We start from the raw sequence: 72089 nt of genomic DNA on the forward strand, positions 1-72089 counted from the left end.
TCATCTGAATGTCATAAATAGCTTCAGGTGACTGGAGAAAGGTGTACCCTCCAAATATCATTTCTCCAAATGTGGAAAACAAGCATCTTCCTTTGATAAGGGAAAAGATGTCAGAATGTGTGGTAGGCAGAATAATATCATTCAAAGATGTTCACATCCGAATCTCTAAGACCTGTGAAAAAATATTGCTTTACTTGGCAAAACATTCCTTATATATCTGGCTAAATTTCTTGAAAGGAAAAGGTTATTCTTGGTAAAAAGGTCCTTATAACAGGAAGACAGAAGGTTCAGAGTCAAAGGAGATATGCAAGAATGGGAGAAGAGATGTAAGTGGTGTAACAGGGCCCAAGAAGTTAAAGAAAGCAAAAGGCCTCTCAGAAGGTAGAAAAGACAGGAAAACCACTTCTCTGGGACCCATCAGAAGACATGGGGTCTTGCTGACACCTTGATTTGAGAATTTCCAAGGTATAAGTAATAGATAATAATTGTATGTTGTTAAACCTCATTGAGCAAGTCTATGGTAAATAGATTTTTTCCCCAAAAGATTTTATTTACTTATTTATTGAGAGAGAGGGGGAAAATGTTTCTGAAATATGCAGTGAGGGGTTTTGAACCTGCAATCTCACACATCCAAGCCCTGTGCTCTAATATTGATCCATCTCCCTGACTATTAGGCTCTGATAATTTGTCATAGCAGAAAGAAGTAGTCAATTCAGAGATTTTTTTTTTTTTTTCTTAATTGCCAGGCTAGCTTCACCGGGGAGAGAGAGAGAGATGAGGAACTCCTGGTAGCGTAGTAATACAATTCTTTATTGATGCAGACGCACCAGATTTGGGTGTGAGTACAGCGGGTGTAGGCCACATGGAGCTAGCAAAATGGCCACCTCCTGCTATGCATGCCAGCACTTCTCCAGGTCTTCTCCAGGTCGGGACGCGGATGAGGAAAAAAAGAACAAAGCTGGAACAGCAGCGGGCTTTATAGGGTAAAAAACCAGAAGTGCCAAGTCAGAAACAGAAATGGCTAGGAAAGGGGGTGGAGTGAAGCAAAAGGCATGCTGGGAAGGTGGAAGTATCCTTAGCAACTGTTGCAATGGTTTTAACTGAATTAGCAATACCCTGAGGGGATAATGTGGTGGGGATCTTTCAGGCAAAACAATGATTCTGTAAATGGACCATAGTGTCAGCAATGGAGCATGGAGCAGAGAAGGGGGTGTTGGCTTTAAGGCCCAACACTTAATTTTTTTTTCCCAAAAGCCTTGACAAGATTCCATCACATACTCTAGCCCCTTTGGAGATTTACTTCAGATATTTTCACAACAAAAGGTTCCTACACATTTCCCAAAGGTTCATCAGCCTGCGGATATAAGGCAGGTTTGATGTTTAAGACATTGCTCACAGAAGTCCTGGGCAAGTAAAATTTCTTTTTCTCAACCATCTGGGACTAGTTCAGAATACTGTAGGAAATGTATTACAACTGGATAAAACAAACAAACAAACAAAAAAACCGTAATCTTGAAGCCATCATGGAATACTCTAATTCTTTTTTTTACATTTTTTAAATATTTATTTATTTATTTACTTTTTGTTGCCCTTGTTGTTTTTATTGTTGTAGCTATTGTTGTTGAGGTCATCATTGTTGGAAAGGACAGAGAGAAATGGAGAGAGGAGGGGAAGACACAGAGGAGGAGAGAAAGATAGACACCTGCAGACCTGCTTCACCACCTGTGAAAGGAACCACCTGCAGGTGGGGAGTCAGGGGCTTGAACCGGGATCCTTACACCAGTCCTTGCGCTTTGTGCCACGTGTGCTTAACCCGCTGTGCTACCGCCCAACTCCCCCAGAATACTCTAATTCTATCCTACTTCCAATTATCAACCACCTCAATCCCAAGTATTCCTGCCTCTGTTTCCATGGCTTTGACATAAAAAAAAAGTATCTTAAAGCAAATGTAGTTTTTCTGATCTGATATGGGTTTTACTATTCCTTGTATAGGTTTCTGTCATGTTATGGGTTCTTGGAGTGTATACATTGGCTGTGAAAAGCTGATTAACTTTGCTCCTAATGTTATCCGTCTCAGTCTGAGACCAGGATAGCATTCAGATAAAAATTGATTACTAAGAGTTTCTTCCCACAATTCCATCAGTTGTTTCTTGGTGTCAAGCATTTGTGCTAAATAAATCAGAGGAGATAAGTTCTCTAGTGACTTGTGCTTCACTATGCTTTGTGTGCCTGAGGGTCTTATGTTGCCCTTGTTGTTTTATTGTTGCAGTTATTATTATTGTTCTTATTGATGTCATCACTGTTGGATAGGACAGAGAGAAATGGAGAGAGGAGGGGAAGACAGAGAGGGGGAGAAACAGACACCTGCAGACCTGCTTCACCACCTGTGAAGTGACTCCCCTGCAGGTGGGCATCTGGGGACTCGATCCAGGAGCCTTATGCCAGTCCTTGCATGTGTGTCTGAAGGTCTTATAGAGGTTTCAGAAATTTTACTTTGGGACCAGTGAAATAGCTCACTTGGATAGTATGCTGTTTTACCTTGTGCAAGACCCTGGTTCAAGCCCTGCACTTGCTACATTGAAGGAAGCTTTAGTGTTATGTTCTCTCTCTCTCTCTCTCTCTCTCTCTCTCTCTCTGTGTGTGTGTGTGCATGCACATATGTGTATGTACTCTCTCCCTCTCTCTTTATATATCTTTTTTATTTTTGCCTGCAGGTTAATCACTGGAGCTCAGTGCCAACATTAGAAATCCACTCCTCCTGGTGCCCATTTTTTCCATTTTATTGGATAGGACAGAGAGACATTAAAGGGGGGTGAAGAAAGAGGGAAAGAGAAAGAAACACCTGTAAATCTGCTTCACCTCTTGTGAAACATGCCCCCCCCCGACATGTGTGGAGCCGGGGCTAGAACCCAGATCCTTGTACAGGTCCTTGCACTTCATACTACCTGTGTTTAACCAGGTGTGCCACCACCTAGGCCCTCCATCTATGTCTTTCTGCTGTCCATTTCCCAGACATTTAACATTAGAGGGATTTAACAGAGGTATAAGTTAAGATTAGCAATCAATTACAAAGTGTATTCTGTTACATTAAAAATAAAATCTTTCATCATGGAATACATGGGATTAGATTTGTCTTCCTGCCTTAAATAGTTCTAAAATTGAACAAAATATAGGAAGGAAAAAAATTATTTTCAGACACTGAGAAACAGCCAGCACAGTGATGTGATTTCTGGATGAGAGGAAACAACTGTAGCAAGTCTCATGACTTCTCCCAGATCTGCCTGGTGGCAATTTATGAACCACAGGGCAGCAAGAAATTTCCCAAGCATAACATGCTGGCATTAGTGAATTCAATAAATATGGAAGTTCCACAAGATTCAGGTTTCTGGAATTTTGAAGCAGAAGACCATGTAGGTGGAGGGAGGCACGTGGGTCAATATTGCCAGAAATCACCATCGAAACCACTCTGTATCTGCTTCTAATAAAATACAGATCTATACTATGAGACTGACTGCAGTCAAATATAGAACCACCAGGGGCAGGGGCTCTGGCCCCCTGAGCAAGGACCTAAATTCACCCCTCCGCCCCCCGCCCACTCCTCATCTGCAGGGGAGGATGCTTCATGAGTGGTGAAGCAGGTCTGTAAGTATCTATCTTTCTCTGTCCTCTAGCTCCTCCTCTCTTCAATGTCTCTCTTTGTTCAATAAAATAGGAGAAAAGAGAAAAGGAAAGGAAAGAAAGGGAAAAGGCAGGAAAGGAAAGGAAAGGAAAGGAAAGGAAAGGAAAGGAAAGGAAAGGAAAGGAAAGGAAAGGAAAGGAAAGGAAAGGAAAGGAGGGGGGGGAAAGAATAGGCAACGAGCTAGGGAGATATTTCAGCCTGTTGGAACACAAACTTTGTATATCTGAAGCCTCGAGGCCACAGTGGAAAGAAGGCAACTGGGAGCAGTTTTGTACCTTGCAAAGGAAGCCTTGGTGGGGGGGGGTGGGCTTCACAAATAGTAAAGTAGTACTCTAGATCTCTCTCTCTCTCTCTCTCTCTCTCTCTCTCTCTCTCCTTTCCTATCTTTCCTTTCAGTGTCTGTCTCTATCCAAAATAAAATAAGACAAAATTAAAGCATTATAGCAATGCTCTTTCAGAAAAATTATATCAGTAACAAAATACACAAGAGGCATGAGAAAAACTCTGAGGACAGTATGTACCACAACAAAGAACTAGAATGAGAAGTAGAATGATAGTAAGGGGGCTGGGTGGAGGCACACCTGGTTGAGCGCTCATGTTATAATGAGCAAGGACCCAGGTTCGAGACCCGGTTCCCACCTGCAGGGGAAAAGCTTTGAAAGTGGTGAAGCAGGGTTGCAGATGTCTCTCTGTCTCTCTCCCTCTTGATCTCTCCCTTCCTTCTTGATTTCTGGTGGTCTCCATCAAATAAGTAAAGATTAAAAAAAATAACAGGGGTAGATAGCATAATGGTTATGCAGAGAGACTCTCATGGCTGAGGCTCTGAAGTCCCACGTTCGATCCCCTGCACCACCATAAGTCAGAGCTGAACCAGTGCTCTGGTTAAAAAAAAATGATGGTAAGAATAAGAATTAGTGGTGTATCTCAGAATTGGAGCACAAGACTATACGCCTTAAGGGACAGAGGCTCCATCACCATCATATGCCAGAGCTAAGCAGTGCTCAGACATAGTTCTCTCATAAAAATCAATCAATACATCTTTTAAAAACAAAGAAATGTGACTCTTTAAAGCATATTAATAATAAAGTAGGAATCACTGAATAAACAAACTATATGACAGAGGACAGAAACACATAATGGACAAAATGAGAAAAAGGATGTAAATTCTGCTAAGGTCAGACACTATGTGTGAGGAGTTAAAACATGGAGCAGCCTCAGGAGGAAGGAGGTCAGGCAACCAAAGACCTTTAGCTAGTGAAAAAAGTATGGAGGGGAAACAGAACACCAAGAACTTATCCACTATTAGTCATCTCTGGCCCTCTGCTACTCCGCTGCAGAATACTGTGTCCCAGGATGGTTCCGTAGCCCCCATGTCCACTTGGTCGATTCCAAACTATATTCCTCCATGAGGATCATTTCTAGAACCATCCGTTCCACCCTGGTTCCATGGCTGCCAGTTCTCAGCAACATCGCCCCGCCAGATATTCGTCGGGATGCGGCATCATCTAAGTTCATTTCCCACGTCTACGCTCGACCGGACCTGCCAATATACGCGGATATCTTCACCCACCCCCTGTCCAACGCTTGACGTCTCGTCACCCAATCTGGTCCCCTACGCCTACACTGAACTTCTCTGTTCCAGACTCTTGGAAACAGAGTTGGCAGTCAGCTGAGGTCAAGAACAAACACCTCATCACAGACCCCTGCGAGCGTCAACCCGGCTTTGACCTGGCACGTTATGATCGGGCCCTCCTCCATCGCTATCGAACAGGCCATGGCCGGTGCGCCGCTATGTTCCATCGCTGGGGAGCCAGAGACGACCCGAACTGCCCCTGCGGCTCCAGACAGACTATGACCCACATAGTCAACGACTGCCACCTCTCCAGATTCAAAGGAGGTCTCGAAACTTGACATCAGGCTCAACCTGACGCTGTTGAGTGGCTACGGAAGAAGGGCAAACGCTAGAAGAAGAAGATTAGTAAGAAAGGAAGGAAGGAAGGAAGGAAGGAAGGAAGGAAGGAAGGAAGGAAGGAAGGAGGGAGGGAGGGAGGGAGGGAGGGAGAGAGGGAGGGAGGGAAGGAAGGAAGGAAGGAAGGAAGGAAGGAAATGCTTATAAATGGAGAAAATGAAATTGGAAAAGAAAAACTAAATAGCAATACAAGTTTAGCTTCTGTTATGTGACAGATGCATGGATAAATTAGATATTTTCTTCTATTCCCTATACCTATAAACTGCACATGTTCATATTCTACCTGTGCTTTGCATGTCAGATCTGTGCTTTTTTTTTTTTAAATATTTCACTTATTTCTTGATTGATTGAATAGAGACAGAGAGACATCAAAAAGAGGTGGGTGAGACAGCAAGGAAGAAACTGAGACACCCACAGCACTGCTTTACTTCTTGCGAAGATTTCCTCCGGGGACTTGGGGTTTGAGCCTCAGTCTTTGAGCTTTAGAATATGTGTGCTCAACCAGGTGCTCTACCACCACCCGGCCCCTTCAAATCAGTATCTAAATAACTTGTTGTTGTTGTTGTTGTCTCCAGGGTTATCGCTGAGGCTTGGTGCGTGTGGTGCTTGCACTACAAATCCCCGGCTCCGGGCGGCCATCTTGTCCCCACTGTTGTTGTTGCTGTTATTGTTGTTATTGTTGCTGCTGCTGCTGTTGTTGGATAAGACAGAGAAATTGAGAGAGGAGGGGAAGATAGGGAGAGAGGAAGAGAGACACCTGCAGACCTGCTTCACTGCTTGTAAAGTGACCTCCCCCCCCCCCTTGTAGGTGGGGAGTCAGGGGACTCAGACCAGGATACTTGACAGGTCTTTGCTCTTTATACTAAGTGCTCTTAACCCTGTGTGTCACTGCCTATCTGCCCCCCCTTTTTTTCCAGAGCACTAATTAGCTTTGGCTTATAGCAGTGTGGGTGATTGAACCTGGGACTTCAGAGCTTCAAGCATGAGAGTCTCTTTGCATAACCATTATACTATCTACCCCTATCCTGGTAACTAAACAATTTAAGCTTAGTGAATACAGGGAAACTTCATGAGCCCTATTTATGGGTCCAATTACTGAAAAATATCTCAACAGATATTGCATGATTTATCTTTCACAGAGCAAATATTATATTCTGAAGAACTGAAGTAGAGCAGGTGACAAAAGGTAGGTATTTAAAGAATGACAGGAACAGGAAAAAACACGTATCTGGGGAAAGTCATTAACCACCGTTGTAGTGAGGAGTGACTTCCAGAGACCAAGATATTGCTACATCAAAGTGCCCCGCATGCTTTTGAAGGAGGGTTTTTTCTATCTGCTCTGCCTGAAGATGTTATGAAATGGTGCACTTGGTGATAACAGTTACAGCTTTTCCACCTCCTCATTAGTATAGGATTACAACACAAGGGGATAACAATTAAATGTTATTAGAGCCTGTGGCTTCTCTTTGTAGAATGCATATCTTCAGGACTTTAAGAAGATTAAAAGTAGGTGGCATGAGAAGAAAGAAAGAAAGAAAGAAAGAAAGAAAGAAAGAAAGGGAGAAAGAAAGAAAGAAAGAAAGAAAGAAAGAAAGAAAGAAAGAAAGAAAGAAAGAAAGAAAACTCATTATAAAATGACAGCCAAAGTCCTGGGGAAAAAAAAAGAAGTAGTCTTTCTATCAGGATGCTTAAAAACAAGTCCAGTTAGTACCCTACTCTATCTTAAAATATCTTAGACTTTCCAGAACTTCACTGACATCTGTTGGAAACATTTCTCTGAATTACCTATAGTTAGATCAAATAGATTTGGCCTTGAAGCAGCAAAGAGTAGGTTGATAAAATTGATCTCTTTTTCTAGTTGATACCCCTTGATTGAATCAAGTGATGAAAATCATTTTCTCTATATTGCAAAAAATAGCAAAATACTAAAAAAAAAAAATCACTTATGCCTTAGCTTGAAATGTTTTCTTTTTTCATGAGTGCATTTATTTTCTGTCTTCATTGTGCTGTTATTTTATAAAATGATGCTTTTTGAGTAGCAGAAAGAAACGCCGGGCACATAGAAGGGTAAAACAAAAAGTCTAAAGTAAAAGTCTTCCAAGAAAATGTCAAAGGGACAATAGGAGCATAAATAATGACAAGATGACTATCAGGGGGTCTTGAGGGACAGAAACTTCTAAGTAGCAGCAGAAGTCTTATCATGATTCCTGGAAGTAACTGGAGCCAACTTCAAAGCTCTCCTTGGTGTATTATGCCAAGGGGACCCATTATCAAAGAGGAGTACTTAATTAGAGTGAGTTGTTAGAATGTCCAGTCTGCCTTCAACAGGGTTCAGCTGCTGAGTCACACTATAAAAATGAAATCGGACCTCTCCTCCACTCATGTAGTTGATATTTTGTTTGAATTGGTTATCTGATTTTTTAAAACCAGAATAGAATAACAACTGGTGTGGGGGTGGGAGGAGTCAGAGTTTCATAGACATCACCCATTTCAATGGCCCCTCTTTATATATTTTATCCATGTGTTTCTGGGCATTCCTAATTTGGAGACTCATCCACTTTCTAGGGGGTGTCATTTCTTCAGACACATAGCCATTCTCTCCAGATGCAAATTGCAAGTGAAATCTCACTTGAACTCTCACTCTCTAATGCCACGACTTGATAAAGGAAGACGCAGACCGAAGGTCACAATATAATAAGACCATTTCCTTAGTCACACCTGAGTGAAACTTGAAAGGAGCAGGTGCAAGTTCGGTGAAGAAGACCAAGTTGATAGGGTACAAAACTGCTGCTTTCCCCCCCTGCTTCTTCAGTTTTGTTTTGTTTTCTTCTTTAGCAGTTTCAAGAATCTTAAGACACCAGACTGATACAAGCAGATGCATCTTACCTTATGGAAAAAAAAATTTAAACAACAGATATAAAGAAACAATGTCACTAACAACTGGTAACTTCTCCTGGTCCACGCTATGTACACATCTGGGGACTTGGTAAGCTGTCAGAAGGTTAAGGAAGTAAACAGATGTCTGTGGTTGATAGCAATGGCTGGTGAACTTTTAGAGCCCCATAATGATTTGCCCCATGACCCTCTGCTTATCGGTATGCCGTTATAAACTCTCACCTGCCATCTGCCCATGCAACTTTCATCTGGCATGAACTGTAGCCATAAAACAAGCCTCTAAGTAATATTGTAGCCAGGTGTCTACAATTTGCAACTTCCATACCACCAGATAGCACGCAAACACTTTCAAGATTTTCCTATCTTTATTCTAGGACAGGGAAGAGAACTTTTAACAGTTAGAGCCCAGTTCCAGACATGCTCAGGGATGAATAAAACATTCTTACTAATTTCCTAGAAAGTCAGCAAACACTGTGAGTGATTGAAGTGGAATGACATACTCAAGCACTGTAACAACATCTGGACTAATATCAGCAACCCAGCTTGCATAACCAGCAAATGCCTGATCTTGAAAAAAAGAGTGTCCTGACTGGTGACTGTGTTCTTCATTTAACAGCTGGGAGAAGATGCTGGTAGGTGGGACCTGACTTTGTAAATTTCAGATGTCTAAAGAGCTGCAGCACTGTGGAAGATAAGGTAGAAGATATGACTAAATTCATATAGGCTTGTTGAAAAAGTCAGGATGCATTTTTGCATAGAAAAACAGAAAGACATGTCATGATTTGTCCGACAACCCAATAAACAAACATTGACAGTCAGATGTGTCTTTTTGTCTTGGATGTCAGGACAGAAAAATAACACAGAGAGATATAAACGTTAGTGCTTAAAGTCTCTCCTAATTCTGCATGGTACTAATGTTTGATGTGCAGTTTCAGACCTGGGTCATGCATATGCCAAGCCCTCTACTCAGCCCAGTGAAATACCTCTCTGGCCCCTAATATTTTTAAAGGTAGATAAGGAGGCCTAGCTGGAGGTGAAGTCAGCATAACACTGGGAGTACACTAAATTGCCACTGAAGTATTATCTGCTTAAAAATATTAACTTTATGTTATATGAATAATATTTCAATTCAAAATGAATTTTAAGAGTTGGAGAAAAAAGATTAGCTAAATCAGAGAAGTGGTTCCATGAGTGAAGCACAGGGCATACATCACTGAGGTCGTGGGTTCGATTACCAGCACTGCACGTGCCAGAGTTGCATGGTGTTCTGGTCTCTCATAAAATAAGTGGCTTATTAAAAGCAAGAATATTAACTTTTGTTAAAAAAAAAAGCTGAAAAATTAAAACTGAAGCATTCTAGGAAATATGTTGAATTAATTTATTTTCCACACAAACATTTATCCACACCTTAATAAAGGTCAAACATTTTAGGTTGAAACTTAAAAAATTAAAGTACTTCTATCTGACATGGTTAAGCCTTAACTAATTTACAACCAGAATTATTTCACTGCCCTGTATCTTCTAATCAAGATCTTCGTGGGGGTGGGGTATATGTTTTCCTCCATCTTAAACTAAAGATTTCATGATTTAGAGCCTAGGTTTAAGCTCAGTTTGGCTTCTTGATGCACTTTGAAGCAGTCCAGTTAACCTTAAAAAAAAAAATCACTTTTTTTTTTCATATGAAAATAAAGATGATACAGGCAGTAATTTCATAAAGATATTTTGGAACCTCTCTGTACAGTGTGTGTAGAGTACTTAGCAGGGCAATAGTGTGAGAATTAAATTGATACCAGACTGGATTACTGATATCGTTCTGACTCTCGCTTATCCTTTGTGCATTTTAAATTTTTCGAGGTTCCTCACCTTATCGCACTATCACAGATTAGATGTACATATTTTATGAGAGAGAATAAAAGAAGAAGAGAAATCAGAGGATAGCTTAGCTCCTGTATATGCAGCGTGAGGATTAAACCCAGATTTCATCTGTGCATTTTATCTACCGAGAGAGTCATCTCTCTAACTATAAATTTTATTGCCAGATAATGGTGAAACCAGTAGCTTTGAATAATATGGATATTTGAAAGAACCTACATTTGATCAAGCTTATAGAACCAACTGATTAAAAGTGAAATCTTTCTTTTGCCTTTAAATTTTCTAACAAAAATATTGTCGTGCAAAAGCATTGGGCTTGGGAGACAGCATAATGGTTATGTAAAAAGACTCTCATGCCTGAGGCTCCAAGGTTCCAGGTTCAATCCCCCACGCCACCATAACCCAGATCTGAGCAGTGCTCTAGTCTATCTTTCTCTTTATACCTCTCTCATTAGAGTAAATAAGTAAAATGTATATATATATTTTAAAAGTTCTTATTAAAAATTTAAAGGGGGGTGAGGCTGTAGCATAGCGGGTTAAGCACACGTGACATGAAACTCGAGGACCAGCATAAGGATTCTGGTTCGAGCCCCCAGCTCTCCACCTGCAGGGAGGTCGCTTCACAAGCGGTGAAGCAGGTCTGCAGGTATCTATCTTTCTCTCCCCCTCTGTCTTCCCCTCCTCTCTCCATTTTTCTATGTCCTATCTGGCAACAACAACATCAATAACAACAATAATAATAACCACAATAATGATAAAAACAACAAGGGCAACATAAAAGGAAAATAAATAAAATAACATTTAAAAAGAAACTGGATAAAAGACAAAATTGTTACTTCTTAAGTTAGGTTCCAAATCATGTGAAATAGACTTCAAGCTGGTAAAAGATCTATCTTTACTGAGGTATAATTACATGTAATACAATCTTTTATTTTAAGTTAGTAGTTGATGAGTTTTAACTGACACATTTTTTTTGGGCCTCCGGTTATTGCTAGGGCTCAGTGTAGCACTATGAATCCACTGCTCCTGGTGGTCATTTTTCATTTTATTGGATAAGACAGAGAGAAATTGAGAGGGGAGGGAGAGGTAGAGAGGGAGAGAGTTTATTTATTATTAATAGTTCATTACAAGATCATTTGCACTCACTTTTCATTGTTTTAATATTTAATCTGGCCAGCCAGGTATATCACCTGGGAGAGTACCTGCTTTAAAAAAATATTTATTTAATTATTTATTATTGGATAGAGACAGAGAGATATGGAGAAAGGAGGGGGAATCAGAGAGGAAGAGAGACAGAAACACACCTGCGCACTGCTTTACCCATGTAGGTGAGGTCCAGGGACTCGGACCCAAGACTTTGCACACTGTAATATGTACACTTAACCAGATGCACCACTGCCTACACCCAGAGTACCTGCTTTGCTATGAATCTTACCCAAGTTCAAGCTGACCCCCAAAGTCAAAACCTCTGGGGTTAGGGTGCAGGGATGTTAGTGTTCAAGTCCTAGAATATGATGGCAGAGAAGGACCTAGGTGGGGGTTAGAGTGTTAGTGTTATCCAGAAAACTGAGGGGCCACGATGTGTTGTACCTGGTTAAGTGCTCATGCTACAATGCAGAAGGAGCCAGGTTCAAGCCCCTGGTCCTTACCTGCAAGGGGGAAAGCTTCACAAATGGTGATGGAGAACTGCAGGTGTTTCTCTGTCTCTCTCCATCCCTATCTCCCCCCTCTCGAACTTTCTGTCTCTATCCTTCTCTGTCTCTATCCAATAATAAATAAAAACATTTTAAAAAACCAACTCTGATTACCAAAAAAAGAGAAAATGTTCTACATGTACTGACTACTGTGTTTTACTGTCAAAACTGTAAACCACGAATCCCTCAAGTTTAAAAAAGCATTTAAAATAAATTAATAAAGACTAAATAAATTAATGACCTTTAGCAGGAACAAACACATCTGTCCAAAGAGATCTCTGTATACCTGTGACCTGTATTCAGGAAAGCACAATTTGTATCACGCAAACTTGAAAGAAACCATTATGCCCAACCCAGATGAATGACTATATAAGCTGTGGTGTACATATACACAAGGGAATACTATACAGCCGTTAAAAATGACAAAGTCACCTCATTTGGGCTGGGACTTGAAGGAATCATGTTAAGGGAGATAAACAAAAAGTGGATAAATAAATAAGAGAACAACAATACTAGATGATCTCACTTAGAGGTGGAACTTAAGAAGAAAGAACTGACATGATGACTGTGGAAGATTTAGTGAGAGTTGTACTGTTATGTGGAAAACTGGGAAATGTTATGCAAGTACAAATGATTGTATTTTACTGTTGACTGTAAAACATTAAGCCCCCTATAAAGAAATTTGTAGGGGACCAAGCGGTAGCACAGAGGGTTAAGAGCAGGTGGCGCAAAGCACAAGGACCGGCATAAGGATCCCAGTTCACGCCCCCAGCTCCCCACCAGCAGGGGAGTCGCTTCACAGGTGGTGAAGCAGGTCTGCAGGTGTCTGTCTTTCTCTCCCCCTCTCTGTCTTCCCCTCCTCTCTCCATTTCTCTCTGTCCTATCCAACAATGACGACATCAACAATAACACTAATAACTACAACAATTAAAAAAAATGAAGAAGGAGAAGGAGAAGAAGGAGAAAAGGAACAGAAAGTGAAAACAAAAAATGAGTTTGTTGTATTGCACCAAATCCAAAGGCTCTGGGGATAAGGGGGAAGGAAGGAAGGAGGTGGAGAGGGCACTGTGGTCCTGTGGTAGGCTAGTTGAAAAGACCTAAGTTAGAGATGAGAGTGTTCTGGAGATACCTATCACAGGAGGGAGATGAAAAATAGTACTCATATTCTAGACCTTCCAGAAACCAAAGTGCAAGCAACTTTTCCAGTTGTGACAGGATACAAAATTGCAATTTCATTATTAAAGACAAACTCTTGTGTTCTATTCCAAACAAGTTATTGTGAATCTGCTCTGCCCCAAGGATGACTCCTTTGAAAACAGTCTAGAGTCACCTCTAGCTAGAATTTGAAAAAATAAATAAATAAATGTACAACCATGCTTTAGATGATCTATTTTATGCAGGCCATTCTCCAAACATCTTTGCCTTCTCATATTTAACAATTTGCCTCCTAATTTGTAACACAAAGGAGATACTTGACTAACTCAATGACAGAGAAACAGAGCATTGCTTTGATCTTGCTACTGTTCTGTCAGCCATTCCAAGGAAGCCAACAACACCCTGCTAATCACAGGTAACTGTAGATAAGTATCTAAGTTTAACTGGTAGCAGCCTACTGAACCAATTACAAAAGTCACAGGACACGGTTCTGCTTCAGGTGACAAGAACCTAAATAGAGCATTTTCAACTTTCATGGTATTTAACATATGAAGATGGATAAGAAGTCAACTTGAGACATAATTAAAACTTCTCCAGCCTGTAGGATTACTCTCTCATGGAGTAAGATAAAATTAAATAGTAATTATGTCATGCTGTGTAGCAAGGCAACAGTTTGTTCCAGGCAGAATTGAAATTTATGTTCTAAAAACAGAGCAAAGAAGAAAGATCCTATATTGAGACAAGATTCTTAGATTAAAAAGGCTGGGTGCTCATGCACCTGGTTGAGCACACATGTTACAGTACACAAGGGCCTGGTTTGGAACCCTCTGTCCCCACCTGCAGGGTGGTGAAGCAGTGTTTGCAAGTCTCTCTGTCTCTGTCTTTTTCTCTCTCTCTATCACCCTCTTCCCTCTTGACTTCTGGTTGTCTCCATTCAATAAATAAATAAATAAATAAATAAATAAATAAATAAATACTGTTTAAAACTAAGTTCTGGGGAAACTTGGAGACAATACCTGGTGTGAGCACCAAAAAGAAGCAGCTTTAAACCTGGGATCCTCCAGAGAGGAAACCAGGTCCCAGATGCTACCATGATGCCAACCGGACCTCCCTGGGCAGACAACCCCACCAATGTGTCCTGGAGTCCCATTTCCCCAGAGTCCTGCCTCACTAGGGAAAGAAAGAGACAGGCTGGGGGTATGGATTGACCTGTCAACAACACCCATGTTCAGCGGGGAAGCAATTACAGAAGCCAGACCTTTCACCTTCTGCACCCCACAATGTCCCTTGGTCCAAATTCCCAGATGGATAAAGAATAGGAAAGCTATCAGGGGAGGGGATGGGATACGGAGTACTGGTGGTGGGAATGGTGTGGAGTTGTACCGCTCTTATCTTATTTTTGTCAGTGTTTCCTTTTTATAAATAAAAATTTAAGAAAAAAAAAAGTTCTCAAACTAGACTGATCATGTGATCCAAAAATACCATACCTCAAAATCTATTGTAAGTTCATAAAATCACTAATCTGGGAGGAGGGGGGTATGCATATCTCTATTTATTATTGCATTGAAGGAAGCTTCAGTGCTGTGGTCGCCTTCATTTTCTTTCTCTGCCTCTCTATGTCAAGTCTCTATATAAAAGGAAAAATAAATAAAGAACATTGGAACAAGGAACTGTCTTCAGCAATAAGACCACCCACCAAAAAGAAAAAATAAATAAGTGGTAAGTGAAAATCACTCCCCCCAACAAGTAATGTTATTCTGATATTCATATCATCATCCCTATAATTAAAATGGCTTATCAGATTCACCAAAGAAACTCAATTTTAGAAACATCTTGCTACTATCTTTGGGCTAGAAAGCCCTGTAATCATATTTGTATGTGGTTGATCTTGAATGTCATTATATTTACTATTTTTCAGCACAGATGAAATAAATATAAAAAGTTTTAAAAATCTATAAAGATCCAGTTCTTAAACAGTAATGAGTAGAAGTTAACTTGATCAAAGTGGTTTTAGGCAGAGGTAGATCGTTACTCTCCTTTCCCTTCTTTCTTTCTTTCTTTCTTTCTCTCTTTCTTTCTTTCTCTCTTTCTTTCTTTCTTTCTTTCTTTCTTTCTTTCTTTCTCTTTCTTCCCTTCTAGAATGTTATCTATGCTTTATAAACACATACACACAGAAATATATTAATTTCTGTTGGGATATTGTACAGATGGGGTTGAGTTAGGCAGGACCCACAAACAACCATATTTCCATGTGAGTATTATTATTTACATATCAATCTTCTGCCTTGTTTTAAAAATGACTCCTCCATCACCACATTACCCCCTCAGGGTATCGCCCATTCCTGTGAGCTAAAAAACTATAGCAACCATTGCTACAGAACTTTCTACCTTCCCAGGGTGCCTTGTTTTCTGCATCCCCTTTCCTAGCCAATGCCATCCCAACTTGCCACTTCCGGAATTCTCCTATAAAAGTCACTCCTGTTTCCACTCTCTCTCTTTTTCTCTTCTGCGTCCTGACCTGGAGAAGGGCTGGTGTGCATAGTGGGAGGCGGCCATTTTGCTAACTCCATGTGGGTTAAACCCACTGTGCTCACACCTAACTCTGGGACATCCACATGAATAAAGATTTGTGTTCCCGCTCTGCCACGAGCTCCTGGTCTCCTCTCTCTCTCTTGAGAAGCTAGCCCAGCAAATTTCCTTTTTAACTACTAGAAGAATACATCTGAGTTTCTCAAATGGATCAGTAACTTCTATTTTTTTATTGTTTTAGACAGATTCATTCATTTATTTTATGAGAGGGTGAGAAATACAAGAACACTGCTCATGTCTGGCATATACACCAGGAGTACCAGAAATCAAAGCTGGAGCCTCAAGGCCAGATATAGCTCACTGGGTAGGATAGGTGCTAGCCATGCATAGTGGCCCATTTTATAGTCCTGACATCATATGGAAATATCAGACCACTAAGGAAGTTCCAGTGCTATGGTGTCTCTCTATGTTTCTCCTGCTCTCTGTCTCTCTATATGAAATAGAAAGGGGAAAAAAGTACAGAAGAGGCAAAAGCACTCAATGTGTGAGGATTCAGTTGCACAAAAAAGTGGACAAAAACAAAAACAGAAATGTAACTGCATACATGTAAATTCTATGCTGACCCAGTAATTTTAAGACATAGCTACAAATATAAATAGAAGATGTAATAAATTTAGTATAAATGGAGAAGTGATTCCCAAGGCAAAGCCCTGAAATGAATTTTCTCTAGATGCCTTGCTAACCATATGTTGCAGTACGTTTTCATATTCTTTTGAGCTCGATTGTCTACACAGAAAATGTCCGCCATTTTGAAAATTAGATTTCTTGTTTATATCTCAGTAGGCTGATTCCAGTAATGGACATCAGTTTGGTCATATGCATATATATATATATATATATATATTTTTTTTTTTTTTTTCTTTTCAGAGGAGACTCCTTTAGGTTTTGGCTTGAGCTTATCCTGCTCTGTGAAGTTTCCAAGTAAGACAGGGTGTGGTGAACAATCCTGGCACTTCACGTAGCTGAAGATGTAGGCCCTGTGGTCTCTTGCCATACATTACACCCACACACTCCATTGTCATTACTATACATTAGACAACAGCACCACACCCTGCTAATATTTTCAAGTAAAAAAAATTACTTAGGTCTCCCTGTAAATACTCAACAAAATATAAAATGAAGGCATGGCTTATAAGAAGTCCTGGTGAGACTATGTGCCATAAATCTATCATATGATCAAGATATAAGATAAAAATTTAATTAAGCAATTAATTAAGGTGTCTCTAAAACAGTTGTAGAAGACCAGAAAAGGAATTCATTTAAATATAGTTATAAACTTCACATCTTCATTTTCATGATCTTTTTCCTGGATTCTGCTGCATTGATCTAGATTTTTTTTAACTACTAAAGCTTATTCTTATTCCTAAGAAATATGAATACCCTCATCCAGGGGGTCAGTGGGTGGCAGCCCTGGTTGAGCACATGTATTACCAGGCCCATGAAACTGGGTTCAAGTTCTTATTCCCCACCTGCAGGGAGGAACCTTCACAAATGGTGAAGCAATGCTGTAGGTGTTTCTCTGTCTCACCCTCCATTCTCAATTTATCTTTGTCTGATCAAATAAAAAGGAAAAATGGCCACAAAGAGTGGTGGACTCTTTCTATGTACAAGAAAACCAAGTAACAATGCTGGTGGAAATTAAGAAAGAGGAGGGGAGAGGGAGAGGGAGAGGGTGAGGGAGAGGGAGAGGGAGAGGGAGAGGGAGAGGGAGAGGGAGACAGAGAGAGAAAGAGAAAGGAAACAAAACAAAATATATGCTCTCATCCATAACAAATCAAAGACTAGAACACAAGGCTAGAGAGATAGCATAATGGTTATGCAAAAAGACTTTTACACCTGAGACACCAAAGTTCCCAGGTTCAATTCCCAGCACTACCATAAACCAGAGCTGTATAACATAACACTCTGGGGGAAGAAAAAAAGAAAAAAAGAAAACATTAGGACACAATGTTGTCCCATTGTCCATGTCACCAGGAACATACCTAGAATTACAACAAGAAATGCCAAACAATATTTGTGAACTAGCATTATGTTCATACTCATTAAAAATCTTGGGAAAAACTTGGAACTTCACAAATTAAAAATTACAAAGAAACTATTTGAAAAATATTAATGCAGGGGAGTCAGACGGTAGCACAGCGGATTAAGCACAGGTGGTGCAAAGCACAAGGACCAGTGTAAGGATCCCGGTTCAAGCCTCCAGCTCCTCACCAGAAGGGGATTTGCTTCAGAGGCGGTGAAGCAGGTCTACAGGTGTCTATCTTTCTCTCCTCCTCTCTGTCTTCCCTTCCTCTCTCCATTTCTCTCTGTCCTATCCAACAACAATGACATGAATAACAACAACAATAATAACTACTGCAATAAAACAACAAGGGCAACAAAGGAAACATAAATATAAAAAATTTTTAAAAAATTAATGGATACCTAAAAGTTAGATATGCTAGATTTCTAAGGACATACATAACCTATCTTTTCCTTCCCAGGAATGAACACTTTTATGAGTCTAGAAAATTTTCTTTCCTACAATGAAGAAATTCCTCTAAAGTGTAAAATTACCCTCTTAAGAAGGTGAATGGAATATGAAATGCAGTAATTCTTTTTACTGTAAATTTCCATAAATATTCTACTATAGTAATTCTACTGGTTGGTATAACTAGTTGATATAACATCACTGAAAATAATTATCAGAAAAGAGTGGTTATTTTATTTATTTACTTATTTATTTGTTTATTTATTTACTTTACCAGAGCAATGCTCAGCTCTGGCTTATGGTGGTGTAGAGATTGAACCTGGGACTTTGGAGTCTCAAGTATGAAAGTCTCTTTGCAGAACCACTATGCTACCTAACCCCACCAAAGGTGGTTTATGTTTTCTTCAACTAATTATTCAGTGAAACAAATTATCTCCTAGATACGCATTTTCCCTACCACTTCCTATGTTTATGTACAGGAAAATCAAGCTAATTATGACTCCCCCCTCAACAACAACAAGAAGATTTGGAAATAAGTGATTCAAATCAGCAACCATTCCCTACACAACCGCTTCCCTAATTAACGACCATCTGACACGAAGACTGGAATTCTTGCCAGTTATTAGCTCCATCTCTACGTTTGGTTTCTCAACCTAGATTCAATAAACAATTCAAGACATGCTGGAGTTTGAAAGCAAAAAATTGAAAGCCAAAATCCCAGTGTATATTAAAACCATTCCTGCAACAATAACCTCCTTCGACTGGGAAATGAACTAATCACTCTCCTTGTTTGACTAATCTCCTAACTGAAGAGACTGAAATCACAACCCCTCAGAAAGGAAGCTCTGGCTTAGCTAACAAGAAAAAAAAGAATTTACTGACCTCTAGGTACCCTTTGTTTCTGAGCTTCTCTGACATACTCTCATCTTCTCCAATCACATACTTCTCATTCCTCCATGCCAACATTTGATAGCTGAGCTTAGGATGGTGAGTGGTGATGGGTGACTCATAACCCATCATCATTTATATCCCATTAGGGGAAAACAGGCTCTTAGATAGAATATCTGGTCTCAAGCTCTTAGCTAGATTTTTTTTTTTCAATATTTTCCCATACCTGTGTTTCTTAAAGGTCCCAAGTGGAAGAAAGTAAAAGCATTGTTTAGTAAGAAGTGAATCTATCTGTTTAAAATCTCTCTATAATTGGAAGTCTTTAGAATATGAGAAAGACTCCCCGCCCCTCATAAAAACCTATCTTGCAATTTACTGTTCTTCTAAACTAAGTGATTTGGAGTTGACTGTATCTACTAGTTGATCCTTTAACCATTTTTTTTTTTTTTTTGAGTGGACTATGAACCTAGTTAGATGCAATGGAAAAACTATGGAAAGGATCATCTATTCTTCCAGCAACTCTATGTCAACCAATTCAATATGTGATGAGTGACAGATGGAAGTATAAAATAATGTTATAGATGGATCTTCTAAAGTCAAAACAGAGTTGGTACACGATGAACTGAGATGAAAATACTCTACCCTTATCACACTAGTTTGATGGATGGAAGAATTATCTGCAAGAGGGCAGTAACTAAGTCAAACTTCCCTGAGACCCCCTACTTCATAGATAAGCATTAACTCTCATTTACATATAACTCAATCACAGACAATAAAAATGTCTGGACCAGAAAACTTTCTGCAGATGAAATGCACGGCTTGATCAATCAGTAATGTCTGAATGCACTGATTTCCTTATGCTTGTCACAAATCCTTTTTTTTTTTCTAGTAAAAGAAGAATTTTCTCATGTGCAGTTGCCTACTTGGCTCAAGCTCATGGATGCCTCGTAGTTAGGTTTATGTAATGCTGTATACTTTTATTTGAGGAGAAATCAATAGAATTTTAACAAATTGAATAATATGAGACTTATAGAGGTTTTTTTTTTTAGATATATATGCACAAGTGTCACATTTTTTGCCCTTATTCACACTAAAATACTATTCAGAGCAAGAGAGAGAGAGACAGACAGACAGAAATAGAATGTGCATAAGAGACAGACCCCAGCTGGATTTGTAGACAAGAGTAGCCATGTGGTCAATTAAATATAAATGAAATCTTCTTTGGGAAATTCATTTTAAATTATTGCCTTATTTATTTTTTGTATGTGAATCACTGTTTTGGCATATATGGTGCAGGGATCAAAACCTGAACATCACACATGCAAGTCCTAGACCTTACTGCTCAGAGCACCACCCTGGCCACTCAGGGACTTTCCAGAAGGAATTCTTGGCTTAATATGAGGGAATAAATTACATCAAGTGCTTTTCCCATGCAAATTTTTCTCACATTTGGATATTAAATAAGTGTTTATTGCTTAGAGTTATAGGAGAAATGGGTAGAATCTTAACCTTTAGGGAGACACAGAAAATGGCATAATTTCTGTTTCCTGATGGCATCATTAGCCTACTGACTATATCTCAGAAATACTACAACTTCCATCTTCTTCTTTGTATAGAAGAGAAATTTGGACTTCTTTCTAATAAGATACTAATGGCCTCTGTTGTGTAGTCACTTTTAGTCTATAAACCTCTTGCAGGATAAAATTAAAGCAAACATCCAGATCACATCAAATCGATGGGGCTTACAATCAACAATATTTATACACCTTTCTCATTTTGGGAGCTACTCTCTTCCCTGATCCAGCTTTCTGGCCCTTCTGCCAGCCATGACATCTCCTCCCCAGACAATAACTAGGATCATATCAGATTTCAGGCTCAGGAAAAAAAAAAAAAAACTAGTATAGACACAGGCCCTTTGGAATATAACTAAAATATGCCTACTAGCTATCTACAAAATGGAGGACCCCCCCCCCCAACTCTTCATCTGCACTATTCCAGCCTTTAGGTCCATGACTGTTCAACAATTTGTTTGGCTTTGTATGTTAACTCTCTTTTCAACCACCAGGTTCCAGTTGCTAGCATGATGCCAACCAGACTTCCTTGGACAGACAACCCCACCAATATGTCCTGGAGCTCTGCTTCCCCAGAATCCAAAGAGAGTGACAGGCTGGGAGTATGGATCAACCTGCCAACACCCATGTTCAGTGGGGAAGCAAATACAGAAGCCAGACCTTCCACCTTTTGCATCCCACAATGACCTTGGGTCCATACTCCCAGAGGGATAAAGAATAGGAAAGCTATCAGGGGAGGGGATGGGATACGGAGCTCTGGTGGTGAGAACTGTGTGAAGTTGTACCCTTCTTATCCTATGGTTTAGAAAATGTTTCCTTTTTATAAATAAAAAATTTTTAAAAAGAAATGAAGAGGTATGAACCTGTTTGAATCAATGTAACACAAGGAAGAATTTCTCTAGACTTCTGAGTAAAAGAAGCTCTCAAAGATTAACATATTTCTCCAATTATTGCTGACAGTTATTTGATACCTTGAAATGAGTCTGTCTGATGAACAAAGAGACTTATCCTCATTACTGATACAATTTTTCTCTGGTGAAAATATTCAGATCTGTTGATTTCAAATTTCTCCCAAATTCTAGGAACCTGCAGACATTTTGAAGATGTAAAACTATGAGGGAAAGGCAACAACTGAAATAAGTGTTTGATACTACAAAAGTGTCAATCTTTTATTGAGAGTGATGTTAGGGATATTTTTCAGACACCAGAGAGCAGATCTGTGTATGTGTGTGTGTGTTTGTGTGTATGTGTGTGTGTGTGCACACATATGTGTATAAGGGTGTAAAGAAATTTTGAAAGGACAATCAACTCTTTGGAGAGGGAAGGTAATAAGATGGACAGTCATTAGAGACTGAGAGACTTAGAGCATGGGTAAAATCTTCAGAGGCCACATTGAATTGAGCTCCCAGGAATACCAGGTGTTTGGGGGGTTATAAACTATCTGACGGTTGTTTTAGATGTCACGACAGGCTTTTGGGAAGGAACACAATCCTGAGCACACCTTTATTGGGTTTAGGAATGGTCAAGTACAAAAATCCACAAAGACAGATGAGGATCCCAGCTCCAGTGCCAGTCCCTGTTCAAGGCGTCATTTGCCGGTCTAGCTTCGCAGGCGGGAGACAGACAACCAGGGACTCATGGCTGAGCTGGGAAGCAGTATCTCGTTTATTAATCAGATACATCGCCTTTTGTGCATCTCTTCACCTGAAGTGACAAGGGAAAGGAAATGACTAGGAGTGGGGGCAGAGCAAGAAAAGAGTGCAAACAGAACATAGAAAGCTTCCATCTAGCCAGTGGGGATGAAACCAATACCCTGCAGGCAGGGCGGGACCCAGGTAAAACAGTGATTATGTAAATAGACCACATCGTAAGTAATACAAGCGAACCTAATGTGATGATCAAAACAGAAGGTCTTAGAAGCAGAATTTAGAAGCAGACCAATACTCCAGGATGGAAAAGAGCAGACACCGCACAGAGATCTTCAACCACCTAGGCATATCTATTTGGGCAGTCAGCTTCACCATAAAAGTGCATACCGAATGTCAGCATTCAGGGAGAAATGAGCAAGCTCAGTCCTTTACCCATGGAACTGCACAATTTTCCACAATGATCACAGAATATTTCTACAATAAAGAACACCTCCCCCCCCCCCAGTAAGCAGGTACTAGAATGTGATGGAAAGCATTGTCTACCTAGGGGCAGCAATCATAAACAATCATTATTTACAGGTCTTTCAAGATGGTAGCTGTCAAGAACAGAGCTGTTCCTTTCTAAGGTGGAATTCTATTAGAGTTGAGACAGCAAAAAAAAATTTTTTTTTTTTAGGCTCTTCCATGTCACTCTGGGGACTTCAGGGGGAAGAGTTTACCACTGGTTTGTTGATGGTAATGAGTTGTTTTCCATGGGATGGGCTCTCTAAAATGTGATAGAGGGAACTGGAACCCCAGGACTCACCTTCAGTCTTACTTAAAACATGACTCACATAAGTTACTTTCTGACACATAAGCAGATGGGAATTCTCAAGCCTCTAGAGGGAATTTAAAAAGATTTAATATTTTTGTTTTGAATAGACCAAAGGGTAAAAACCTAGGAGAAAAGTAAGCCAGAAAGAGTTTATATAAAGAGTGAGAGAGATATAACGCAAATAAAGAAACTATAGAATCGCCACTAGGGTTCTGGGGAAATGACTCAACAAGTAGAAGACAGCAGTAGCATGAGTGAGGTCCTGTAGAGGTTGGACTCCCAGTACCACAGATTTTAGGATGGAGCTCTGGTCCATCTGTCTCACTCTTGTAAAATAAATACATCTTGGAGCGGAACAGTGGCACACTTGCTAGTGCGTACACATCATCATGTGTAAGGACCCTGGCTCAAGCCCCCAGTCCCTACCTACAGGAGGGAGTTTCTTGAGCTGTGAAGCAGGTCTGCAGGTCTCTCTCTCTCTCCCTCTCCCTCTCCCTCTCCCTCCCCCCCCCCTCTCTCTCCCTCTACTTCTCTCTGCCTTTATTAAATTATTGAAAAGGGGGGGGATAAAGATTGTAAAAAATAAACAAATATTGAAATAAATAAAATAGCTCCCTTGGGAGAAGATAAGCCAGATAACTCAGCTTTACAGCTCATTCTTTTTTATCCACTAGTTCCAGACAATGAGAGTGGGGGTGAAATGAATGCTAAGTAGATACCCTTGCAACTTGAGAATTTCGGAACTGGGACCCTATCGTGATGTTCAAGAACTCAGTTTTCAGTTTTCGTTGACTTTTTGAAATTAAGTTTATTGAATTTTTGTACTTTTTTAAAAAAATTGAATATCTTTATTTTATTTATTGGATAGAGATGTCCAGAAGTAGAGAGGGAAGGGGATGATAGAGAGGGAGAGACACAGACACCTGCAATACTGCTTCACCACTTGGGAAACTTTCCTCCTGCAGATGGGGACCCACAGTGGCCTGAACCTGGGTCCTTGCACATTGTAACATGTGTGCTCAACCAGGTGTGCCACCACCTGCCCCCTTTTTATTTCTTATTGTGTTTTGTTTTTCAAAGGTCATAACATTAACACAATTCATCTGTTTATAAAAGCTATATTAATATCATAACAACAAGCGAATAAAGATAAAAAGTAGATAATTAAATCATCCCATAATTCTATGAACCCTATACGACCACAAGTAGAATTTTTTCTCACTGATTATTTGTAGAATTGTGTGCCTATATATGTATTTATTGTATTTTATTTTTTACTTCCTCTTATGTTAGAGGCAGAGAGAAATAAAAACGGGGAGAAAAAGAGAGATACCTACCTCACTGCTCTCCTGCTTATTTAATTTCAGCCCTGCAGGTGGGGATCAGGGATTTGAACTTTGGTACTCATACATGACAAATGTGCCCTACCAGGTATAGCACTAGTTTGCTATGTATTTATATATGTTTTTAAATGAATTTATTTGAACATATTATTTTGAAAACTTTTCTTGGGTAAAAACAGCAGAGATACAGAAGCAAAATATTTGAAACTGAACTCATCAAATATTGACTTGGATTAAAGAACTTCAGGAGAAAATACAGAACAAAAATCTGTATCTTTTACTCACACATCATCTTTTTCAACATCTTGGTAGAATGCATGGAATTTCATTTGCCCCCCCCAAAAATGTGTTAGGGACATATTCTGCCTATGTATTTACTGAATTCATTTTTTTTTTTGCTTTCCTTTTAAATTATTTAAAAATATTTATTTATTCCCTTTGTGTTGCCCTTCTTTTTATTGTTGTAGTTATTATTGTTGTTGTTGTTGATGTTGTTGGTGGATAGGACAGAGAGAAATGGAGCGAGGAAGGGAAGACAGAGAGGGGGAGAGAGGAAAGATAGACAGGTGGAGAGCCAGGGTCTCGAACCGTGATCCTTGCAATTTGTGTCACCTGCGCTTAACCCACTGCGCTACCGCCTAACTCCCTTTTTTTTTTTTTTTGGCTTTCTTTCACTCGACCCAGATCATACTTCTAGTCCTCTACAGTGTTATCTCTTCCTTTCTTTGCTCTTAACTTTTCCCAACATTTTCTTGATAAAAAATTACAGTATTCCAAGTGGCATCTAGACATGAAAACATGTTTGCCTGGTTGCTTCAACTTCCATTACTGTGAAGAATTGTTTTCCACCGTGTGTGCTCTCTGTGCCTTGGCCTCCTCTGGCCATTGTCCCAGTAAAAACTACCAGTGCACAACCATGCAGAAAGAAAATGGTTCATCCTGACCCCTTCGGCTCTGTTGAGAAGACGGAGAAAGAAATAACATGTGGTTTCTGCTACCTTCACCTTGGCAGAGAAAAATAGATGTAAAACGAGGACGGGGCTTCAGCCTGCAGAATTCTGGAAGATCCGCAAAGGTAGCTTGTGCCAAAGAAAGAACACATGGTAGCTGTGTGTGGCAGTGACACCTCAAGAGAAATCACTTTGAGTCGTGCGCCTGACCATTGAACAGTTATGTGCACAGGCCTAGCTCTTGCCCTAAGTCAAATGTAAAAGATTTAGGGGAGCTGCCCACCTCCTCACCCCACCCCTATTTTTACAGTACTAAATGTCTGACAGCCATTTTACTGTGTTTATAAATTATGAAAGTTCTGGGCAGCTAATTATGAAAATACCAAGAAGTCGTATGAGGGAAAAAAAAAAAAAAAAACCTCAGGAGGGGAAGGCAGAGCGCAGACTGCAAAGTCCTTGAAAAATGAGCTGCTTGCTCTCTACTTCTGCCAGTAAAATTCAGTATTTCAGCATATTGGTATGCTAATATGAAACCGAGAGAGAGAGAGAGAGAGAGAGAGAGAGAGAGAGAGAGAGAGAGAGGACTCAAGACAAAACCTGGAGAATCTGGGACACAGGAAGACCATCAGTGTCTATTGGCTGAGAATAGACTTGCTTCTAAGAGCTATACATTTCTCTTCCAATGGATTAAAATCCAACAACAACAATAACAATAAAAAATAGGTAGAGCAAGTTTATAGTATTGGTGAGAAATGATAACGGTTACGGTTTCTGTAAACAGGGACAGCCTTTCCTCAAGTTTGACCTTGTTTTGTTTCAGACCATCTGGAAAGAAAGTCTAGTTGTCATCTCTTATTTGTTTTATGCTGAATATAATTAATACACTAATAACTGAAAGAATTTAAGAACTTTCCAGACTGATTCTAAGCTTAGATTTCATGACATCTCCTAATAATTGAATACCTGTTGTTTTTTAAAAAAAATGCCTTCCTTTTATTAGCAGGCTTCTCTAGCTAAATCTCCTGCTAAGCCAATCTATATAAAAGAGTTGGGAGTCCGGTGGTAGTGCAGTGGGTTAAGCGCACGTGGCTTAAAGTGCAAGGACAGGCGAGGATCCTGGTTCGAGCCCCTGGCTCCCCCCTGCAGGGGAGTCACTTCACAGGTGGTGAAGCAGGTCTGCAGGTGTCTATCTTTCCCTCCCCCTCTCTGTCTTCCTCTCCTCTCTCCATTTCTCTGTCCTATCCAACAACAATGCCATCAATAATAATAACTACAACAATCAAAAGGGAATAAATAAATATTGAAAAAAAAGAGTTACTGAAATTCTCGTTCTGTAGAAAAGATGTCATGCCAGTCAAATCCATTTGTGTATGAAAAAATAATTTTAGAATGTAGTTACTTTATAATATCCAATCTCATTATTCATAAGAAAATAAAGGGATTCTATGTCTAGATAGTACTACATAAAGCTCACCTTGTATTCTGTACAAACTGACAGTTTTTTTTTTTTTTTGGTAAAAAGTCAATAACACAGTATCAAGCATTTAAATATTAAGTGAATGTTGTTCAACATTATTAAAACTTGTCCCGAAAGGGCCAGGAAGTGGCACATCCAATGGAGAGCCCATGTTACCATATGCAAACCCAGGTTCAAGTCCCAGCTCCCCACCTGGAGAGGAGGAATGCCAGGATCTGTGAAGCAGTGTGATAGAGTCTCTCTTCCTCTCTGTCTCCCCTCCCCCTCTTAGTTTCGCTCTGCCCTAATAAATAAAAATCAATAAATGAAGAATTTATTTTTTTTACAGAAGTAGTATTTCATACTTGAATCCAACACAAATATGCATCTTAAATTCAGAATCATGTGGTAGCTACTGAGGTTTTTCTACAATAAATTCTGTCATTATTTTAGGGGATTTGGATCTTAGTATACTAAGCAATTATAAATAAAAATAAGTAGGATTTTATTAATTGATAAAGTGTAGAGGTATGTCCACATAATCAACTACTCTATTTTTATTAGTGATTTAATATTGACTTACAAAATTATAAGATAACAAGAGTATAATAACTGCATATCATTCCCACCACCAGAGTTCTGTGTCCCAACTCCCTCCACCAGAAACTGCAATAGTTTTCCCAAGATCACCGATACAGGTAGACTAGTATTCCCCCCCCCCTCTCTCTCTCTATCTATCTATCTATCTATCTATCTTTATATATACTTGTCCACTTTTTATATGGTCTGTCTCCTCTTTCTTTCTAAGTCACACTTACTACCTACTACTTCCAAGTGTCCTTCCTTCCTCTTTTTTTTTTTTTTTTTTTTTTTGGTTCTGATGGTGTTGGAGTTCAGAGACCCCTGGACATCTTCCTCCTTTAGGAGTATGAACTCAAATTCTTTACAAGGTGCAGAAGGTGGAAGGACTGGCTTCTGTAATTGCCTCTTCACTGGATATGGGCATTGGCAGGTGGATCCATACCCCTAAACTGTTTCTATCTTTCCCTAGTGGGGCAGTACCCTGGAAAAATGAAGTTTCAGGACATACTGGTGAGATCACTGCCCAGGCAGTAACATCCACAACTTGGTGGCTGTGGCTTAGTGAGATTCTGAATAAATCCTGGTCGTATTTTGTTGAGTTTTTAAGTAAGTTTTCTTTCTTTCTTTCTTTCTTTCTTTCTTTCTTTCTTTCTTTCTTTCTTTCTTTCTCTATGTCTTTCTTTCCTCTAGTTTATCAGGAGAGTTCTCTGAAATGACTCCTCTGTCAACTCCTCTTATTATCTACTTCCAGTCAGCTGAGGTAAAGAACAAACACCTCATCACAGACCCCTGCTAGCGTCAACCCGGCTTTGACCTGGCACATTATGATTGGGCCCTCCTCAATCACTATCGAACAGGCCATGGCCGGTGCGCCGCTATGTTCCATCGCTGGGGAGCCAGAGAGACCCGAACTGCCCCTGCGGCTCCAGACAGACTATGACCCACATAGTCAACGATTGCCACCTCTCCAGATTCAAAGGAGGTCTCGAAACTTGACATCAGGCTCAACCTGACGCCGTTGACTGGCTACGGAAGAAGGGCAAACGCTAGAAGAAGAAGAAGAATCTACTTCCACAAGAAATAGGTCAAGTTTTGGTCTTGAGGATATTTCTCAATATTGTAAGCAAATAATTTACAACATTTCCCAACAGTTGTCTTGGCATAAAAATTTATAACAACAACAACAAAAACAAAAAACAAACAAACAAGACCCAAGGATTCATATAAAGTGTAGGAAAACAAAGAAAACAGGGTCCAGGTGCTGGCACACCTGGTTGAGTGCACATGTTACGATGTGCAAGGACCCAGATTCAAGGTCCCCAGTTCCCACTTGCAGACAGAAAGCTTTGCCAGTGGTGAGACAGAGCTACAGGTATCTCTCTCTCTCTCTCTCTCCCTCTCGATCATCCCCTTCCCCTCTCATTTTCTGGTTATCTCTATCCTATAAATAAATAAAGATAATAAAAAACACTAAAAAAAGAAATACAAAGGTAGGCATTTGATAAAAAAAACAAAGAAAACACAAATTAACATGGGTGAATGAGAAAAAAGGAAAACTGTCAAGAAAGCTTCTCACACTTCTTATCTGACTGAAATAAACTGGACAGTAAATACTGTAAACCATCTATTTTCTTTTTTTAAAGCATATTCTTTTTTTTCAATGTTTTTTTACTGTTGTAGTTATTATTGTTGCTGTTATTGACGTCGTTGTTGTTGGATAGGACAGAGAGAAATGGAGAGAGGAATGGAAGACAGAGGGGGGAGAGAAAGATAAACACCTGCAGACTTGCTTCACTGCTTGTGAAGCGACTCCCCTGCAGGTGGAGAGCCTGGGCTCAAACCAGTATCTTTACACTGGTCCTTGGGCTTTGCGCCACGTGCGCTTAACCCACTCCGCTACCGCCTGACTCCCTACTATCTATTTTCTAAGAACCTTTAGATCAGCCAACTGTATAAATATATTTGTGGCTTGACTCTCTGAAATAATCATCTATTTAACCTTACATTTTTTATTATTATTTATTTTCCCTTTGTTATTTTATTATTGTTGTAGTTATGATTGTTGTTGTTGATGCCGACGTTGTTGGATAGGACAGAGAGAAATGGAGAGAGGAGGGGAAGACAGAGAGGGGGAGAGAAAGACAAGACACCTGCAGACCTACTTCACCGCTTGTGAAGCGACTCCCCTGCAGGTGGGGAGCGGGGGGGCTCCAACCTGGACACTTTCGCGGGTCCTTGCACTTTGCACCATGTGCGTTTAACCCGCTGCGCTACCGCCCAACCCCATAACCTTACATTTTATAATGAAGAGCAATTACAGTAGAGTCATCCGCATTGTCGTACTAGAGAAGTCTAGTGACTTTGCAAAGAGAACATGTGACTGATGCGGCACTTATTCTAAGCAGTATAATGTACCAGAATTCCTGCAGTGTCACTGTCATTCCTTCTATGCTCAGTCCCAGACACTGTTGATTTCAAGCAGTTCAACAGCTTGAAAAACACACGGGGGTGCGGGGGGGGGGGCGGGGGAGTCAGGCGTTGGTGCAGTGGGTTAAGTGCACGTGGCGCAAAGCACAAGGACCGGCATAAGGATCCTGGTTCAAGCCCTGGCTCCCCACCTGCAGGGGCGTCGCCTCACAGGCAGTGAAGCAGGTCTGCAGGTGTCTGTCTTTCTCTCACCCTCTCTGTCTTCCCCTCCTCTCTCCATTTCTCTCTGTACTATCCAACAACAACGACATCAAAAATTACAACACTAAAACAACAAGGGCAACAAAAGGAAATAAAGAATTAAAATAAAAGAAAAAAGAAAAATACATAGGGAACATCTAACTGCTCACCGATCTTCAATCTTCAGTTCTCTCTCTCATGCTTCATGTTTTGTTTTTTTGTTTTGCTTCGTAAATACCATTCAGTCCGTTTGTTTTCTCACCAATGCTCTCAGTATATTCCTGTAAGCCTAAAAGCTTGAATTCATTCAAAACCACTAGGTCCAGCTAGGGTTTTATTATTATTATTATTTTATAATATTTATTATTTATTGGATAAAGACAGCCAGAAATTGAGAGGGAAGGGGATGGGAGAGAGGGAGAGAGACATCGGCAACACTGTTTTACCACTCATAAAGTTTTCCTCCTGAAGGTGAGGACTGGGGGCTTGAACCTGGGTCCCTGTGCACTGCAACATGTGTGCTCGACCAGTTGTGCCACCACCGGCCCTGCTAAGTTCTCAACTAAATTATTATTATACAATTGTGCAGTCACTGGGGCTACACCTCCCTGAATGCACCATTTTTTTATATTTATTTATTTTCCCTTCTGTTGCCCTTGTTTTATTGTTGTTGTTGTTGGATAGGGCAGAGAGAAATGGAGAGAGGAGGGGAAGACAGAGAGGGGGAGAGAAAGATAGACACCTGCAGACCTGCTTCACCGTCTGTGAAGCAATTTCCCTACAGGTGGGGAGCCGGGGGCTCCAACCGGGATCCTTATACAGGTCCTTACACTTTGTGTCACCTGCGTTTAACATGCTGCGCTACTGCCCGACTCCCGAATGCACCATTTTTTAAAAAGAGAGAAATAGAGAGACACATGGAGAGAGGGGAAGACAGCAGAGACTGAACTTGGGTTGTGCCTGGGGGCAAACAGGCACACTATCCAGGTGAGCTCTTTTGCTGACACCGAATGATATTGTATGTTTTTGGTATCTTGGCCCCTTCACCAAACTTCACTTATCCATTTTCATTGCAAAGCTCATCCCTCTCCACTAGGAATACACAAATCAAATGAGGATTTAAAGGGCTGCAACACCATTTGGCGTATGGCATTCATGACAGGGATTATGTGTTGTGACATAGCGGGGACATGGGGATGTAATTGACTGGGACTGAGACATGTCACTAGCGTGTGGCTGACGTCAGCCTATGGAGCCAGTATCAACTGAGGGTGCGTGCATCGTAACTGACTTAAGCACAGGCAACCAGAAGTCAAGTCCTCTTTTTTTTTTTTCCAGGCTCCTTCTCCTGCTTGCATGGATCCTGGCTTGGCTGCCCGGGACCCGCCATGCTGCTTCAGACCCGAGAAACTAAACATATGGAACTGAACTTTGGGTAACTAACTCATGAATTCATGGGTCTGACATGGGTCTGACAGACTCTCACCAATAAATGTATATATATATATCCTTATTATTATATATATAATGTTTATATATTATATATATTTATGTATTTATACATATATATGTCCTGTTTAACTGCAATAATAAATCCTGATTATTTTAAACCCACACCCAGCCATGCCACTGCCAAGTCTCATTTTTGAGTTTCTACAATTATGAAAAAAAGTTTTTATTTTAGCTATTAGTTTGGATATTATATCATAAAACTGGTCATAAGAGGAAAAAAAAAGGAATTATGCTTCCTGGATTCAGACATTTTTTCCACTATTTAGACCTTAATTTAGATGGTATCTCCTGATTATTGTTTCAACTAGCAGTTACCTGATTTTAATGCCTGGTGACAGTCTTTCAGTATCATCACATAATAATCATCTCTCTCTTTCCAGCTAGACAAGTTCAGTTAAGCACAATGTGTCTGTGTTTGATTCCAAAGGAATACAAGTTGAAAATAGTCTGAACAGACCTCACCAATGCTTTCTGGAACATCACCTCTCCAGAGTCCTGTCCCACTAGGGAAAGACAGAAACAGGCTGGGGGTGTGGATTGACCTGCTGACGTCCATGTCCAGCAGAGAAGCAATTACAGAAGCCAGATTTTCCACCTTCAGCACCCCATAAAGAATTCTGGTTCACTGGGAGTCGGGCAGTAGCGCAACGGGTTAAGCGCAGGTGGCGCAAAGCACAAGGACTGACATAAGGACCCTGGTTTGAGCCCCCAATTTCCACCTGCAGGGAAGTCGCTTCACAGACAGTGAGGCAGGTCTGCAGGTGTCTTTCTCTCCCTGTCTCTGTCTTCCCCTCCTCTCTCCATTTCTCTCTGTTCTATCCAACAATAACAATAACTACAACAATAAAAAGGGCAACAAAAGGGAATCACTAAATAAATATATAAAAAAAGAATTCTGGTTCATATTCCCAGAGGGATAAAGAATAGGGAACCATCCAATGGAAGGGGATGTGATATGACACTCTGGTAGTGGGAACTCTGTGGAATTATACCCCTGTTATCTTACAATCTTGTAGATCATTATTAAATCACTAATAAAAAATTAAAAGTAATAAACAATAAACCCCTCAAGAAAAGAAATCAGTCTGAACAAGTATTTTTAAGCCCCAAACAGGAAAAAAAAGATCAAGCATTTGATAGGAAGTGCTTGAAGGGATGAGGCTGCTTGCTGACTCTTCAAATCATTAATTCAGTCAGTCTACATTCTTTCCACTAGGGGACCATTTAAGAATCCACAATGCACATTTTCCCACATGGAAACTTCTTAAGAATTTGGGAACAAACCAAGAATGCCTTGTATCCTATCATTTAGGCAGTTAACTACTACCCAGCGTATTAGAAGTGTGTGTGCTGCCACCAACACTTAGGGCAGCCTCAGCTTCACAATGGAGAAAGGGTACTAAGCCCGGAAACCATCTGGGAAAGAGTGCGCCTCTCACTCTAAGGGAATAAGTTAAACTCAGCGCCTTTAACCAGGGTCTATTTCTTTGGATTTTTTTTTTTTTTTCTGCCAGGAATTTTTAAAGGTGCTTCCTGCCTGAAAGAATGACATTGCTTTTGCTGATTTTTTTTTTCTTGATAGAAGATGAAAGACAAAAAGGGAAGGCGAGAAGGACAGAGATAGTATTATCATCTTTATTTATTGGATAGAGACAGTCTGAAATTGAGAGGGAAGGGGGAGCTAGAGAGGAAGAGAGACACAGAGACACCTGAAGCCCTGCTTCTCCTTTCACAAAGCTTTTCCCCTGCAGGTGGGGTGTGGGGGATCAAACCTGGGTCTTTGTGCATTGTAACATGTGCACTCAATCAGCTGTGCTACCACCTGGCCCCTGGCTTCCTCTTTTGCAGAGTTCTTGCCATGAGGTGGTCAGAGGCTTAAATCCTAAGGGACAAAGTATGCACTACCAAGGGGGCATCCTTGTCCCCCCCCCCCCCTTTGGATTGTCCTTTCAATTCTGGATGGCTTGGAATTACGTTGATGGTGTCTCTCACTGCATCTCATTTTATGTGCAGTTTTCAATACTAGCACATAAGTTCTTCATTATTATTTGAAAATGAATGCTGAACTCAACAGGCTACAAAAATGTCAACTTTTGTGTTATTGTTCTTACTAGTATACTGCCTGGGACTAAGCAGACTTCTCCTAGATAGAGCAACTCAATAAATCGTTTTGAGTTTTGTAGTCCACATGGTACTGCTAAGCCTGCTCAAGTCTATATTTCTAAGTAGAAGTTTGCCAACCTCTGGCCTTGACCATTGTCTGGCATCTGCTGAGCATTCAACAAAACTCTGCTCATCAAGGATAGCAACTGACACCAATAGGCATCTAAATGAAATTACAATAGCCTGACATTCTGTCATTCTCACTAGGATGTTAGAGGAGCTTAATAACAAGCCACTATCCAGAATATGTAAATGATTGTTGAAGATGGCTACATTCCATATCCAGAGGTCATGCTGCGTCTTTAAAGAATTATAGAAGTTTCTGGATCCAATAGTGCAGAAAACATATAATGAAAGAAAGGGAGAAAGAAACAAATAAAGAAAGGGAGAAAGAAAGAAAGAAAGAGAGAGAGAGAAAGAAAGAAAGAGAGAAAGAAAGAAAAGAAGGAAGAAAGGAAGGAAGGAACGAAGGAAGGAAGGAAGGAAGGAAGGAAGGAAGGAAGGAAGGAAGGAAGGAGGGAAGGAAGGAAGGAAGAACAGTGCAAGGGACTGCAAATAGCTATTGACTGTTCTTGGCCACTAGCCTCCATGGCTTCCTCTTTTTAATTTTATTTTTTTAATATTTTTATTTATTTAACAGTGGATAGAGACAGAGAAAAATTGAGAGGGGAGGGAGAGAGGAAGAGAGACAGAGAGATACCAGCAGCCCTGATTCACCACTCATGAAGCTTTCCCCCTGCAGGTGGGGGTGAGGGGCTTGAACCTAGGTCCTTGCGCACTGTGATGTGTGTGCTTAACCAGGTGCACCACCTTACTATTTGCTATTACTCGCATTGTCCTTCATTAGGTCTTGTCTTCATTTTTTCCCCTATTAGACTACATGCTGACATTATCTCTTCTACTTAAGTCTTCATGTCAAAATGCTTCCTTATGGTTTTCTTTGTGTAATCTTTCTCTTCTAGTCTCATCCCTAGCCTCTTTCAAACACAAGTTATTAGAAATAACTCCAGTCTGTCATATCCTCACAATAGTGGAGCAAAAACAACAGCTACCATGCCTCAGGTACCTAGTATCCCTCCATCCCATCCCCATTCCTCCTTTCCCAGACTCCTTTGCTTGGAAGCAATGGTACATGATGTTTGTCTCATAGCATGTGACATTAACCTAAACATTTCTCAGTAATAGAATGTGAGTAAAAGGAGCTTGTATTATCTCTTGGAAACAAGTATGCTGTTAGAATTACAACCCAGTATGCTTTTCCCATGACCAGTCTCTCCCTTTCAGTCTCAAATCCTACAGAGGACTCAGTCATATTCTAAAATATATTGGAGCTTACTAGAGGAAACTGACTGGAAACCTCAAATTATACTGTCTGCCAGAGAAACTCTTAGATTTTCAACATGCTGTGATGGAATTAGAACTGCAAGATACTTTAATGAAGCTGCTGAGACATTGAGATGGTGATTATATTAATTAAGTATTAATTAACAATCTACCATAATAGTATAAGCATCTAGTGACATTCAAACCAACAAATATTGGGACAGCTAAATACTGATTGGCCCATTGATGTGACAAGACTAAGACTCTTTGCTAGTTAGTGATGCTTTAATCAGTTTGAATAAACATACAAGACACACACACACACACAAACACACACACACACTATATTCATCCTCTGACTTTATGCAGTTAACTGACAGGGGTATCCACTGGCAGACTTGAATCACGTAGAAACTGCAATTGAAGAAGTCTGTGAGTACTTCTACAATTTCAATTTGTTCAGTTTAATTCCATGCAAATTGCATCATGAAATTTGGGCATACTGAGGGATTCAAAATATAAGGAAAACAGGCATAAATAGTTCCAGTTTTTAGTTACATTTCAGTATTCCCGAAACTCAAGGGCAGAGTGCATGCTCTAGATTGATTGTTGGCACTAAAAATGTTTACTATATGTCAACAAATTAAAGATACAAGGATAGGTCTACACCGTGGATTGGACATGAAATCTTTCCTATCTTAAGAAAATACTAAAATGAAAGTGTGTGTGTGTGTGTGTGTGTGTGTGTGTCTGTGTCTCTCTCTGTGTGTGTGTTGGTGAATTAGTGTGTACACAATGGAAATAAGCTTTCTGTTATAGATTTTTGGGGTTCTGATTACTCCCTCCTCAGTACATCGTAACAGGTTATCCATGAACTCCAGAGAACTGGGTGAACTCAAGACTAATGAAACTGCTGTCTTCTGGTCTAGAACAATTAGTTTTCCCATACTGATTTCCTTTAGTAGCTTTTGTTTTGTTAAAAATGAAAAGGTAAGAATGCAAATAACTATGTGGAGGACAGCTATTTGAAAAGACTTCACTCTAATAATCAGCAGGTTTCATGTTTTAAGACATTGCAGGAAAGAAAAGAAATGGATAAAGGCAGAGTAAATGCCAGCAGTTCCTTCCACATGTTCTCTTAGTGATGAAGTTGCAGTGATGCCAGCCAAGTTGGTCTGAATATGGCACAGAGTTGAGCTAAAGAAATCAGCTCCTCGCTCCTTAATAATCCAAAAACTGAAGGCTGAATGTCTGTAGAGAGAGATGTAATGTCTCTCCTTCTTGAAACTCCTTGCCAAAGTCCATGAGATTGAGAGCTGTTATCCTGAGAAACAGAATGTCATGCCATCAGCAGACAGAGCACATGGGTTACTATTTCTGAGCATGTGGAAGGACTATGTTCTATATAGTGCATGAAATATCAGTTGGGTCGATGCCATCTAAAGTTAAATCGATCCATATGATTGGAATTTTGCCCAGGCCCCTTAACCAAAGTGGAGGGGGGCGGGGGAGAGGCATCATTTTGAAATTAGCATTATCAATACGGTAATAGCTTTTGAATGCTAGTTGGGCCTGACATAGGAAGTGATGTAATAAGAGAGTGCTTACTGCTCCTGCCCCTTGAACAGGAAATATTTTCCTTGAGGAATAGAATACTTGAAAACTGCAGATTGCATTTTAATATTAACCAGATTTCTACATTAAACATGATTTCCGAGAACAATTTGATTTTCTTTTTTTCTCTGTACCCCCACTGCACCCCTCAAGTAACTGATCAGAACTGTGTTCAACCACGGGCAGCTTCTGGAATGGACCCAGAGCTGCCTGCAATTTAAATGTCAAACTTTGTGCTATTGAAGGGCAGAGAATCTCACTGAGCAACATGTGTCACTCATTGCAGCTCTGTCTATCCTTATTGTTACTTGATGAGATCAGATTGCTACAAATTTTCTCCCGGTTTCTTTGATTGTCTCCAAGTGTGAAATTTCAAAACTTGTTTCTTCTTCTCCATGGCTGAGACAAGTAAGTGTAATCACCTACCAGAACAAGCAAGGAGCAACAAGAAAAATCACCAAACCTGTTTTAAATTTTGCAAAGAGCCGACAGCAGTCCTTCGAGTGCCTAAAGCTAGTTTCTGCACCTTACGGCAGAGTCAAAATAAATAAATAAAAATAAAATCAAATAAAATCAAATAGCTATACATACCTATCCCCAGTGGACACATACATAAGAATCATAAGCTACCAAAAATGGCCTCTCTCAAGGGCAGATTTGACAGCAGTGACAAGCTCTGATTGGTTAATAGAAGCACTTCAGGATTTATCGGGTTTGATTGCTATCATCTTGGGCAGGCAGTAAACTAGTGAAATAAAGACAATTTAATCACAGTTGTGCAGGGAGCAGGAAGGGTGTGGAAGAACTACTATAAGCAATATGCTGTCAGTCTTGATTTGCTGGAAGCAGATGGCTATGAAGCGGGGGCCCACAGAGAAGGAAGAACAAGGAGAGTACAAATATAGAGTTGCAAGATAATAAACCCAAATCATTAGAATCTGGTGCACGTAATGGCATACATGACAATAATTGCAGCCGTACACGATAATTAGGGATGAATGGTTATCAACAGAGTATTCTCGTTTTACATAGCTAACAAAGAATTGCCACTAAACGGAGTGAAAAATAAGGAATTAAGAAAACAAAGAAGCATCCTGAAGTCTCTCTAAGGATCTAGGACTGTACTAGCTCACCCTCATGCTCAGTAAAGAGAAATATATATATATATATATATATATATATATATATATATATATATATATATCTGCACAAGAGGCCAAATGATGAAATTCTCAGCTAGCAATCACCATTCCCCCAACAAAACCACAACTTGTGAAGGAACAGTCATGGACACTTGTTAGAAAAGGGCATTGCTTTCTTTTAACAGTCAGGCTTTATTTTTCTAGCAGAGAGCTTGTGAAAATGATAATCCTTTTTATATTTAGGGGACTTTGTTTTACAAGTGATTTTAATAATGGTTTATAAGATTATATGATTACAGGGGTGTATTTGAGAGAAGGATTTTTGGTCAAGAAGTTCAGACTTTAAACATTAGAAGCTCTTTTTAAAAAGTACATTTATTTAATTCTCTATCACAATAGCAATAATACATCAGAATCCCATTTTCTATTTTATATATTAATTCTAACTCTAGATGTTATATAAGAGAATCTCTTTGTAGGAAGTCCATAACGGGCAATCGTGTGGTGGTGAACCTGGGTTAAGCACACATAACACAAAGTACAAAGATGTTGAATCGGAGATGGCACAGTGGATAAAGCACTGGACTCTCAACCAAAAGTCCAAGGACCCACTCAAGGATTGACGTTAGAGCCCCCGGCTCCCCACCTGCAGGGGGGACACTTCACAGCAGACTCTCACGCTCTCTTCCTCCCTATCTTACTCTCCCTCTCAGTTTCTCTCTGTCCAACCTAATAAAACAGAAACAAGATGGCCACAATAAAACAGAAACAAGATGGCCACCAGGAGCAGTGGATTCAAAGTGCAGGCTGGGTACCCAGCCCCAGAAATAACCCTGGAGGCAAAGAAAAAAAAAAGTCCAAAATGTATCAATGAGTGTGTCTTCTAGGTTAAAACAAATGACCTAACCACTTCATGAAATAGAGCTCATCTCAGCTTTAAAATGAAAATAGGGGTACTTCTAGAGGCATGGCTCTGGAGTAAAATGAGAAAGAAGCAGACCGGGAAGTAGTTCTGCAGGCAGAATGCAAGACTTGCATCCTGAGAATCTGGGTTTCATCCCCGGGAACCACATCACTGCAGGAGTGATGCTCTGTGAAATAAATAAATCATTTTTAAATAAATCTTTTTTTTAAGTTTAAATTATCAAATAGGCATAAAATGATCAGCTATCTCTCAAAATCAGAAAGTATAAACATATGTACCAGGAAAGAGGTCACAGAAACAATTTTCTTTTCCTTTCCTTTCCTTTTTTTCTTTTCTTTTCTTTTCTTTTCCTTTATTTCTTCTTCTTCTTTTTTTAATATTTATTTATTCCCTTTTTGTTTCCCTTGTTGTTTTTATTGATGTTGTCGTTGTTGTATAGGACAGAGAGAAATGGGGAGAAGAGGAGAAGACAGAGAGGGGGAGAGAAAGACAGACACCTGCTACACCGCCTGTGAAGTGATGCCCCTGCAGGTGGGGAATGGGGGCTCGAACCGGGATCCTTACACCAGTCCTTGTGCTGCTTTGCACCACGTGTGCTTAACCCACTGCGCTACTGCCCGACTCCCTCTTCTTTTTAAGCGAATTAACCCTCCCTTTTAACTGTATGTGTTTCCAGTGTGTGTCACTGAAAATCAGCATAGGAATATCTTTTTCTTTAATGATTTTTTAAATCTGTCATTAGTAGTTAGTGATAAGATTCTAAGTTTACAATATACAGTTCCACAACACACCCACCACCAAAGTTCTGTGTCCCCCACCCTCACACCTCCCTAAGATCACCACCAGAGTTCTCACAAGTCTTACAGTTGGCTTGTTTCTGTTTTGTCTGATTTTCTTTCTTTCTTTCTTTCTTTCTTTCTTTCTTCCTTTCTTTCTTTCTTTCTTTTTTTTTTTTTGGCAAGTTCATATAGATCATATCTCCAGATTCCACCTATGACTGAAACCATAGTTGTCTGTCATCTTTTTTAAAAAATATATTTTTATTATCTTTATTTATTGGATAGAGACACCAGAAATCAAGAGGGAAGGGTGTTATAGAGAGGGAGAGAGAAAGAGAGACACCTGCAGCACTGCTTCACCACTCGCAAAGCTTTCTCCCTGCAGGTGGGGACCAGGGGCTCGAACCCAGGTCCTTTCAGATTGTGACATGTGCACTCAACCAGGTGTGCCACCACCCAGTCCCCTGTCTTTCATCTCTTTACTTACTTCACTAAGCAGAATCACCTCCAGTTGCATCCATTTTGTCCCAAGGACACAATATCGTTTTTGACCTCAGAGTAGTCTTCCAGGGAATACATATCAGTATGAGAATATCTTGCATTAAGTTCACCTCTAAAACTCAGAAGCAAATGAACAAAAGCTTCCTGACATCAAGAATTAGCATTCTGTTCACTAGATCTCTCTTTCCCTCTGCTACCCAGATTTGTCTGCTCAGTTTGCTGAGCTGCCATCATTATCAGTGTGTGGTTTCACATTCTCAGCCTGTCTCATTCCATAACCCCAACATCCAAAAGAACACCTGCCGTGCCCTGCCTTCTATTCTTCCGCTAATCAGAAGCTTGGCTAGGAAGCACAATCACTTGTTTTGCACCCTGTTCTAGTGGCCTGGAAATCAACTTGACCCTAAAGCAATTATCTGTATAAGAACACCAACCAATCCCTCTACATTACTGTCTCTGCAAAATATATAGTTCACCCTCCACAATGACTGTCTCTAGTCTGACTTTTCTGCTGACAGTTTCATTTCATACCTCATTCCTGTCTCTCACACCTCCCCACATAGGGATATCTGTCAAAACTTCTATCATCAGATGTGTCTTAAGAGCTCCATCATCAGAATTCTGGAATATTTAAAACAACTTTCAGTGGTTTAATTTTCTTATTGTCACTAGGGGCATGGGATTCAATGCATACATAATCAATTCACTCCCAAGCAGCAGCTTTTTTTTTTTTTTTTTGATAGAGAGAAACAGAGGGAAGTAGAAAAGGAAAAGAGATCTTGAATGGAGATTGAAGGAGATAAACCAGAGAGAAGGATGGATATAGGACGACCTCACTCATAGAAAGAAGTTGAAAATAAGAACAGAAGGGAAAACTCTAAGCAGAACTTGGACTGGAATTGGTGTATTGCACCGAAGTAAAGGACTCTGGGGTGTGTGTGTCTGTGTGTGTGTGTGGGGGGGGGAGGGTCAGGTCCTGGAACATGATGGCAGAGGAGGACCTAGGTGGGGGGTTAGAGTGTTACATGGAAATATGATAAGTGTTACACATGTACAAACTACTCTAGTTTACTGTTGACTGTAAACCATCAGTCTAATAAACAAAAACATTAAAAAAGGAAAGAGAGATACCTGCAGCACTGCCCCATCAATCCTGAAGCTTCCTCCCTGCAAACAGGGGCAAGGGGCTTGAACCTAAGTCCTTGCACGTGTTAACATGTGTCCTCTGCTAGGTGTGTCACTACCCAAATTCTAGCGACTTCATTTTCAATTGCTAAATCAATTAAAGCAAAAGAAAAAATGACATCTGTAATTATATTGAAGTATATCAGTGTTACCTTCTTGATACTTGGTAGAATATATGAAAACTGTTTCAGTTGGTTAACATAACTGTAAATTGATTTAGTTCATAGCTACAGAAAGTAAACCACCGGATGCATAGAGGGCAAATGTATTGCAAGTGCATATGATATATTCATAAGGCTAACCCTGATGCTCATTTTAATATTTTAGCAAGAATGAAATAAAACATGCTCTCTGACTACAGTAGGATTACACTTGGAGACAATAAGAGTAACACTTCTGTGATATACATAAGGAATGAGGAAAAGGAATATGGCAAGATAGTTCACACAGCTACTGCATATGTTTTGCCATGCACATGACCCTAGTTCAAGCCCAGTCCCCACCACACTAAAGGAAGCTTTGGTGCTGAGGTTTCTTTGACTCTTTCTCTTTTATTCTATCGGTAAAAGTCAGCCCAGAGCAATATGATTGCAGCAAGGAAATTCAGAGGAAGAGGAAGAGGAGGAGACAAAGGAGGAGGAGAGAGAGGAGGAGGAAAGAAAAATCACAGATGTAATTATATTTCTAATTGCATAAAGATGAAACACATGTCACAAAATACGAAAATGGGCAAGATTTAGCTAAAAGGAGTGTTTACTATGAAAAACATAGTCTTAAATACTCACGTGTAAAAAAGCCCCGAATCAGTGTTATATGCTCTGGTTTTAAAAATTAGGAAGCAGGTGGAAGAAGAGAATAAGAGAGAAGGGGAAGAAAAAAACCAAATTAAATACAATGTAAGTAAGTGAGGAGAAATGATGATAGAAGAAAACAATGTACATACAAATAATATGGAAAAGTAAAAACAAGAAAACACAGCTAGTTATTTTTAATTGCTAAACCTCTACCTAGAATAATCACTAAAAATTAACAAAATCAGAAAAAATGGGGACATCACATACAGTTTTCAGAAATTGAAGGACAGAAAGGAAATGTTATAATTACTCTAATAAATTTGGAAAACCAGATGTCATTTAAAAATACTTGTAAAACAAAGTTGGCTAAACTAAAAAGAAAGAGAAATAGACCGTCAAATAACCTTCTACTTACTAAATAAAGTGAATTTGCAGTTAAATAAATTCCCTTCCCCAAATTTTCAGACCCTATAACTAGGAGAAACTTTTGTCAAAAATTTAAAGAAGGATTAAAACTCATTCCTTGCAATTTTTTCAGAGAGAAGATAAATACACAGAAACCTAAGTTCCAAACAGTTGCAACTAATCAAATTTAGAAATGTATAAACCCAATAGTGTATTACCACTAAAAACAAAATTTTTTTGCCAGCACTTAAAAATTGTAACAATGTCACTTTCAAAACTCAAAGGATATATTTTGCCACGTTGTATTTTGTATGTTGATGTATTTTGCCATGGAAAGTAAAAGAAAAGCTCTATGATCACCTCAATAAATGAAGAAATAAACTCTACAAATCTAAAGACTTATTTGGCATACATACTTTCACTAAATCAAGAATAAATGAATTTTTCCAGCCTAATAAGGTTTCTAAAATATTCAAAAGTTAACATCAAATGTAGTGGCTTTTTACCTAAAATCCAAAATAATGCAAATGTGCAACTTGTAACCAGTTCTACTCAACTCTGTAATGGGATAGGAATTCCATTGCAATAAGACAAGAGAAACAAAAATGGGACACAAAATTACAAAGAACTTCAAGTGAAAAGCGATTGTAACATTGTAAAGTCTTAATAAAAAGACTTATCAGATTATGATGTATACGGTTAATACAACAAATTTCTATACCCTTTCAAAGAATCAATGATATATGTGTGTATGTGCATGCATATATACACATGCACATGCACATGCACATGCACATACACATACATATACATATTAACCTAGATGAATCTTTCATGTGCTATTTTTCACATATATCAGATATTCAGTTTAAGAGATATAGAAATGTTATTTTGGGAAGTATCAAAAGACTGAGTTAAATGCAAATTAGGACCTATGGTCTCTGAGTGTCACTTGAACATCCAGCAATGTAGGTATTGCTAATATAGAGTAGTTGAAAATCAGATATGATGACACACTCCTGTTACTACCATTAGGGAAGATAGTATGACTTCCAGGTTATTGAAACTGAATAATAGCCCATGAGATATTAACTACCAATCAGAAGATAGATGTCAAATATACTGCGAAGTTCTGGAGAAAAAGCATAATGCTATGAGCCCAGAAGAAGTCATGCTAAGGGGTCCAACATCATTTCACCACCTGCATTTTCTCATTGTTATTAAGCCATGAAATGGAAAGGTGAGCCAAATGGTATGTGCTTTCCAGTGGTAAGTTTATGTTGGAATGAGGCACTAGGCCACCAGAGCTGCTAAAATGTCTTTGAATGAATCCATCAAGAAATATGAATATAATATATATATTGCTTATAATATACTATATATTTTACAACATAGTGTATATTAGTCTACATCTTCCCATTTGGGAGATAAGATAATCAATCTACAGAGCAGGGGTGAGGAAAACTTTCTGCAAGGGCCATCTGCGTACTTATTAATAGATCAGACAAAATTATCAACTTAAAAATTAGCACTTTATTCAACTATGAACAAAAGTTCAGTTGTCTTGCCAGAACCGGACTAAATGATTTTGTTCATGAGCCAATGGACTTGGTATTCCCAACCCCTGTTATGAAGAATTTAAATGCTTGTCAGAGTCTAATAAGTGGTAATGCCTAACAAATGGTATGAATAAATTTCATAGACAATTATTTCAAGGGTGAACTTCAAAAATAAGTATTTTGGGGTGGGTGTAGATGGCATACTGATTAAGCAAAGAGATTCTCATTCCTGAGGCTCCAACGTCCCAGATTCAGCTAGAGATGAGCATTGCTCTGGTAAATGAAAGAAAATAATAATAATAATAAATAAATGTCTTATACTAAAACTAAGTTCTTAAACCCTATGGTAATATGCATTACTAAATACTGACTGGGTTGTCTAAAAAAGTCATGATGTATTTTTATGTTTTTCTGTGCAAAAAAATATACCATGACTTTTCTGACAACTCAATAGTAAGAAATTGAGGAATATTAAACTTTCACTAGTTCTTTATTTATCTCCCAAATCTTTGTACACAGAATAAAATTATTTTTTTGGTCTATACACCCAGAGGGATAAAGAATAAGCAAGCTTCCAGTAGAGAGGATGGGACATGGGACACTCTGGTGGTGGGAACTGTCTAGAATTGTACCCTTGTTATCTTATAATCGTGTTACTTATTATTCAATCATTAATGAAAATTAAGAAAGTAAAATTATGAATAGGCAATATAACAATTTAGAATTCCTATTTTAGAACCTACAGTATGAGAACCAAAAGTTAAGATATACATATATAATTAAACACTAGTTTGGATTAATCATTTAGAAAGTAATCAAACAAGATCAGTTTTGTTAAAGTCTATATGAAGAGGATTTCTAGATATAAAACACAAACACTTTCTGGAAACAACCACTACAAAATAAAAAATGCATTCCCACACAACCCTTTCTTGCAATTCTTGAGTTAGTGTTACTAGCAAATAACCCCTAGTTTCTACATTATTGGTTCACCATCAAGGGAAAAATATTCCCTCCAAAAACAGCCATGAAAGTGATGGTCAAATAGCTTCTAGCACTTTTAGTAGTAAGGGTGTTGACTATCCTGGGAAAATAACATTGAGCTAGGTATGTGGGGGTGGGGGGGATACCTGACTGGTGACTAATTGTCTTCAATGTTAGTTATTCCTGTAAAGTAAGAGAATCAAAACTAAGAGAATCCCTGAGGGTATCTGAACCCTTCTTCCACCCACACAATACCAGGAGGCTTTAGTCCAAACAATTCTAGATAAATGGCTCTCTTCTGTGTCTTAAAGAAGCCTCCAGGTTCTCAAGAGTTCAAAATCGCCCTCCCTTACCCATTGTGTATGTTGTCCCTAACTTCCATAAATCTCTCTTTTTATTAAGTAAATCTAACTTTCCCTTAAGACCACTGGGTTTGAAGGAGAAATATTCTACAAGTCTCCTCTGTCTCTCCAAAGTTCCAACATAACCATAAGAAAGATTGTGGGGAGTCAGGCGGTAGCGCAGCAGGTTAAGCGCACAAAGCTCAAGGACCGGCATAAGGATCCTGGTTCGAGTCCCAGCTCCCTACCTGCAGGGGAGTCGCTTCACAGGTGGTGAAGCAGGTCTGCAGGTGTCTGTCTTTCTCTGTCCCTCTCTGTCTTCCCCTCCTCTCTCCATTTCTCTCTGTCCTATCCGACAATGACGACATCAACAATAATAACTACAACAACAATAAAAACAACAGAAAGGAAATAAATAAGTAAATAAAGATTTTAAAAACTTGTGATCTTGCTCTATCTAGCAAAGGATTTCTTGTCTCAAGGTCTTTCCCTACACTGTATAACAACTCTGCAGCTAAAACTTGAGACACTGACACCCCGCTAGCTGAGCTCCCACCCAACCATACAGTCTAGAATCATTTCTATTAAAGCCAGTCCTAGTCAAATCAATTTCCAAGTGTGATCTTTGGAACACGGAACCCTTTTCCACCCACTCCCCAAATTTATGTGTAGCACTTATTAAGTACACATATTCCAAGGTTTCTTTCCAGGTCTGCATAACAAGAATTTGCAGGGCTTGATGACACCCTGGAAATGGCAAATTTTAGACATTTCTAACAGTGAACATATTAATTAATATGCTCAATATTTCCAATAGCTCAATATCAGACATAGGGGAGCTCAAATCTAGAAGGATGTCTACTTTCTGTCAGGAGATCCTAAGATGCTCAGAAAACTGAGAGCCTCTATTAACCACTCCAGACACTAGAAATGAGCCAAAATAATACCAGTGTTGCTGTCCCAAACTTAGATAAAAGAGTTTTTAAAGTTGTCAAGGCACATGGCTTTTGATAACCAACTAGGTATAGAAAATAAATGACTCTCTGTTAAAGTGAAGACTCACACATTAAAAATCCAGTAGAGAGGACACAGTGAGGTAGCACAATGGTTATGCAAAAGACTGTCTAGCCTGAGGTTCCAAAGCCCACCCCACCCTCACCACTACCACCACTAACATAAAGTAAGTTAAGCAGTGTTCTGATGAAACAAATGAATAGATATAACAACTATATGTATAGTTATACAGTCAGGATATAGTCAGGAAAAATAGCTCTAAGGGCAGAGTACAGGACTGGCATGCCTAAGGCTCTCTGTTGAATACCAATGTTGTATGTATGATAATGGTGGTTCCTTTTCATTTTCCTTCTCTTTCTCTTTCCCTCTCCTCTCCTTTCCTTTCCCTTCTCTTGTTCTTCTTTCTCTTCTCGTTTTCGTAATTAAAATTATATTAAAATATATATAAATATAATATATATGTATATGCATATTTGCCATCAGGGCTATCACTGAAGCTAGGTACCTGTACAATGAATCCACCACTCCCACTGATGACTTTTCCTTTAATTTACTTTTTTAATATTTTATTTATGTATTAGAAAGAAACAGAGTGAAATTGAAATGGAATGGGGACACAGAGAGGGAGACAGAGAGACACCTGCAGCCCTGCTTCACCACTAGTGAAGCTTTCTCCCTGCAGATGGGGATGGGGAGGCTTGAACCCAGGTCCTTGTGCACTGTAATCTCTGCACTTAACCAGGTGTGCCTAGACACTTATTTCATTTTCTTAATTTGATAAGGCAGATAGAAATTGAGATGAAAAGGAAAGAGAGAGAATCTGCAGACCTACTTCAATACTCCTGGAGCTTCCCCCCTGTAACTGGGGAGTGGGGTCTTAAAACCTGGTCCTTACACATGGTAATATGTGCACTTAGCCAGATAAGCCAACCCCCAGCCCCTGAAAATATATTTTTTATCAATAACATTGCAAATTCCTAACATTTCTGATTCCATGTCATGTATAAGAGGGACATTTCCTTTTTATCAGTGTTTCAGTATAGTCATACAAAGGTAATGTATACAGAATTAACTTTCCTATTGAAATTTCTTTTAATTCTTGGTCTATTATGGAGGTTAAAATATATCTTAGTGATATATATATATGTAAGAAAAAGAGGTGGAGAATGAAAGAGGACAAATGCACTAAAACTTCCTTTAATATGCAAAGCCATCATCCTAGATCCCTCTCTCATGGGATAAAAAACCTGAATCAAAGTTCATCATATGCTTAAATGTAAGTTAAACTTTTAAAAGAAATATATGTGAAATCTTAATGACAATGGGTTTGTTTAAAATGTCTTAATAGAACACAAAAGTCAAAAACATTAAAATGTCATAAACTTCTGCTAGGCAGTGACACACCTGCTTAAATGCAAATGTTCCAGTGTGCAAGGAACTGGGTTCGAGCCCCTGGCCCCCACCTGCAAGTGGAAAACTTTGTGAGTAGTGAAGCAGGCCTACAGGTGTCTCTCTTTCTCCAACCCTCTCTATCTCCCCTTCCTCTCAAATTCTGACTGTCTCTATCCAATTAATAAAGAAATTTAAAAAATAAAACAAAATAAAATTATTTAAACTGTTAAACTGGATTTCATCAAAATTGGCAACTTTTTCATTTTAAAAAGGTACTCTTGTTAAAATTTTTAAAAAGTAAGTCACAGGCTGGCGGAAGATATTTGAGAAATATAATCTGACAAAAAGCTAGTCTAAAATGTATAATGAGTTCTTCTTATTTATTTCCTTTTGTTCCCCTTGCTTTGTTGTTGTAGTTATTATTATTGTTGTTGATATCATTGTTGGATAGGACAGAGAGAAATGGAGAGAGGAGGGGAAGACAGAGAGGGGGAGAGAAAGACAGACACCTGCAGACCTGCTTCACCGCCTGTGAAGTGACTCCCCTGCAGGGGGGAGCCAGGCGCTGGAACCCAGATCCTTATGCCGGGCCTTGTGCTTTGCGCCACATGTGCTTAACCCGCTGTGCTACCACCCGACTCCCTGTATAATGAGTTTTTATGGCTCAATAACAAGACAGAAAACCACCTCCAAAATGTGCAAAGTGTCACTGAAGAGGCCGACACATAAGCCTTTTGGGGAAAAATGTAAATACATATATATTTGATGGCAAATTTATTCTTTTTATGTGTCTTCTTCCCCACTGGGATCATTGCTTCTACTTGTGACAAACCACCTTTCCATATTATAAAGTAGTGTGCAATTCAATTATGTGAGTTTCTTTTTAAAAAAACATATTTAGTTATGGGGGCCAGGTGGTAGCACAGTGGGTTCAGCACCCAAGGTGTAAGGCCCAAGGACTGGTGTTAAGGATCCGGTTCAAGCTCCCCAATTCCCAACCTGCAGGGGGGTTGCTTCACAAGTGGAACCCCCTCTCTGTCTTCCCCTCCTCTCTCTATTTTTCTCTGTCCTATGCAACAACAACAACAGCAATAACAGCAAGAAGAAGAACAAAGGCAACAAAAATGGGTAAAATGGTCTCCAGGAGCAGTGGACTGAGTCTGAGAGATAATCCTGGAGGCAAATGATATATATTTAGTTATTTAATACGGAACAGAGAGAAAATGATAGGGGAGGGAGACGTAGAGAGGGAAATGGATAGAGAGACACCTACAGTTGTGTTTCACCATTGGTGAAGATTTCCCCCTACAGTTGGGGACCTGGGACTTGAACCTGGGCCCTTGCACAGTGTAATATGTGTGCATAACCAGGTGTGCTACCATCTGGCCCCAAATTATGTAAATTTCTATATAGTAGAAGAAAGAAGAAAGTGGTCTAGTTAAAAGATACTGAATAGAAAAACATAACAGCTTTTAATCTGACTGTACTGGAAAGAAAGAGACATCAATTGAATTAAGTTTGGGGCATTTTTTTCCTAGTAGAACAGTGATGCTTCTTCTAGCGTTTGCCCTTCTTCCGTAGCCAGTCAACAGCATCAGGTTGAGCCTGATGTAAAGTTTCGAGACCTCCTTTGAATCTGGAGAGGTGGCAGTCGTTGACTATGTGGGTCATAGTCTGTCTGGAGCCGCAGGGGCAGTTCGGGTCGTCTCTGGCTCCCCAGCGATGGAACATAGCGGCACACGGGCCATGGCCTGTTCTATAGCCATTGAGGAGGGCCCACTCATAACGTGCTAGGTCAAAGCCGGGTTGACGCTTGCAGAGGTCTGTGATGAGGTGTTTGTTCTTGACCTCAGCTGACTGCCAACTCTGTTTCCAAGAGTCTGGAACAGAGAAGTTCAGTGTAGGCGTAGGGGACCAGATTGGATGAGGAGACGTCAAGCATTGGACAGGGTGGGCAAAGATATCCGCGTATATTGGCAGGTCTGGTTGAGCGTAGATGTGGGAAATGAACTTAGATGATGCCACATCCTGACGAATATCTGGTGGGGCGATGTTGCTAAGAACTGTCAGCCATGGAACCGGGGTGGAATGGACGGTTCCAGAAATGATCCTCATGGAGGAATATAATTTGGAATCGACCAAGTGGACATGGGGGCTACGGAACCATACTGGGGCACAGTATTCTGCAGTGGAATAGCATAATGCCAGAGATGATGATCGTAGTGTGGAAGCGCTCGCGCCCCATGAGGAGCTGGCCAGTCTTGCAATGATGTGATTCCTCGCGCCCACCTTTGCTGCAGTTTTTATGAGATGTTCGTGAAATGACAGAGTGCGATCGAGAATAACACCAAGATAGACTGGCTGGGCTTCATGCCGGATTCTCGTATCGCCAAGCTGCACATTAAGCTCACGCGAGGCCAAGGCATGGTGTAGATGGAAAACAGATGATACCGTTTTTGCAGTGCTAGGGATTAGTCGCCATTTTTTACAGTAATCAGATATCAGAGACATGTCTTTCGTGAGTGTTTCCTCAAGGATATCGAACTTGGATGCCTGAGTTGCACAGCAGATGTCATCGGCGTAGATGAACTTCCTTGAAGAAGTTTCTGGGAGGTCATTGATGTAAATATTAAATAGCGTAGGAGCCAGAACAGAGCCCTGGGGGAGGCCACTTGAGACAAGTCTCCATCTGCTAGACTTGTCACCCAGATGCACCCGGAATCTTCTGTTTTGGAGAAGAAACGATATAGTGTTGGCCACCCATGGAGGCAGGCATCTTGAGATCTTGACTAGGAGACCACGATGCCAGACCATGTCATAGACTGCTGTGAGATCAACAAAGACAGCACCCGTCTTTAAATTCTTCTGGAATCCATTTTCAATGTAAGTTGAGAGGGCCAGGGCTTGTTCGCAGGTAGATCTTCCTGGGCGGAAACCAGCTTGGGCGGATGATAGGAATTTCTCTGTAAGAGGAGAAATTCGTGACAGAAGCAGCCTCTCAAGGAGTTTGTAACACATGGAGAGGAGAGAAATTGGTCTATAGCTGGTGGCCAGTGTTGGGTCTTTCTTTGGTTTCAAAACTGCTATTATCTTTGCACGACGCCAAGTTTTGGGCATAGATTCGGAATCCAAGATATGGGACAGGAATGTAGTGAGCCACTTCTTTGCCGCGGGGCCCAACTTAAGAATGAGTTCTGGGGTGATGTTATCATAGCCAGCAGCCGTTCCCAGTTTAACCCTCTTCAAAGCGTCTTCCAGTTCAGACAGTGTAAAGGGAGAGAGTTTTGGAGATGGACAAGATAAACGGAAGTGGAATGACCACTCATGGGAAGTTTCTCTTTTCCAGACTGGGTCGATCTTAGCACATCCAACTTGAGTTAGGTGACTGGCCACTGAGTTTGGAGATACAGGAGGATGGGAGACGGGAGAGGGTTGGCTACCGGCACCCAGACTATGAAGAAGCTTCCAGGCCTTCCTACTTGAGTGGGTGAAGTTCAGACTTTCCGTGAGGTGTTGCCAGTCGGCTTGGCGTGCTGCATCCAGGGAGGCAATGAGATGGTCAGCCACATCTGGGTCGCCCAACTCATCATACTGCTTTAGTAGTTGCTCGCATTCAGCATCAAGACAAGGCGTATAGTTAGCACGTCTCCCACGAGGAATAGCTTGGGAAGCTGCTTTGAAGATGGCTTGGTGGAAGCGCCTGTAGGAATCTTCAGAGGGGATAGAGTAAATTGGAATTGCAGGAAGAGATTTGTTGGTAAGATCACTGAACAGACGCCAGTTTGCTTTCCGAAAGTTCCATCTTAGTTTCTCCAAGCACAAAATCAGTGGGAGCTGGAGACCAATGTGGATGATAGCTGGGCGGTGATGACTGTGCGGGAAGTCCTTGAGAACTTGTCTCGTAGCGGGAAAGGCTTGGCCACTGACTGTGCTAATCCAGCACAGGTCAGGTGACGAGTCTTTATTCCATCTAGCACTGTGAAAAGAGTCTGGCTGTTTGGGATCGTATAAAAGGGAGAGGTCATTAACTGAAGCCCAGTTGGCTAAGATAGAGCCGTCAGCACGAGTTGGATCCATTGGATCGACCTTCCCGTGGTGCATCCCGTGAGTACCCATTCATTGGGGAAACTGACGATCCTTCCTAGCCGACTGAATCCACATGGATCCCAGTCACTTTCAAAGCCAGCAACAAGCAGCTCCTGACAGCTTTCAAGCTGTTGGTCCTGCTCTTCGAGTCCTCCAACTTCATGTTGAGGGACTGTCCTTTGCCAAACGCGTTCTTATTGGTCAATTGGCGATACAGCATCAGGCAGATGTCATCTGCCTACAAGAAACACACATAGCAGTTGATGAAGCTGCTCGATTCACCATCAGTGGATTCGATTTAATATGCTATAATCTCCATCCTAAACACGGCCGAGCCATCTACGCCAAATCGTATCTTGCAGACATTTACCACATGGCCTCTTCGACCTTCTACGACTCCATTACTATTGGAACTATTCAGCTTGTCAATGTATATAAGCCTCCCAGTGCCTCATGGGACAATGAGGTCCTGCCTAGCCTGAATCACCCAGCCGTTTACGTTGGAGACTTTAATAGTCATCACCAAGACTGGGGAACAGTGATGCTAAGCATGGAAATAGGGACTTTGAAAATTCTATATTTAAAAGTCAATTGAGTTTAGGCTGTAAACATTTCCTGCCAGCAGAATCTGTCTAAAAGTAGTTGAAAATGTTAAGATTCCAGCAGTGTTCAACTGTCCCCATTCTTGTTCCTCCACCTAGTCTCAGCTCTGGTTTGATCACTGCTGACAGATACAGTGCCCCTGCTCCATCATGGAAGAAATATCCCACATCTATATTGTCCAAGAGGACAGTCCTAGCTACGTGTGGCTGTGGAGTTACTTTAAATGTGGCTGGGTAACAAGCAGATTAACTTCATTTATTGCATATTAGTTTAGATTCAAATAGCCAAATGGGAGTGGTGATTAACATCTCAGGCAGCAATGATTTGATAGGATCTACCCATCCCACACCCCAACCTAGAAATTTCAATGGTCAATCGATCTTCTTCACTTTTTGAATTTTTATTTCATTGTATGTCTTCTTAGTGCAGTAATGCTGGCTTACCACACTGTGTATCTTCCACAAGCAGAGTTCCAACCCTTCACAACCTGGAGAGAATATACACCAGACACCATGTCTACCCACTGCCAATTAATCAGAACCCTACCACCCATCCCACCCTCCACTGACTCCCTTCCTCTCACACAGCCAACATTCTGTTTGGTTTTGTCTGTTTATATTCCAAGAGTGAGTAGAATTATATAACATTTGTCTTTTTCGTTTGGACTTACTTTGCTTAGTGCAGTCCCTTCAAGAGTCATTCATGTTGTCACCAATGGAAATAACATAAATGTACATAAATTCACGGCTGAGTAGAAGAACTCCCTTATACACAGATACTGCACCGTCGCTACATGACTTTGCTACACTGGCTATTATGAACAGTTCAGAAAGGAGCCTAGAGATGCTGATATACTCAGCTGTTTTTATTCACTCGTTTATCAAATACATATTTATTCTACTCTCTTTTGTTACTTAGCACAATGTATTTGTCTAGGTTTCACTAGTTACCAAATTTGTATTATCATCTCAATGGGAATTCTTCAACTTTATATTCTTTTAAGATCTTTAAATTCATCCTAGAATAAAATAATCTAACCTATTTGTTCTAGCTTCTGTCTTTATGGTTTGTTTGTGTCCTGTGGAGAGGAAATACAATTTACTCTTTAACCACTAATTTTGGTGCTACATTAAACATCCTGAAATTAAAATGTTAAGATGAACAGTTTCTCAACTACAGTGATGACATGTTCCATTCAACACTTAACAGCATGCAAGCTTCTCTGTTCTTTGCCATGGTCTGCTGACAACAGATACAAGTTGCCCTGTAAAGCAACTTTTGATTTAGCCATTGGATTTTCCATGCAGATGTATGCCTATATTATATGGCTGGTAGGTTGTTTACCCGTGTCAAAAATGATATATGTCCATATTTTGTCACAATCTATGACAAAACAAGTATGTTTACCCTGGTTAAAATAAAAATCATCTTATAAAAAAGATAATTACAAATTGGAAGTGACCCCATGGTTCAAATAAGCAATAAAATTGCCCATTATATTAGATACTTGCTAATATGTGTGACATGGTATTTTTTTAAGATTTTAAAAAAATTTTATTTATTTATTTTCCCTTTTGCTGCCCTTGTTGTTTTTTCTTTTTATTGTTGTTGTAGTTATTAATGTTCTTGTTATTGATGTCATTGCTGCTAGATAGGACAGAGAGAAATGGAGAGAGGAGGGGAAGACAGAGGGGGGAGAGAAAGATAAACACCTGTAGACCTGCTTCACCGCCTGTGAAGGGACTTCCTTGCAGGTGGGGAGCCAGGGGCTCAAACCAGGATCCTTATACCAGTCCTTGTGCTTTGAGCCATGTGCTTTTAACCTGCTGCGCTACCGCCTGACTCCCGACATGTGTTTTTTTTTTCTTATGCAAAACACAAAGCATAGCTCTTTGTCAGTAGACATTTCCCTAGATAAGTTGATAATTAAACCTTGATAATCTAACTGAAACCTTGCAAAACACAGTTTCACGTTAGAGAAGGGGAAGAAAATGTGTCAAAGATTTTATCTTTGTGATCATAAATCCATCCAAGACTATCAATTTGTCAGAGAAACCCACTGAATGATCCTGAGGGAAACTCAGTACGTTTATGAAGGAAACGCCAACCCCACACAAGTGTCAAAAGGATAGGCAATCAACATCTGTAAAATCTTTAGACTGTCAAAAAGACATGCTTTGGGCGGCTGCTTTTGGCTCTGAGTCTTTGGGACACCCCAAGGAATTATTAGAGACTTACAGCAGCAAGCTTCATTACCATAGAGGTCATAAAGCTTATTTTCTGCAGACTTCTCTGTTATCACCATTTAAAAGTGGTGAAATGCTGATATCCCCAATACACTCATGAAAGGTAGAGTAACTGAATCTACTTTTTAGTCTAAAATTGTTAACTTCCTGGCAGAGTCAAAGACACCTATATCTTTTATTTTTACATTCATAATGAAAAGTCATTTGTCATATCAAAAACTTGTTATAACAAAGAAATGGAAATTAAGATATTTCTAACTTAGCATCACTGAAGCAGATTCAACATTATTTATCCTGATTGGTTGCAAATAAAAAAAGTACCCCAATATCCCACAGCAGTGAGTTAGCGTAACTTATATATGGTTATGTGTGTAGTGAGTACACTAGCCAGTGTTTGGCTAGGACTTTCCTACCACAGGAAACAAAGTAAGAAAAAAAAAAAAAAAAACACTAAGCACGTGGGGAAAATAGTGGAACCTCAGAAAACATTGAAAAAGAAGAACTCTAGTGCAAAAAAATCAAACCTTACATCAAACATATACAGAGCCATTTTGTCATTATCTATCCCAAGCCCTTACCACAAAGGGAAGGCACCAGATATTATACCTTTCCAACCTTCAAAGAACTTTATCGCTCTCTCACCAGGGTATTTTATTACCCACAAATAGTGCTCAGGAAAAAATGCAACAGACAGAAAACATCAAAATGGTTTCTTCATAACCAGTATGAGACCAGGGGTAGTTCTCTGAGTCTTGGAACCTCTGAGGAAGGTGACTTTCAGTAAAAGATGGCTGGTTCTGTGCAAGTTTTTTTTTGTTGCTGTTCCTATTTATTTAAAAGACATTTTTCCCAATAACCTTGTCTAATAGGATTATTGTCATAGTCCAGTTCTCTCAAACTTGCCTTGAAAAAAAAAAATACAAGAATCTCCTGGAATAATTGTCACAGATCAATGGGCACTATCCTAGATGGATATGAAGTCAGTGAGGAAGCCTGGTGATGTGGATTTTTAAAACATATTTCTTATTTGAGAAACATTTCTGGAGGCCAGTTGGTGGTACACCTGGTCAACTGCACATGTTACAGTATACAAGGACCTGGGTTCAAGCCCCCGGTCCCCACCTGCAGGAGAGAAGCTTCACTCAAAGCAGGGCTGCAGGGGTCTCTCTATCTCTCCCTCTCCCTCTCCCCTCTCAATTTCTCTCTGTCTCTATCCAATGAATAACAAATAAATAAATAGAAATATTTCTGTTATCATGGTCCTGTGGCCAGTGCTCTGAAGACAGTGATTTATACTAAGTAACAGCACAGGTGGTAAGGTCTGAGAATGCCTGTTAAATACTGGTTCTCACTTGTCCTTCCCACTTGTATACAACTCTCCAAGTTATAAAGAAGTGTTGTTTTTTTTTTTTTTTTTAATTATTATCTTAATAGAGAGGGAAAGAAACAGAGACACCTGCTGCCCTGCTTCACCATTTGTGAAGTTTTCCCCTTGCAGGTGGGGATCAGGGGCTTGAACCCAGTTCCTTGCACACTGTAATGTGTGTACGCTTAACCAAGTACACTTCTTCTTCTAGCATTTGCCCTTCTTTCGTAGCCAGTCAACAGCATCAGGTTGAGCCTGATGTAAAGTTTCGAGACCTCCTTTGAATCTGGAGAGGTGGCAGTCGTTGACTATGTGGGTCATAGTCTGTCTGTAGCCGCAGGGGCAGTTCGGGTCGTCTCTGGCTCCCCAGCGATGGAACATAGCGGTGCACTGGCCATGGCCTGTTCGATAGCGATTGAGGAGGGCCCACTCATAACGTGCTAGGTCAAAGCCGGGTTGATGCTTGCAGAGGTCTGTGATGAGGTGTTTGTTCTTTACCTCAGCTGACCAAGTACACTAAGACCTGGTCACTAAAAACTGCTTATAGAAAAGTATTCATCTATAAAATGGAGGCCCCCCCCAACTCTTCATCTGCACCATTCCAGCCTTTAGGTCCATGATTGTTCAACAATTTGTTTGGCTCTGTATGTTAACTCTCTTTCCAGCCATCAGGTTTCAGATTTTAGCAGGATGCCGACCAGACTTCCCTGGACAGACAACCCCACCAATGTGTCCTGGAGCTCCACTTCCCCAAAGTCCTGCCCCACTAGGGAAAGAGAGAGACAGGCTGGGAGTATGGATCGACCTGTCAATGCCCATGTTCAGCAGGGAAGTAATTACAAAAGCCAGACCTTCCACCTTCTGCATCGCACAATGACCTTGGGTCCATACTCCCAGAGGGATAAAGAATAGGAAAGCTATCAGGGGAGGGGATGGGATAGGGAGTTCCAGTGGTGGGAATTGTGTGGAGTTGTACCCCTCTTATCCTATGGTTTAGTCAATGTTTCCTTTTTATAAATAAAAAATTTTTAAAAAAGAAAAGTATTCATCTTGTTTTTTACTAAACAAGGCATGGGAAACATAGGTTATATTATTGACCATGCTGTCATATTAGGGATTGGATCTCACACTTCTGACACCTTTAAAAATAGACTGAGTATCTTCCAAATACTGTGAAACAGATTTGGTCTAGACTGTCCAAAAACCAAACTCTGATAGCGATTTGCCTGCAGTCAACTTGTAAGGGCACTCCTGAGATGACTCCCTTTGAAGAAGGGGAAGAAACAGGAAAGGTACAGAGGCAGATTGAACAGACGTATATTACAACAAAGGCACCAGATGATCCCACAGAGAGTACTGGGCCTAGGAAGGGTCTTCATAGTTGTTTCAGATTGAGGCAAAACTGTCACGTCTTTAAACTTGCCTATTGATGCTTTATTCCTTATTGATGTTTTTCAGCCGAGGTGCCTTTACACAAGGAACCTTATCTTTTGATTACAATTCTCTTGGGGAATTCAGTCAGGACCAACAAGCAGTCAAGATCTCCCAGAGAAATACGTCAGCCCTAAAGGTCATTAAGATGGGAGCAGAGACATACATCACGGTACCCACAGCAAGGACCAGCTACCTAGTACCATTTATTCCCCTTCATTCACATCTGCCTGTTCCAAGTTTCAGTACGTAAATAAATAGACGGAAGCCCAAGATCACCTCTGAGAAATCTAAGAAGCTCTAAACACTTTAAGATTGGCAATTTAGTGGGGGAGCTTATGCACATTTTCAATATACAATAACGGTAGAGTGGGAGAGTCAACATATTTTAGCACTAGGATGTCAGGTTTCATTAGAGTTAGTTGTCCCAGGAAAGCAAAAGGAAATAAAACACAGAGAAACACTAACAAAGACTCACATTACTAGCCTTTTAAATACACTGACCATACATCGGTGGTTTGAATTGAAAAAAAAGGGGGGGATGTGCATTTTACACAATTCAATGAATCAACTTTCTCAGCCACTAAGACCTCTCATCAATCATCTAGTGGTCAGACAACCTTGCAAACAAGGAGTGCATCCAAGATCACTTCTGCAGTTATTATGAATTTCAGGTGTTGTGTGCTAGCTAGTCTTTCACAGTCAAGACTCACAGGGCGTGCTGTAACACGTAGCATCAATCCATGGCAAAATGGTCCGCCTCTCAGACGTTCAACTGAAGATAATCACACTTAAGTTAAGTGTCAACAGAGGTCTTATTTAGCCAAGGAAAGTCAGACAGTGCAATCTAAGCTTCAGCCTTAACCAGAAAACCCAGTGTTCTCTGGAGCCAGGTTTTCTGTTATCCCTACTGAAGTAGAAGACTATTTGGAATGGGTGGGGTGTAGATACTGTCTCACAGAATTTCACATTCAATTTGAGCACAGACAATGTGGTCAACTTTGAACATGGGTCGTGATTTTTCTGGTAAATGATAAAGGTGTGAGTACTAAAGACTAGAAGAACATGGCTTCCAAATTTAAGTCAGCTTGCTTCCAAGGGTACTGAGGTCCACTGAACTTGCTGTTTGTAAGCTTACACTAATCATTGATATAATTCTAAGTTTTGGCAACTAACCTCAATGTCAGTTTATGTGTCAAGTAGGAATTACTTTTTTTTTTCTATTTGAAAAATAATGGAAGGAGGTAAAGAAAGAAGGGAAGCAGAGAAAGGAACATATACATTGACCTTTAGTTTTTTTTTTAAATTAGATGACTTATTTTTCTTTGTTTAAAATATTTATTTGATAGTGGCAGCAGAAACTGAGAGGAAAGGGAGTGACAGAGAGGAAGAGAGACACCTGCAGCACTGCTCCACCGCTGGGGAAGCTTTCCCCCTGCAGGTGGGGAACCAGGGCCTTCAAGCCAGGTCCTTGTGCACTGTAGTGTGTGTAACTTAACCAGGTGTGCCACCACCCAGCCCGCAACCTTTAGATTTCTATTTAGAAAATAAGTATGGATTCCTAATTAGAATTATGCAAGGGAGGGGCCAGGTGGTGGCGCACCTGGTTGAGAGCACATGTTACAGTGCTCAAGGACCCAGGTTCGAGCCCCCAGTCCCCACCTGCAGGGGGAAAGCTTTGCAAGTGGTGAAGCAGGGCTGCAGGTGTCTCTCTGTCTCTTTCCCTCTCTGTCTACTTCTGGCTATCTCTATCCAATAAGTAAATAAAGAAAATTAAAACCAAAAAAAAAAAAAAAGAATTATGCAAGGCACTTTCAAAACGGACCGAGGACCTAAACATATTCCTTAAATTTCCATTTATATAACGTCCAACTCAGATTCTCGGATCAGTTTTAAAAGAGAACCCTTCCAATTATATTTGTGTGAAGTCCACCCCTTCACCTATCATTCTTTCCTCAACCAAGTGCAATCAAGCTTATGTCAACATTACTCTACTAAAATAGCTCTTAGTGTGATCAACAACAAGCTTTGCATTGCCAAATTCGGGGGCCAACTCCCTGTCTTCATTTTTCTCTCTCTCTCCAAAGTACTTGGCACCACTTACCTAGCCTTGCTTTTGACTTCTGTAACACCTGTTTTTCTTTTGACTTCACCCGCATTCTGCTTTCTCCATCTTCCTCTTGCTCAACCTACATAGTATCCTCTGTTCCTTTGTTTTCTCTCAGTGGACGATTTTATTCTGTCCATGTAGGAATTTAACATCCAGGTTTCTAGGACTGAGCTTCACTTTCTAGCTACAGTCAGTGTTAGCACCTGGCTCTATAGCATACACCTAGTAGAAGTCTTATTTTTCTTGAACCCAATCTGTCCTTTCTTTCATCATTCCTATCAGTTCTGCTTAACTCCATGCACCCAAATAGATAATGTCAAAGGTCTGCTTATGTGTGTTCTTTCTTCTCGGTCTCCTACCTCAGATCAAATTCAATAGTTTCCTTAATTGTAAATAAGCCCAACCCAGGTCACCCCATTGAACACTTGAAATGTCAAGATTCTTTCTGATTTGTCCCACCACAAAAGGCTACCACTTAACTTCTCTCACTTTTGACCAAATTCATTTCTCCACAAAGAGCCAAAATTACATTTGAATAACATCAATCAAATGAATGTGCCCTTTTTCTCAAGATCTTCCAGAAGATTCCAGACTATGAAGAGTAAGATCCAAACGCCCTACCCTGACCACTAAGGACATGCATGACCACTTTCATTTCTTTTCTCCTTCCCCTCTCCTACAGGCCTCTGGCAGCAGCTTTGACTGTTGGCACTTTCTCAAACACACCAGCATATTTGTTTATGCCTTAGGTCTTTTGAACTTGAAATGCAGTCTTTCTTTAACCTTCTTCTAGATTTTAATACAATGGATTTCTTTTAAAAAAAATCAAATTTGGATCATTGTCTGTTCCTTGAACACCCTACCTAAGCATCTTCTATCTTCATTTGTACTTGCTAGCACCTTACTGTTACATTAGCACTTCAAGGATCTGTAAATGACTTCTTGATTTTTATGAGACAACTAGAAAGAGACACCCAGACAGGAAAAAAAAAAAAAAAAAACACTCTTCTACTATTCAGTGAGTTTCATCTATTTTGTCCTTATTGTTGTCATGTAATGCCAGGTCTTCATTAAATCTCCACAACTCCGACCCTCCAGTATGTCATATCTAATCTCAGCATATAGGTGATTGCCTAATATAAACACTCAATAAATGAATTTTAACTGTTTTCCCCCTTTAGAATTGTGTGTTTTCACTAAAATCAAGAATCACTCTCCTTTTTCTAAGTTCTAATTCTTTTTCTTTAAATATATATTTTTTACTTATTGGATAGAGACAGAAACTGAGAGGAGTGGGGGAGATAAAGAGAAAGAGATACCTGCAGCCCTGCTTCATCACTTGTGAAGCTTTCCCCCTTCAGGTGGGGGTCAGGAGCTCAAACACAGGTCCAGGTCCTTGTGCATTGTAATGTGTGCCCTGAACCAGGTGTGCCACCACCTGCCCCCACAAGAATAAGTCTCTATGCAAGCCATGTTCCTCTGAAAATCTCTAGTCCAAGTTATAAAAAAAAAAAAAAAAAAAAAAGCTGATTCAGTCTTTGAAATTTCCTCTTGGTTGAATTTAAATGAATGGGGGGAACAGAGAGGAAGAAAGACAGAGATACAGTAGCCTTGTTTAACCATTTGCAAAGTTTGCCCCTGCAGGTGCGGGCTAGGGGCTTAAACCTGGGACCCTGTGCACTGTAATGTGTGCACTTAACAGGTGCATCACCACCTGGCCCCTTGGTTAGATTTTTATTTGATAAACCATAGTGTATTTATGGACCTAGTCATAATTATAAAACAAATGCTCATTAAAAAAAAAACTCATTAAGAGAACAAAGCGTATGTGCATAAAGATAACTTGCTTCCCCAGAGCCCTGTCCCACTAGGGAAAGAGAGAGACAGGCTGGGAGTATGGATCGACCTGTCAACGCCCATGTTCAGCAGGGAAGCAATTACAGAAGCCAGACCTTCCACCTTCTGCATCCCACAATGACCCTGGGTCCATACTCCCAGAGGGATAAAGAATAGGAAAGCTATCGGGGGAGGGGATGGGATAGGGAGTTCTGGTGGTGAGAATTGTGTGGAGTTGAACCCCTCTTATCCTATGGTTTTGCCAATGTTTCCATTTTACAAATAATTTTTTTAAAGAAGATAACTACAAAAGTTTTTTTTCATTTATGATAAATATGAAAATCATTATAGAAACTAGTCCTTTGTTCCTGGTACATTTTCACAGATATATTTCCCTAAACTGTTACTTGACTTCTGACTTTGCTTATAGCATTTAGTAAGCTCCATGAAAATTTATGTTGTAACCAAGTCGTTGACTTGTTTATGCTTTTCTAAATTTATAAAATGTATGTGATATTAGGAAGCTCTCTCAATTCAAAGATAGTTGTTTTAAAAAATAGTCTTACTTTTCTGTGTACATACGTATATGACATTAATCTCTCTAAATATATTTCATGGTTAGAGGTCTGCAATTATTCATGGGCCCTTGGCCCCTATGCCATTCTTGTAATACTATACCAGTTCTCAAGCAACCCTTTTTATGTTCCTCACACACTGTATCTCAGAGTTTAGAATGGTAACCCATGAGCAAAATGCTGGTTTCATTTTCATACTGAGTGATCTGTTGCATAATTTCTAATTCTGCTAAGCTGTCAACTTTTCTGCTCTGCTATGGGTCTGAGGACTCATGCTAAGTTGCGTGATTCTTAGAGAGCGGGCAAGACCAAGGGGGCTGCATCCTTGCTCATTTGCCTTTGAGGCAGCTTGACATTTGAGCACTAGCTATGTGGGTTTTTTTTTCCTTTCTTTTCTTCTTTTGTACTTATTTTGGGATCTCAAATGTCAAGAAACAGCTGAAGCAGTAAAATAAATAAAAATAAATTCTGTGAAGAAGTTGCTTTTTTCTTTTCACTGCAGATTTAAAAATTATTTGACTATCAGTGTATCTATAAATAGCACTATTTTTATTGATTTTTAAAAATTTTTTATGTTTTTATATTGGGTAGAGACAGAGATAAATTGGGAGGGGCAGAGGAGAGATAGACAGGGAGACAACTGCAGTCCTGCTTCACCACTCAAGAAGCTTCCTCCCTGCTGGTGGGAATGGGGGGCTTGAATCTGAGTTCTTGTGCACTATAGTGTGTGTGCTTAACCAGATGCACCACCACCTGGCCCTGATTATTATTAGTTTTTTAAAGACAGAGACAGAGAGGGCGGAGTGATAAAGAGACCGCAGCATTGAAGCTTCCTTCAGTATAGTAGGGACCATGTCTGAACCTATCTCCCGCCTGGAAAAATAACACATAACCCACTTGAATTATTTCACCATCCCTCTATAAATATAACTAACAAGTAGTTGCATTATACTCAGCTGATTTTATAAAAGCAACCATATTTCAGTTTTTTTTTTCTCAGAAAATGTTAATTATCTGTTTAGAACATTCAGCTAAAAATGCTACCAGGGCTTGACTCATTCATTTAACAAATCCTTAAATATTTATCACATGCAACTTACTCTCTACCAAGGGATGAAAAAGGCTTGTAAATGAAGAAGGCAACTTTTTGTTTGTTCTGCCATACTTTCTTTTTTCCTAGAAGAATTTAGAAAGACTAGAAAGTAACATAACGGGAGTCAGGCAGTAGAGCAGCAGGTTATGCGCAGTTGGCACAAAGTGCAAGGACTGCGTAGGGATCCTGGTTTGGCCCCCTGGCTCCCCACCTGCAAGACAGTCGCTTCACAGGTGGTGAAGCAGGTCTGCAGGTGTCTTACCTTTCTCTCCCCCTCTCTGTCTTCCCCTTCTCTCTCCATTTCTCTCTGTCCTATATAACAAAGATGACATCAATAACTACAACAATAGGACAAGAAGGGCAACAAATAAATAAATATTTTTTAAAAAGAAAGTAACATAGCACTCTTCTAGCAGAGGAAAGGAATACTGTAAGACAGGGAAGATATGATAAGCTTTGCTATCGAGATTCACAGAACACTTCCAGCATGCTGAAGGAATACTGTAATTCTAAATGGTAAGGTTTCACAGAAACACTGACAATGGCCTATCTGTGAAACTCACTGACAACTTTGACGTGCTAAGACAGTTACTGGAGGACATCCCTCACTTTTAAAAAAGGCATGTGCAAGGACTAAGATTACATGTCATTTCTGACTGAGCTAAGTGGTGCCCAGATAGTTGGTAAAGCATTTCAGGGTGTGTCTGGAAGGATGTTTTCTGGAAGAGATTAGCATTACTCCTGGCCCCACGAATATGGTAAAGATAAGCTGTTCTCACCACTGAGTAGAATTCATCCAATACTTTCGACTATGCAAATTGAAGAAGGACCATTTCTTGATTTTTGAATAGGGCATTCATTTTTGTTTGTTTGTCTGTCTGCTTGTTTGTTTATATTCATGTACAGTAGACTTTCTGGTTCTTGCAGCTAGAGACTCCAATACTATCTCAGAGATCTTCTGATCCTCAGGCCATTGAACTCCTCCTAGGACTAACTCATAACGCTGACTTTCCTGGCTCTCCTGCTTGAGGAGAGCAGTAAAGGAACTTTTCAATGTCCACAACTATATGAACCAATTATAATAATAAATGTTCTCTTCTCTATATCTACACCTAATCTCTCAATTCTATTTTATTAGAAAAAAATAAAACTATTGGTTCTGCTTCACGAATGCTGAAGCAGTGTTGCAGGTCTCTCTCTCCTCTCCTCTCCCTTTCTATCTACATTTCCCTCTCGATTTCTCTGTCTAATAAATAATAAATAAAAGATTCAAAACTTCAATCTGTCCTCTTCTGTGAAATATTTTCAGATCAAAGTAACCCTCATAAGTGATATTCTGCACAGAGAGGTCATCATGCGTGTTGTTATGGATTTATCCACGGTTTTGTTCCACGGTTATAACACTTTATCATCACTCTCTGATCTAATATAGTCCTCTGCTAGCACATATTAGGCAATTATCACATTATTTTAATGTCTCCTGGATTATCCGCCCTCTGTGGCCTATTTATCAGGAGCACAGCCGCTAAGCTTTATGATAAAGTAAGCTAGACATTAATTTTGTAAGTTATTGGCCTGCCATATCTTCACTTACAAATGTGAGATTTGAGTTACTTTAAAAAAAAAAAAAGGTCATCATGATGCTGACCAGACTTCCTGGACAAATGACCCCACAATGTGTCCTGGAGCTCTGCTTCCCCAGATCCCCATCCTACTATGGAAAGAGAGAGGCAGGCTGGGAGTATGGATCGACCTGTCAACGTCCATGTTCAGTGGGGAAGCCATGACAGAAGCCAGACCTTCCACCTTCTGCAACCCACAATGACCCTGGGTCCATACTCCCAGAGGGATAGAGAATGGGAGAGCTATCAGGGGCGGGGGTGGGATACAGAGATCAGGTGGTGGGAATTGTGTGGAGTTGTACATCTCTTATCCTATGGCTTTGTTAATGTCTCCTTTTTTAAATAAAGAAAAAAGAAAAGGAAAGTGACCTTTTTTAAAGCTACCATATTTCATTTATGTGAAAGCAAAACCACTTTGGATAGGGTGTGCTGTATTTCCCGTCAAACCCCAAAGGCAGATAAAGTGTACAGAGCTGTTGAGAAGTAAACTATTACTGGTTTTTAAGCAGATATATATAAGTAAGATCTCTTACACACAGGGCTAGACATAGTAGACTAAAGAAAGAAGAGTAAGTATTCATGTTAAATTCAAAAATAGTAATTAAAAAGTTCTACAATTATCTCTGTGAATTCTAAAAATCCCCAGGATCTTAACACAAGGCAGTCTGATATCATAAGTTCTGTATCTTAACTCACGGACACTAAAATCTACCTGCATAGCATAGGTTTGTTTCTTACTATTTAATAAGAATTTTTTTGCTGCTGATGGCCCTTTTTGTCAGCTAGTCTTTTAATCCATGAGCTGGAGTGAAATTAGTTCTCAAGCCTCATCCCCCCCCCCCTTGTTCTTTAACTTATTTTCAACTTAAATAGAGTTTTAAGTTTCTAAATAGATATTTTGATATCCTGATAATTTGCGGTCTCAGTAAAGACTAGCTCTTTGCATAGTCTCCTGACTTATCTGTTATTTCAGATTTCCAATTATTTCACACCTTCTGCTGAGACTTTTCTCACTGAGTTGTAGTTTCCCAATTGAAATCACAAATGACCTAACTCTCCTTATTCAAAATGTGAGCCTCATTTAAAAAATTAATAATCTACAGTAGCATTAAATAAATGTTGCTTTAAAAAAAGTATTCTGAATTTTATTTTGTGGGACAAACTTAAGACTTTATAGTAATGGGGAACAAATTTTTTTTACCCAATCCTCAAACACCATTTTTCGTTTCTATAGAACCTCCATAAATAAATGTGTCATACAGTATCTATAGCTTTAAATGTTCAGCAGAGATGTGATAATTATCTATGAAACAGCAAATGAATTTTATTCTTTGTGACTAAGATGATTTCAACTCCATCCTTTCCTCAACTAGAAAAAGTCATATTACTGCCATACAGCTTAGGGCCAAACCGTAATTCTAAACCAAATTAATCTAAACTCAGATTCCACTTTCTCATTGGAGAAAATAAGAAAATAAGGAGGAAAAGTTTAGCTGTTCTTATAAGACCAGAGCAGCTAAATGTCATTCCAAGAATAAAAGGTCTTGTTTCAGTCCCTTGTAGACTGAGAATAAATGTTTTGAGTTACTAGAACCTGATGAGTATGATTTGCCATTATTTTCCATTTCCTGGGAAAAAAAAAAAAACTTAAACTAAAAATTATAGCTCACATGTTCCACAGCCTTTCTCAAACTTTTTGGTCTTTAATCTGCCTTCCAAAAACATATCTTAATTCTCAGGTATATTTCTGCCCATTTGGATGGATGTTTACAAGTGTACTGTTTTGATAGATGTCTGCTCAATAAGTCATGTTTCCAGACTTGGAAGTTGCTTAATTTAGTCAATGCTTTCACAATAGTTTATCAAGCACTAACCAAGAGATTTCCAACTCATGAAGATTCAAAAACACAGGTCATTATCCTCAAAGAAATAGCTTTATAAAATACTTGTTTCATTATATTTTAATTAAGAACTCATCCAGCTTTACTGTCACTTTTTTTTTAAATTACACCTCTCTGACCAAGAAATATTTTAGTGGTCTTAACTTACTAAAATATCATCTTGAAAATAAAGCTCAGAAGACTCAACAAGACATAGTATCAATGATATTTCATCATCTGAAATCAATGTCACAGAATACAAATACTTAAATGTTAATTCATCATTATCTAGTTGCCTTTATCATATAATAGGATCCAAATACCTTTGCTTTTAGGTAATTTGACACATGGGAGGTTAATAACCACAATTTGAAAGGGTATAATTACCAGAGAGCTTCTCATTGAAAAGTGTGAAGGTTAGTCCCCTTAAATAGAATAAGCTAAGGAAAGCTAATTATCAAAAAGAAACTCTGCAAATCAGTTGATCAAGACTTTAAAATTTGAGGGGTTTGGGTGGTAGAGCAGCAGGCTAAGCGCACAAGGCGCAAAGCACAAGGAGTGTCATAAGGATCCTGGTTAGAGCCCCCAGCTCTCCACCTGCAAGGGAATCGCCTAACAAGCAGTGAAGGAAGTCTGCAGGTGTTTCTCTTTCTCTCTCCCTCTCTGTCTTCCCCGCCCCTCTCCATTTCTCTCTGTCCTATCCAACAACAACATCAATGGCAACAATAAAGACAACAACAAGGGTAACAAAATGGGAGCAGTGGATTTGTAGTGCAGGCACCGAACCCCAGCAATAACCCTGGAAGCAAAAAAAAAAACTTTAAAATTTGAAATAGGCACCATAAGCCTATATCCTCAAAAGCCATTATTTTTAAACAGTTAAGAAGTTGATACAACAAAATATATACTTCAGATTATTAAGGAAATAGGGAAAGGGGGTGGGTGGTGACGCATCAAGTTGAGCGCACATGTTAAAATGCCCAAGGACCTGGGTTTGAGACGCGATTCCCACCTGTAGGGGGAAAGCTTTGTGCGTGACAAATCCACAGATCTTGATGACGTTTTCTTTGCGTCTTTGATAGAGGGTAAGAGATCTAGAGGACCAGGCACAGAGAGAGACAGAAGGAAGGAAAGACACCTGCAGCGTTGTTCCACCTTCTTCTTCTAGCGTTTGCCGTTGTTCCACCACTCATGAAGTTTTCCCTGGGCAAGCTGGAACCCGAGGCTTGATCCCAGATCTTCATGCATGGCAACACTTTCTCTCTTCTAAGTGCTTCACCATCCAGTCCCCAAAGCCACATGAAATAGCAGGAAGCAAAAATATTTCTAAAGGGGAGTCGAGTTAGCGCAGCGGGTTAAGTGTACATGACGCAAAGTGCAAGGACCGGCATAAGAATCCCGGTTCGAGCCCCGGCTCCCCACCTGCAGGGGAGTCACTTCACAGGCGGTGAAGCAGGTCTGCAGGTGTCTGTTTTTCTCTCCCCCTCTCTGTCTTCCCCTCCTCTCTCCATTTCTCTCTGCCCTATCCAACAATGACAACAGCAATAACAACATTAACTACAACAACAACAACAAAAAACCAAGGGCAACAAAAGGGAATAAATAAAAAAATATTTCTAAAGAATAAGAACAAAATGTTCTAAAATAGTTACTGGGCCCTTAGCAGGGGAGCAAAAAGAAAATGAGAATTGGGTATGACTTTTATTATCTTACTACTTCTTTCTCCAATCTCATGCTTTATATACTTCAGAAAAAGTAAATATCATTATATCACATCATATATAATAAATTCTAGATTAATTAATGAACTTAATGTAAAAAAAATAAAATCGCCAACTATCCAAATTAAAATGAACAAGCAAATATTTCTCTCACCCTTTTAATCACAAATGAAAAATCTGACACCATTAAGAAAAGACTGCTATGTTTGCCTATACATGATTCTTTTTTCCTTAGGAAAAACATCATAATTAAAATTCAAAGGCAGAGGACCAGATGTGAAAAATAGCTGAACCAGGTAGATGGTAGGAATATATGCGGTAATTAAAAGCATATTTCACGAGATTTAATGACATGGAAAGTGGTCATGACTTGTATTTTTATTTAAAATAGTTAATTGACTTTTTCTCCCATTAAATATGGAATATCAAGGGCTGAATCTACTCTTTCGAAGTAGGTTACAAGAAAAGTCAGACAAGAGGCTGAGAGACAGCTCAACTGGTAACATGGACACTTAATTATGTGCTGAAAGCCCCAGTACCACATGGAAATGTTATACAGGAGGAAAGCTTCACCAATGGTAGAGATTCTGACATTCCTCCCTCTCTCCTTTTCTATCTCTATCTCATAGTGAAAGGGAACAAAACTGAATCTTTCAGGAAAGGTGGAATCACTGTGTTTAGAGAACCCTGGTGGAAAGAAGGAGGAGAATAGAAAAAAAAAAAGTGAGAGTCAAAGAAAAAGAAAAAACAAAAAAAATTAAAAAGAAAGGATAGAAAGAAGGAATGAGAGAAAGAAAAGAAAGACAGGAAGGAAGGAAGGAAGGAAGGAAAGAAGGAAGGAAGGAAGGAAGGAAGGAAGGAAGGAAGGAAGGAAGGAAGGGAGGGAAGGAGGGAGGATGGAAGGGGAGAGGAAGAAAGGAGAGATAACCAGATAAACACACACACACACACACACACACACACACACACACACACACACACACTCACACACACACACACACACACACAAATCTAGACTTTCAGATTTTGGACAGCAGGCATCATAGACCACAGTCCTAACAAGATGAGAATACTGCTAGTCTTGAAACGGGGTTGAGTTTACTTCTTGAAAGCTGTTTGCAAACTGCATAGCTAAAAGAGAGAAACCCCAAAGTACCGATGATCTCTCTGAGTGAAGGGAATAAAGAATCGAAGTCCAGATGAGCAAGAAAGGGAAAAGATGTATTAAACAGTAAAAGCACTTGAAGCTCTGCAAAGATGTCCCCTCAGGATACTGGCTAATAACATATTTGTCTCCATGTGAAAGGAAGCGGCCACCAAAGTCATGGAGAAGAATGTGGGGGTATAGTAGGCAGAACAGAGTCCACAGGGGTGTTACATGTCCCCACATGAAGTAGATTAACTTCATAATGCATGGGATCAAACAGTTCTAAAGATATCCTACTTGTTTAACAATTAAATGAGGGACCCAGGAGGTAGTTCAGTGGATAAAATGCATACCACAGACCCTGGGTTCAATCCTTTAACCCCACCCCCCACCCCATACCACAAGAGACAAGCAAAAACAATACCATGGAGATAAGGAGGTGAGTGGTCTCTCTCTCTCTCTCTCTCTCTCTCTCTCTCCTCTCTCCCTCTCTCTCGCTGAAAGAGGAAATCCCCAGAATACCAATAATCTGAGTAAATGAAACAAGGAATTGAAGTCATCATGAGCAAGAAAAAGAGAGATGATGTAACACAGAAAAAACACCGAACACCGGGTACTCCATATTTGCCGGGAAAGAACATCATCAAGACATTTCAAATATAAATGCAAGTTGTGACTACTTGTCATGTCACTAAAACGTCTTGTGAAATATTATTTTAATCACTGCATATAAACATATGTAAAGGAGAGTGAGATAGAAATATGGGTACAAGCTATACATGAAACTTTTTTTTTTTAAGGGAGAGAAAAACCACAAAGTAGAAGGGAAATTGTGACATATAGAAGAACATGAAGGAAACTCCTTGAGATGGGAGATAGAGAAATCTAAATTTAAAATAGGCTCAATATTTTCAGTCAAATGTACCCAGATCTTGTTACAAATACTGTTTTTCAACAAAAGGAACTAACAGTCCTCAGAGTTATGGCTTTTTCTATGAATGGGGCAGGAACTACACAAAATGAGCCTGGGACATCTGGTAGTGCCAGGAAGTGAAGGAGAACAAAGAAAATCAACAGCAACAGCACTGGCAGTGTCACACAGACAGGACACACTAAAAGAGCTCCAGACATTCAAAACTGTCAGCAGCAAAATAAATTAAGTAGAACTATTATTCAGAAGCAAAATGAATGTTGATAAATAAATTGTTAAATAAATATAGGGTTAGAGAATAGACAAATCTCCCATATGCATAAAACATTCCAAAGAGTCTATGTATATACTGGACAGCAAGTAGCTAGAACATAGATTTCTACTGCTTAATTATAGGTCACACATAATGATATTAATCTAAAATATGCTGAACAAGTATGATTTTATAGTAAGAGTTCAAAAGTCAAAGTCAATATGAATAGTACAAATTAATCCCATCAAACTACGTATTGTTAATGATGTTATCTCTGAGGGTTTCTCCCTCTTAACACCCATGCTTCCTGTGTAGTCATGACAACAACATCAAGCAAAGCCCCATGCAGAAGAAGTCTACCTAAGAAGTGGCCAGTACTCCTTAAAATCCTGGACTTTAAGACGAACAAGTACTCAGAGGAATTGTGTGCAAGCTGAGAGGAGTCTAAGGCCACATGACAAGTGAGTGCAATCTCCTGTCTTAAATGGGATCCTAGGACAGAAACAGGACATTGGGCAACTACGGAGAAAACCTAAATAAATTAGAGATTTCAGTACTAAGAATTAATCAATACTGTCTCACTAATTTTAACAAATACACCACATCTGTATGGTATAAAAGGGGAAACTGGACCTGAGGGATATAAGAATTATCTGGTCTGTCTTCACAAATTGTAGATCTACAACTAGTCTGAAAAGGGTTAAGCATATTTTGAAAATACACAGGCTAGAAGTCAAAGCAATGTGTGGACAGAATCTCAGAGTAATAGAAAAGAAGCTGCAGACACAGAAAAATATTTGAGTTAGTAATAGTCAAAAATTTGATAAATCTTATGAAAACAGCAAGCATCCAAATCCATGTGTGAATCCAAGTGGTTTACACAATTGTACTTCATAACTAAATTGTTAAACAATAGTGATAAGAAGAAAAACTGTAAAATAATATAGGACAAAATACATTGCACACAAGAATTTAAAGATAACAATTGGCACTTATTCATTTGGGGGGAAAATCTGAAAGAAGGGACTATAAGGGCTGGATAAGGGCAGCTGGGTAGGAGACTGATTCACTGAACAATAATCTTTTGGCCACTATCAGGCCATCCAATCGCCCAGGGTCCTAGACAGGGAATCCTTGGAATCCCATCATAGATTATATGGGTCTAGACCTCTAATAGAACCCTCTCTCCACCATCACTGGTCACTTATATCAGGTACTTCACCATAAGCCCGTCAGCGGGCTTCTTCAGGACCTTACCATCACTATAAAGTAGCAAGGGTATGAACTGCCCCACTCTCTGAAAGGAGACTGGG

Source organism: Erinaceus europaeus, chromosome 12 (assembly GCF_950295315.1).
Source record: "Erinaceus europaeus chromosome 12, mEriEur2.1, whole genome shotgun sequence".
NCBI lineage: Eukaryota > Metazoa > Chordata > Mammalia > Eulipotyphla > Erinaceidae > Erinaceus > Erinaceus europaeus.